Source organism: Pseudophryne corroboree, chromosome 1, assembly GCF_028390025.1.
Source record: "Pseudophryne corroboree isolate aPseCor3 chromosome 1, aPseCor3.hap2, whole genome shotgun sequence".
NCBI lineage: Eukaryota > Metazoa > Chordata > Amphibia > Anura > Myobatrachidae > Pseudophryne > Pseudophryne corroboree.
In genome coordinates this window covers 954,286,604-954,358,692 of record NC_086444.1, presented here as the reverse complement: position 1 = coordinate 954,358,692, position 72,089 = coordinate 954,286,604, and the positions used below count along the sequence as shown (strand labels likewise).

General features: G+C 43.8%; 2 protein-coding genes across 2 annotated transcripts in view; one reads left to right on the top strand and one right to left on the bottom strand.

Moving 5' to 3' along the window:
* Positions 1-25,965: 25,965 nt before the first annotated feature.
* Positions 25,966-54,876, top strand: APELA (apelin receptor early endogenous ligand). The gene is made up of 3 exons (XM_063946511.1): positions 25,966-26,101; positions 32,556-32,645; positions 52,483-54,876. Exons 1-2 carry the CDS (start codon positions 26,026-26,028, stop codon positions 32,642-32,644), a joined length of 165 nt encoding a protein of 54 aa, XP_063802581.1. The 5' UTR covers positions 25,966-26,025; the 3' UTR covers position 32,645; positions 52,483-54,876.
* Positions 54,877-68,666: 13,790 nt separating this feature from the next.
* TMEM192 (transmembrane protein 192) overlaps positions 68,667-72,089 on the bottom strand; it is a 221,969-nt gene continuing 218,546 nt past the window's right edge. The window contains exon 6 of the mRNA XM_063920433.1: positions 68,667-69,480. Coding sequence (XP_063776503.1) covers positions 69,363-69,480 — 118 coding nt within the window. The 3' untranslated portion in view covers positions 68,667-69,362. The remainder of the gene's footprint in view (positions 69,481-72,089) is intronic.

Here is a 72,089-nt window from a genome sequence, read left to right as displayed (position 1 = left end):
TGACAGGGTGTTATGATGTGATTATTATTATTTATTTATTTTTGTGTTCCGTTTTCTATGTAAAGGGAAAGATGTACTTAGCCTTGGAGAGATATAAAGTGGAGAGCTAAACTACCAACCAACCAGCTCCTAACTACTATTTTTTTAAGCACAGCCTGTAACATGGCAGATAGAAGCAGGTATTCTATCTCTCTCCACTTTATCACTCTCCGAGGCTTAGTACATCTACAGCATATATATAAAACGCTAAAACTGCTCCTCAACTCTGTGGTGCTGCCGCCGGCCACTAGAGGGTGCCCGATGGAGCTCCGTTCAGAACACATACACACACACACACACACGTATACCTCACCCTCCCAACATATACTGCCCCTATATACACACTGCACCCCTATACCCCTCCATATAGTGCTCCCTGTATACAGGGTAACCCCCTCCTCCATATACTGCTCCTGCCCTATACTGATGGAGCCGCATTTATCCAGTGCGGCTCCATCGCAGGCGTGCACTCCCAACGTGACTAGGCGATCCGTCTGCCTAGCCCTGTCGGGAGTGCACAGAGACGCTCTCCCATTCTAGTGAATGGGGCGTGTCTCCGTCAGCATCTTCGTCACAGACATGCGCCCCGGACGGGATCCAGTCTGAAGATCGACAGTGTCTAGGTCGACAATGTTTAGGTCGACCACTATAGGTCGACAGTCACTAGGTCGACATGGATGGAAGGTCGACAGGGTTTCTAGGTCGACATGTGCTAGGTCGACAGGTCTAAAGGTCGACATGAGTTTTTCACATTTTTTTTCTTTTTTTGAATTTTTTTATACTTAACGATCCACGTGGACTACGATTGGAACGGTAAAGTGTGCCGAGCGAAGCGGTAGCGGAGCGAAGGCACCATGCCCGAAGCATGGCGAGTGAAGCGAGCCATGCGAGGGGATGCGGTGCACTAATTTGGGATCCCGGTCACTCTACGAAGAAAACGACACAAAAAAAAAACCTCATGTCGACCTTTAGACCTGTCGACCTAGCACATGTCGACCTTCCATCCATGTCGACCTAGTGACTGTCGACCTATAGTGGTCGACCTAAACATTGTCGACCTAGACACTGTCGATTTGATGAACCACACCCGCCCCGGACGGAGGCGCTATCGGAGCCATGACTAGTGTGGCTCCATCTGTATTGCACACTCTGCATCCCCTCCTCCGTATACTATGCTGCAACCCCAGGTTACTTGCCATCCTGGGACAACAAGTAGCAGCAGTAATCAGGAAATGGATGCAGGAACCACCAGACAGTCCCACAGTGCTCAGAGCGGAGGCACCAGGGCAGTGACGTGCGGTGAGGTGTGGCTGGTGAGGTAGAGCAGTTGCTGTCATACTAATGTATAAGCCAGAGTTTTGACTACAGTATATAAAGTATATGAAAAATACCAAGAATATAGTATAAATATCTTCTTTGTATTATGCTAATCATTTTTATAGTCAAAACTCTGGAGTAAAAAGTCTATGACAGGTCAGGCAGTGCCTCCCCTGTCTATCTTTTCCGCACATCTCTGATCAACACTCACCAAATTTCTACCAGTATATACTGCTGCACATGTGTATAATGCCCACATGTACCCTTGGATTCATATATTGTGTGTAAATCTGGCTCTGGTACTAGCCAGTGCCTCATGAGCCATTTACCTCACCGTATATTCCTGCACTGGGGACACATGTGGTCATTTACTTGCGGGGTGAGGAGGTGAAGAAGTCTGGCAGGAAGGGGGTGAGACCCTTTGTGGGGTGAGCAGTGGGGTGACCAGGAGGAGGAATTGGTGCTGGGGCTGCAAATGATGTGGGTGAGGAAGAGGCAGATAAGTAACTCAGCTGCGGAAAAACGGGGTCCTATGCTTGCCCCTCTCACAGGCCATGCCCAGACCCCTCCAGCCAACTGCTGGTGACCTCTACCCTCACACTGGCCGGGAGCTGTGCAGGGACTGGTGAGCTTACATGTGACAGTACTGGTGCAAATAGTGCAGCATCATCTTAAGGTTGCATACACACTGGGTGTTTTTGCCCAGCGTGTATGCACAGCGATGATTGCTGACATCGCTGGGCTGAAAAGCGCTCTTTTCCCCCCTGCCCAGCGATGTCAGCGGGGGTGAGCTGCTTTCCATAGCAGGATGCTATGGAAAGCCGCTCACCCCGCCGTTCATCTACTGGTAATACCAGTAGATGAACGGCGGCCGCCAGCGATGAAGCGGGAGAGCGCATCAGCGTTCATCGCTTGTGCATACACAATGGGCGGCTTTGAGCTTAAAGCAGCTCAACACACCAAAAGTGACCTGCTTTCAGCTCAAAATCGCCCAGTGTGTATTGTGTATGGGCCTTTAGCCTGCTCATTACAGATATACAACATCTATGTATATAAAAGGATAATGCTACACACACAGAAACACACATACAGTATACATTATTTGGCCCAGCTGATGCTAACTATGTTTGTTTGTAACTCTAATAAAAATATTGTATTTTTCTGTCTTTCTAAGCTCATTACATAAAATATTATTTAAATGTATTTAGGTGTATGTATTTGAAAAAATAATATGTCCATCAAATTCAGCTTTTCTCTGCGGCAGTTGACAATTTAGCCTAATGGGTGGAAAATAATCCAACAAATGACACTCAGATAATTAGTGGTCCTGATGTGTGGACCCAAATAGGAACAGGGTTTACATAAGGGACAATGGGGTAGTGCCATGCCCCTTTTTTGGGCACATGCCCGATATTAAAAATTGGGGGAGGGGTCACCAATGGTCTTTCTGACACTGGGCACCAAAATGTCTACTTACGGCTCTGAGAACTTGTTCGGATTCGTCTTTCTTAAAAATTGGGTGTTTTGGGGGCAGCAACTGGGCAGCATCAATGCAAGCACACAGAACTACACTCTTAAGGAAGTGTCATTGGTGTGTTGTGAGAATTTCATGGGGGTGACATGGGAATGTATCTAATGCTCTGGAAACTTGTTTCTGATGGATCTCTAGTACCTAGGATGTGGCTGGGGCAAGTGACTACTGTATATTAATGTTGACAGTTGCTAGAACTGCACTAAAAACATTGGACAGCAATGTTGTCCTCTTGCCAATGCACAGACTACCCCTGCATTAGTCCCACCGTATCACATTCAGGTCTGGCGACTTGGGGGCAAACTGGGATATGGTTAGCAGGGCACAGACATAGAGGGGTCAGAGAGCCCTTTCAGCAAATTGGCCGGCAAAATAAAGTTGTTGTTTTTTGTTCACTTTGGCACGGCATACGTGGCATCATGACATAACACCATGCCATGCCACTAAATTACAGTGGAGCTCTGAGGAGAAAGGCAAGTGTGCGCTGGAACTGGATGAATGTATATAGGCTAGAACTGGAGAGGCATAGGTAGAGTGCTGGAGTAAGACTGGTGGTGGCCCGGGGCAGAGAAGTTGTGGGGGTCCACACTGCTATTGCTGCCAAACACCCATGAGCATCCCCTACCCCCACCCCGTGTGCACAACCTTTAATCACACAGACACACATACATACTTATATACATATTACCTGGGCATCACAGAGCAGCAGCAGCAGATGCGGGCAGCTCAGGGTCAGTGTCTCGCAGGATTTCACTTCACTATCCCAAAAGACTGACTGTACACGGAGCAGCTCCTTGGCGCCCCCTGTTAATAAACAGCTGGGCCGCCGGAGGGGGAATGGTCTAAATAAAATAGCAGTGTGTGTGTGGGCACCTAATGCGTGGGGGCCCTGGGACAATCGCCCATCACTCCTCCTTTAATCCAGCTCTGCATAGGTAGGCTGAATATGCACAAGGAGACTGGAATCACAGAGACTCCAGGGGAACTGGAGATCCACAGGGAAAAATGGTTCTGGAGAAACAAAGCAGGACTGGAACTGGAGAGATGAGCTACTAGGACTGGACTAATCATATTCACCTATAGATGAAGAGACTATTTGGAAAACGGCAGTAAACTTACATCGGGGGTCACTCTGACCCGATCGCTTACTGCAGTTTATCGCAGTACAGCAACTGAGTCGGAATTGCGCATGCGCTGGCGCCGTAGTGCACCGGCGCATGGCAGCCGTCGTTGCCTAGCGATCGCCTCTGAGGTAGAGGTGGTCGCTGGGTGGGAGGGGGCTGGACAGCGGCGTTAAACTGCCATTTAGGGGGCGCGGTCCGGCCAACACAGGCGTGGCCGGACCATTGGGAGGGGGATGGTCTGCGGTGGCTCCGTGACGTCACACGCAGCTGCTGCGGGCCGGGAAGCGACGAGTAGCTCCTGGCCAGCATGCTAAAGCTGCGCTGGTCGGGAGCTACTCTTGAAGTGCAAAGCCATCGCCGCTGTGCGATGCCTTTGCACTTCTGCCGGGGGGCCGGCACTGACATGCGGGGCGGACTAGCCCTGTGCTGGGCTTACCCCCACATGTCAGTGTGAATGATCGTAGCTGTGCTAAATTTAGCACAGCTATGATCAACTCGGAATGACCCCCATCATCTCATAATGTGTTTCAGCGATTTAGCACCAGTTGGTAATGTATCTTGTGTCTATTGGAAGTGTATGGTGACACTTTTTTGCTTACTGGGGGGCTTTGGCAGTTGTAGTGCGCACAGGTCTTTTCAAAGTATTGTATATTTTGTACTTCTTTTACTATGTATTGTCTGGCCAATGATTATTGATCTGCACGTTCTCAATTGCAGATCTGTGGATGCAACGATGGTTGCAGTGCCCCGTAAGGGGGCAGGGACAAGTCTGTGATGGGTAGCGTTCTAATAACTGGGGGGTGTCTGATCCATTTTCGATGCATGCCGTGCCCAGTGTCTTTGTCTTCTGATACAGCGCTCACTGATCCTGGAAGAGTGATTTTCCAGGCCTTCCACCACGCCGATGATCACAGATCACAAAGCCAGCAGGAGGCAACTTGTTACACTAAATGCCTCCTGTGGCATTTACATACTTTAGCATGGCCACAAGGAAACTTAGTGCATCAGATGAAAGGTACATCATGCTTGCTTCCCTTCAAAATCAGAAGATGTCCAGCAGTGCCATTAGCTCAGAACTGGCAGAAACCAGTGGGACCCAGGTACACCTATCTTTTGTTCTGAGAAGTCTGGCCAGAAGTTGTCTTCATGGAAGTACTGCAGCTAAAAAGCCGTACCTTCGAAGTGGAAACAAGGCCAAGTTACTCAACTAAGCATGAAAACCTAGGAACTGGGGTGCAGAAAAATGGCAGCAGGTGCTCTGGACTGATGAGTCAAAATGTGAAATATTTGGCTGTAACAGAAGGCAGTTTGTTCGCCAAAGGGCTGGAGAGTGGTACAATAATGAGTGTCTGCAGGTAACAGTGAAGCATGGTGGAGGTTCCTTGCAAGTTTGGGGCTGCATTTCAGCAAATGGAGTTGGGAAATTGGTCAGGATTAATGGTGTCCTCAATGCTGAGAAATATATGCAGGTACTTATCCATCATGCAATACCATCAGGGAGGCGTCTGATTGGCTCCAAATGTATTCTGCAGCAGGACAACAAAAGACAGGTTTGTTTGAGGGCTGCGCTTAATCACCAGCTTAAGAGGGTAGCTGCTGTGAGAGACAATGAAGGGGATCCACACTCCCCTCAGTATATGAGTAGAAATGTAGGTATGTCACACTTCACTTACCATCTAGCTATGAAACGTAAGATATTTTTAAACCCAACATGGGAACTACCATATAAGAGTACAATATTTCCACTCTATTTAAACGTAAGACACTTTATAAATATGAAAATATATTTATTAAAATATGTGATAAAAGTCAAACAATGATATACGGTACACTTCAAATGGCCTAATACCGTTATACTACAAAAATACACAATAAGACAGTACAAACACAAAACACTGTAGTAGACAATGTATTAAAGGGTAGATACACAAAATTGCGATTGACTTGTCCCCATACATGTTGTAATATGCCATATTCCCACACTTTCATCTCACATAAGGATTTGTATAAGTATCCCAAATCCTAACATCAGTCTTATCAGAGCACCGTGATGCGCTGTATTCTCCCAGCGGTGTCCATAGTCACAAAGTGTGGTACTGCTTGACCAGTCTTACAATAAAGGGTAGCTACTCACAATAATAGCATAGATCAGCGATTTGCGGGGAAGCTTTCCTCGGCAAGTAGTATTCCTGCCACTCCTTCTATTACCGCCCCATCGGGTGCATCACATCCGGCCACACTGAGTTAGTTGCGGTACATCACTTCAGCCCTTGCTGTGGTAGTCGCGGTACGTCACTTCCACCCTGGCTATGCAGATCGTGATACGTCACATCTGCCCAGGACAACAACCCCAAACATACAGCCAATGACAATAAGAACTATACTCAGTGTAAAAAAGAACAAGGAGCCCTGGAAGTGATCCTATGGCCCCCATAGAGCCCTGATCTCAGCATCATCGAGCCTGTCTGGGATTACTCGAAGAGAAACAAGGATTTGAGCATCCACAGAAGATCTGTGGTTAGTTCTACAAAATGTTTGGAAGAACCTCCCTGCCGAGTTCCTTCAAAAACTGTGTGCAAGTGTACCTAGAAGAATTGATGCTGTTTTGAAGACAAAGGGTGGTCACACCAAATATTGATTTGATTAAGATTTATCTTCTGTTCATTCACTTTGCATTTTGTTAATTGATAAAAATAAACTATTAGCACTTTCTATTTTTGAAAGCATTCATACTGTGCAACATTCTTTTCACAAGTGCCTAAAACTTTTGCACAGTACTGTATGTCCACACAGTCAACACTGAATACTTTTTTCAGGATGATATTCCATGAAAACCTGGCCTGTGTTTTCTAATGTTAACAAAACTGCACCTCCACTTATTATTATTATTAGTAGCAGTAGTAGTAGTAGTAGTAGTAGTGATGAGCGGGTTCGGATCCTCGGGATCCGAACCCGCCCGAACTTCACCTTTTTTTTCACGGGTCCGAGCAACTCGGATCCTCCCGCCTTGCTCGGTTAACCCGAACGCGCCCAAACGTCATCATCCCGCGGTCAGATTCTCGCGAGATTCGTATTCTATATAAGGAGCCGCGCGTCGCAGCCATTTTTCACTCGTGCATTGGAGATGATCGTGAGAGGACATGGCTGGCGTCCTCTCAGTTTCTATGTTCAGTGGGCTGCAAATTGTGCTGCAAATATCTGTGCTCAGTGTGCTGCAAATATCTGTGCTCAGTGTGCTGCAAGTGCAAATATCTACGTTCTCTGCCTGAAAAACGCTCCATATCTGACTGTGCTCAGTGTGCTGCAAATATCTGTGCTCAGTGTGCTGCAAATATCTGTGCTCAGTGTGCTGCAAGTGCAAATATCTACGTTCTCTGCCTGAAAAACGCTCCATATCTGACTGTGCTCAGTGTGCTGCAAATATCTGTGCTCAGTGTGCTAATTGCTTTATTGTGAGGACTGGGGACCAGCAGTATTATATAGTAGCAGGACAGTGCAGAGTTTTGCTGACCAGTGACCACCAGTATTATACGTTCTCTGCCTGAAAAACGCTCCATATCTGTGCTTCATTGTAGTATATAGTAGGAGGACAGTGCAGAATTTTGCTGACCACCAGTATAACTATATATATAGCAGTACGGTACAGTAGTCCACTGCTCTATCTACCTCTGTGTCGTCAAGTATATTATCCATCCATACCTGTGGTGCATTTCAGTTTTGCACAGTTTGCTGACCACCAGTATATACTATATAGCAGTACGGTACAGAAGGCCACTGCTCTACCTACCTCTGTGTCGTCAAGTATACTATCCATCCATAACTGTGGTGCATTTCAGTTTTCCACAGTTTGCTGACCAACAGTATATACTATATAGCAGTACGGTACAGAAAGCCACTGCTCTACCTACCTCTGTGTCGTCAAGTACACTATCCATCCATACCTGTGGTGCATTTCAGTTTTGCACAGTTTGCTGACCACCAGTATATACTATATAGCAGTACGGTACAGTAAGCCACTGCTCTACCTACCTCGCCGCCATTTTTCACTCGTGCATTGGAGATGATCGTGAGAGGACATGGCTGGCGTCCTCTCAGTTTCTATGTTCAGTGGGCTGCAAATTGTGCTGCAAATATCTGTGCTCAGTGTGCTGCAAGTGCAAATATCTACGTTCTCTGCCTGAAAAACGCTCCATATCTGACTGTGCTCAGTGTGCTGCAAATATCTGTGCTCAGTGTGCTAATTGTTTTATTGTGGGGACTGGGGACCAGCAGTATTATATAGTAGGAGGACAGTGCAGAGTTTTGCTGACCAGTGACCAGTGACCACCAGTATTATACGTTCTCTGCCTGAAAAACGCTCCATATCTGTGCTTCATTGTAGTATATAGTAGGAGGACAGTGCAGAATTTTGCTGACCACCAGTATAACTATATATATAGCAGTACGGTACAGTAGTCCACTGCTCTACCTACCTCTGTGTCGTCAAGTATACTATCCATCCATACCTGTGGTGCATTTCAGTTTTGCACAGTTTGCTGACCACCAGTATATACTATATAGCAGTACGGTACAGTAGGCCACTGCTCTACCTACCTCTGTGTCATCAAGTATACTATCCATCCATACCTGTGGTGCATTTCAGTTTTGCACAGTTTGCTGACCACCAGTATATAATATATAGCAGTACGGTACAGTAGGCCACTGCTCTACCTACCTCTGTGTCGTCAAGTATACTATCCATCCATACCTGTGGTGCATTTCAGTTTTGCACAGTTTGCTGTCCACCAGTATATAATATATAGCAGTACGGTACAGTAGGCCACTGCTCTACCTACCTCTGTGTCGTCAAGTATACTATCCATCCATACCTGTGGTGCATTTCAGTTTTGCACAGTTTGCTGTCCACCAGTATATAATATATAGCAGTACGGTACAGTAGGCCACTGCTCTACCTACCTCTGTGTCGTCAAGTATACTATCCATCCATACCTGTGGTGCATTTCAGTTTTGCACAGTTTGCTGACCACCAGTATATACTATATAGCAGTACGGTACAGTAGGCCACTGCTCTACCTACCTCTGTGTCGTCAAGAATACTATCCATCCATACCTGTGGTGCATTTCAGTTTTGCACAGTTTGATGTCCACCAGTATATGATATATAGCAGTACGGTACAGTAGGCCACTGCTCTACCTACCTCTGTGTCGTCAAGTATACTATCCATCCATACCTGTGGTGCATTTCAGTTTTGCACCGTTTGCTGACCACCAGTATATACTATATAGCAGTACGGTACAGTAGGCCACTGCTCTACCTACCTCTGTGTCGTCAAGTATACTATCTATCCATACCTGTGGTGCATTTCAGTTGTGCGCAGTATATATAGTAGTAGGCCATTGCTATTGATATATTACTGGCATATAATTCCACACATTAAAAAATGGAGAACAAAAATGTTGAAGGTAAAATAGGGAAAGATCAAGATCCACTTCCACCTCGTGCTGAAGCTGCTGCCACTAGTCATGGCCGAGACGATGAAATGCCATCAACGTCGTCTGCCAAGGCCGATGGCCAATGTCATAGTAGAGAGCATGTAAAATCCAAAAAAATAAAGCTCAGTAAAATGACACAAAAATCTAAATCAAAATCGTCTAGCCTCGCTCATCACTAGCGTAAACTTGCCAATGTGCCATTTACGACACGGAGTGGCAAGGAAAGGCTGAGGCCCTGGCCTATGTTCAAGGCTAGTGGTTCAGCTTCACCTGAGGATGGAAGCACTCATCCTCCTGCTATAAAACTTAAAAGAGTTAAGATGGCAAAAGCACAGCAAAGAACTGTGCGTTCTTCTAAATCACAAATCCCCAAGGAGAGTCCAATTGTGTCGGTTGCGATGCCTGACCTTCCCAACACTGGACGGGAGGAGGTTGCACCTTCCACCATTTGCACGCCCCCTGCAAGTGCTGGAAGGAGCACCCGCAGTCCAGTTCCTGATAGTCAAATTGAAGATGTCACTGTTGAAGTACACCAGGATGAGGATATGGGTGTTGCTGGCGCTGGGGAGGAAATTGACAAGGAGGATTCTGATGGTGAGGTGGTTTGTTTAAGTCAGGCACCCGGGGAGACACCTGTTGTCCGTGGGACGAATATGGCCATTGACATACCTGGTCAAAATACAAAAAAAAATCACCTCTTTGGTGTGGAATTATTTCAACAGAAATGCGGACAACTGGTGTCAAGCCGTGTGTTGCCTTTGTCAAGCTGTAATAAGTAGGGGTAAGGACGTTAACCACCTAGGAACATCCTCCCTTATACGTCACCTGGACCGCATTCATCAGAAGTCAGTGACAAGTTCAAAAACTTTGGATGACAGTGGAAGCAGTCCACTGACCACTAAATCCCTTCCTCTTGTAACCAAGCTCCTGCAAACCACACCACCAACTCCCTCAGTGTCAATTTCCTCCTTAGACAGGAAAGCCAATAGTCCTTCAGGCCATGTCACTGTCAAGTCTGACGAGTCCTATCCTGCCTGGGATTCCTCCGATGCATCCTTGAGTGTAACGCCTACTGCTGCTGGCGCTGCTGTTGTTGCTGCTGGGAGTCGATCGTCATCCCAGAGGGGAAGTCGGAAACCACTTGTACTACTTCCAGTAAGCAATTGACTGTCCAACAGTCCTTTGCGAGGAAGATGAAATATCACAGCAGTCATCCTGCTGCAAAGCGGATAACTCAGGCCTTGGCAGCCTGGGCGGTGTTAAACATGTTTCCGGTATCCACCGTTAATTCACAGGAAACTAGAGAATTGCTTGAGGTACTGTGTCCCCGGTACCAAATACCATCTAGGTTCCATTTCTCTAGGCAGGCGATACCGAAAATGTACACAGACCTCAGAAAAAGAGTCACCAGTGTCCTAAAAAATGCAGTTGTACCCAATGTCCACTTAACCACGGACATGTGGACAAGTGGAGCAGGGCAGACTTAGGACTATATGACGGTGACAGCCCACTGGGTAGATGTATTGCCTCTCGCAGCAAGAACAGCAGCGGCGGCACCAGTAGCAGCATCTCGCAAACGCCAACTCGTTCCTAGGCAGGCTACGCTTTGTATCACCGCTTTCCATAAGAGGCACACAGCTGACAACCTCTTACGGAAACTGAGGAACATCATCGCAGAATGGCTTACCCCAATTGGACTCTCCTGGGGATTTGTGACATCGGACAACGCCACCAATATTGTGCGTGCATTACATCTGGGCAAATTCTAGCACGTCCCATGTTTTGCACATACATTGAATTTGGTGGTGCAGAATTATTTAAAAAACGACAGGGGCGTGCAAGAGATGCTGTCGATGGCCCGAAGAATTACAGACCACTTTCGGCATTCAGCCACCGCGTGCCGAAGACTGGAGCACCAGCAAACAGTCCTGAACCTGCCCTGCCATCATCTGAAGCAAGAGGTGGTAACGAGGTGAAATACATCCCTCTATATGCTTCAGAGGATGGAGGAGCAGCAAAAGGCCATTCAAGCCTATACATCTGCCTACGATATATAGGCAAAGGAGGGGGAATGCACCTGACTTAAGCGCAGTGGAGAATGATTTCAACGTTGTGCAAGGTTCTGCAACCCTTTGAACTTCCCACACGTGAAGTCAGTTCAGACACTGCCAGCCTGAGTCAGGTCATTCCCCTCATCAGGCTTTTGCAGAAGAAGCTGGAGACATTGAAGGAGGAGCTAAAACAGAGCGATTCCGCTAGGCATGTGGGACTTGTGGATGGAGCCCTTAATTCGCTTAACCAGGATTCACGTGTGGTCAATCTGTTGAAATCAGAGCACTACATTTTGGCCACCGTGCTCGATCCTAGATTTAAAACCTACATTGTATCTCTCTTTCCGGCAGACACAAGTCTGCAGAGGTTCAAAGACCTGCTGGTGAGAAAATTGTCAAGTCAAGCGGAACGTGACCCGTCAACAGCTCCTCCTTCACATTCTCCCGCAACTGGGGCTGCGAGGAAAAGGCTAAGAATTCCGAGTCCACCCGTTGGCGGTGATGCAGGGCAGTCTGGAGCGAGTGCTCACATCTGGTCCGGACTGAAGGACCTGCCAACGATTACTGACATGTCATCTACTGTCACTGCATATGATTCTGTCACCATTGAAAGAATGGTGGAGGATTATATGAGTGACCGCATCCAAGTAGGCACGTCAGACAGTCCGTACGTATACTGGCAGGAAAAAGAGGCAATTTGGAGGCCCTTGCACAAACTGGCTTTATTTTACCTAAGTTGCCCCCCCTCCAGTGTGTACTCCGAAAGAGTGTTTAGTGCAGCCGCTCACCTTGTCAGCAATCGGCGTACGAGGTTACTTCCAGAAAATGTGGAGAAGATGATGTTCATCAAAATGAATTATAATCAATTCCTCCGTGGAGGCATTCACCAGCAATTGCCTCCAGAAAGTACACAGGGACCTGAGATGGTGGATTCCAGTGGGGACGAATTAATAATCTGTGAGGAGGGGGATGTACACAGTGAAAGGGGTGAGGAATCGGACGATGAGGAGGAGGTGGACATCTTGCCTCTGTAGAGCCAGTTTGTGCAAGGAGAGATTGATTGCTTCTTTTTTGGTGGGGGCCCAAACCAACCAGTCATTTCAGTCACAGTCGTGTGGCAGACCCTGTCGCTGAAATGATGGGTTCGTTAAAGTGTGCATGTCCTGTTTATACAACATAAGGGTGGGTGGGAGGGCCCAAGGACAATTCCATCTTGCACCTCTTTTTTCTTTCATTTTTCTTTGCATCATGTGCTGTTTGGGGACTATTTTTTTGAAGTGCCATCCTGCCTGACACTGCAGTGCCCCTCCTAGATGGGCCAGGTGTTTGTGTCGGCCACTTGTGTCGCTTAGCTTAGCCATCCAGCGACCTTGGTGCACCTATTTTTTCTTTGCATCATGTGCTGTTTGGGGACTATTTTTTAAATCTGACATCCTGTCTGACACTGCAGTGCCACTCCTAGATGGGCCAGGTGTTTGTGTCGGCCACTTGGGTCGCTTAGCTTAGTCACACAGCTGCCTCATTGCGCCTTTTTTTCTTTGCATCATGTGCTGTTTGGGGACTATTTTTTTGAAGTGCCACTCCTAGATGGGCCAGGTGTTTGTGTCGGCCACTTGGGTCGCTTAGCTTAGTCACACAGCTACCTCATTGCGCAGCTTTTTTTCTTTGCATCATGTGCTGTTTGGGGACTATTTTTTTGAAGTGCCATCCTGTCTGACACTGCAGTGCCACTCCTAGATGGGCCAGGTGTTTGTGTCGGCCACTTGTGTCGCTTAGCTTAGCCATCCAGCGACCTTGGTGCACCTCTTTTTTTCTTTGCATCATGTGCTGTTTGGGGACTATTTTTTTGAAGTGCCATCCTGTCTGACACTGCAGTGCCACTCCTAGATGGGCCAGGTGTTTGTGTCGGCCACTTGGGTCGCTTAGCTTAGTCACACAGCTACCTCATTGCGCCTCTTTTTTTCTTTGCATCATGTGCTGTTTGGGGACTATTTTTTTGAAGTGCCATCCTGTCTGACACTGCAGTGCCACTCCTAGATGAGCCAGGTGTTTGTGTCGGCCACTTGGGTCGCTTAGCTTAGTCATCCAGCGACCTTGGTGCAAATTTTAGGACTAAAAATAATATTGTGAGGTGTGAGGTCTTTAGAATAGACTGAAAATGAGTGGAAATTATGGTTATTGAGGTTAATAATACTATGGGATCAAAATGACCCCCAAATTCTAAGATTTAAGCTGTTTTTGAGGGTTTTTTGTAAAAAAAACACCCGAATCCAAAACACACCCGAATCCGACAAAAAATTTTCAGGGATGTTTTGCCAAAACGCGTCCGAATCCAAAACACGGCCTCGGAACCGAATCCAAAACCAAAACCCGAAAAATTTCCGGTGCACATCACTAATTATTATTATTATTATTATGCTTTATTTATATGGCTCCATAGGGGATCTGCAGCGCCCAATCACATAAACAATCAAAACAGGAAAACAGTTACTTACAGTTGAAGACAATGGGGGTTATTCTGACCTGTTCGCACGCTGCGGTTCATCGCAGCAGTGCAAATGGGTCAGAACTGCGCATGCGCAGCGACCGCATTGCGGAGGCGCGTCATTGCCATGCCGTGTATGAAGAAAGCGGTTGCAGCGGCGACCGCAAGAAGATTGACAGGAGGAAGGCGTTCCTGGGCGTCAACTCACTGTTTTACATGCGTGGAGATCCGAACGCAGGCATGTCCAGGCGTTTGGAGGGCAGATGTTTGACGTCAATTCCGGGACCTTCATCGATGGATCCATCACACAGGGTAAGTAACTGCAGGGCTAGTCTTGTTTTACACAAAACTTTTTATAGCTTAGCAGGGCTGCACAAGCGTTCGCAGCCTTGCTATGCTAAAATACACTCCTCCATAGGCGGCGTCTAGTTGATCGCACGAGCAGCAAAAAGTTGCTACGTGCGATCAACTCAGAATGACCCCCCATATAGGACAAGTACAGGGTCAATAAACATAGCTACAGTACATCAGCAGATGACACTGACATAAGTATCGGTGGCAGAAAAGTGCATTCGAAAATGACTAAAGTAAGAAAAGGATAAGAACATGAGGGAAGAGGACCCTACTGGTGAGAGCTTACATTCTAACAGTTATGTGTACAGTCTGTGTTTGCTGTGCAGTGCTGTCACCACTGAGTAGCTGGCAACCCCCAACCTATGCAAATGACACACTAGGTCAAGTAGTATAAAATCACCTGCACTCATGAGAACCATTTTTTTTTTTTGTTGTTTTACACAACCTCATCTATCACACAGAGTACAAGAATGTATGCAGCTGATTCCCATAGCACTTTTGTTCTCTATCAACAAAATTAATGAGGACACCAAATGTTATATAATATTAATGTGTAATTATGTATCCTAAAAATGTTCCATCTAAATGTTACTTTGTGTGCTTATCTTGTAGATGCAGGAACAGCAGGTACAGTAGTTAACATTCTCCCCCTCTGCTCAAAATAATCACTGTTTGGGACAATGAGGGCAACCAGCCCTGTGGCTATGTTTTTGCAAAGCTGTGTGCTGCACTCATTTTACATAACAATACTGGGAGAGGCTCTGCCTTGTGCTCAAGGTGCATGATCCTAACATAAGAAATTGCTGTTCAATCCCTGCAAGTATTTACATTTTCACTTATTAAAATAAAGATAAATGCAATGTATCCAGTTGTTTGCTAAATGCTTCAATTTTACTTGAGAATCGCTTGACCGATGTGTAAGAATGCAGGAGATACTGTGTATAAAGATGGCACTTACTGGCCATGAACAATTGCAACCTAAAAGCTAAAATATGTGCTTTGTATATGTGTTGTGGCTATATGTTCGTAAATCTATTTTGCTTAAATTTAGAAAATATTGCGAAACAATATTATGTGACATAAACGGCTAGGGTTGTCATACACTTTGCGATCCCATAGTACATTCACTTTATACAAATGCGCCTAGAGAAGCGTACATTTTGCACATGCCCAGGACAATAGGCATGTAGAGCTAAATCACACAATTTCCGCTACAATCTGGTCAAGTACTCACACTGAAACAGGTCCATAATGTCTCAGTGGCATCTAATATCCTTATCATTTACACTGATAAATTATTATTAAATGATAAGCAAGACTGGCTTATTTGTTTTTATGTATACCACATTTAAACAATGGAAACAGAAAACAAGAAATGTATTCTTAAGGTGGGTACACACTTAGCGATATAGTAAGCGATATCGCTCATTTTTCTCCTCCTGTAGCATATAGTTTACTATATCGCCCAGTGTGTATGCAGCAGACGATGAGCAATGTGTGGCCCAGCGGGTCGTTAACGACCCTCGGTCTCATCCGTGCATGCAGCTCAATTTGGACTCATCATCCAGAGCTGCATCTTCCGGCCAGCCGTGGCATGATGTCACTGTGCAATATAATTAGTGATATCGCACAGTGTGTATGTCTGCCTTCGGGCGGCCCAGCCCAAGAGGGGAAACACTAGGTGATGTCGCTTACCGAGCACATTGCCTAGTGTGTAGCCACCTTTAATCTCATATTGTATCTGTAGTTATAATACCATACTCTATACTGAATCAAATTTGATATGATCTATTTAGTGTGGGGATCATTTAGTATAAGCTGGCACACATAGTGTACCTCAAACACTAGGAGATGTATCAAACGGTCTAAAGAAGTTGTCCTTAGCAACCAATCAGATTCTAGCACATTCTGTAAAATGATAGGTAGAATCTGATTGGTTGCTATGGGCAACACTTCCACTTGCCCTCTATAGAAGGTTTACTAAAAACCCCTTTCACCCTGCCACTTTGACCTGGGTTATTGTCGGGTTAACCCGGGTTAGGGATCAGTGTGAATGGGTCCCCCCAAAAAATCCAGGTCCCGTGACCCGGCAATACAACCCAGATAGCTAGGAGGGTTGTACACGAGAAGGAATCAGGGTAAGGTCATCCGACCTGGGTCCGTTTACAGCATAGGTAGAGGCGGATTCCCAACACTTGGAAATGTTGTCATCTCCAAGTGCTGGCAGAACAGTCCACTGCACCCGTGTGCAATGCAAATGATGCCAACGCGGGAATAACTTGGATCATAGCCGCAGTGTAACAGGGGTCTGTCCTGGGTCTGACCCAGATTGGAATCCAAATGCCGAGTCAGACTCTGGATTTTGGTGTGAAAAGAGGTATAAATCTGACTCGAACTTCCATATATTTCCCACTTTTGCTAACAGAACTGCATAAGAAAAGGGTTTTTCCAATTTCTTATATATTAACGGGTACGGCAAGGCAGCACAACATTTATCTTTCACTGCAAACAATCTACTGAATTATAACTACAAATAGAATTTTGAATTTACCAGATTACAGTTTTTCAGTATTGCATTGCACTTATTCTACAATAAACTAAAAATAATATGATGCACTAAATTCAACAACCATATTTGAAATTTACAAGATAAACAGTAATGTAGTTTATAATACATAAGACACAAGTTTTTAGTTATATACTACAAGACAGGCCACCTATGGCACTCTGGCTTCTAGAGAACTACACATCCCAGCATGCCCTGCCATAGTTTGGTTGTTAAGGCATGCTAAACATGTGGCAAAGCATGCTGGCATGTGTAGTTAAATAGAGGTTGCCTATCCCTAATATAATATATAATAATAATAATAATAATAATAATAATAATACTAATAATAATAATATTATATAACGAGCCTATGACCACTCAGTTTATGTAGAGGTTATTGTGTGTATTATTTACAAATCCTGGAAAGTCATTTGTGAGCAGGTTGTGGGCAAGATTTATCAAAGCATGGACAGAGATAAAGTGGAGAGAAACAAAGTAGCAACCACTCAGCGTCTAACTGTCATTTCAAAGACTGTTTGAAAAAATTAGAGTTAGGAGATGATTGGTTGGTACTTTATCTCTCTCCAAGTTTTGATACATATGCCCCTGTGAATGATACATGCCTGTGCCACTGCACCAGCATGCTCTTAGGATCTACAGCAATTTCTACCTTGTTAGCTATCTTCTGCGCATCCGTGAGAGGATCAGACAACGTGATCACTGATCAGCTTGGCCACACACATTAGCCATGACTAAAAACTATGACTGCAATCAGAAGACAACTACAGCGGTTATTTCTCTATCTTCCAAATTCCAACTAACATGTCCAATAATATCCAATGGTTATTGATTACATGTTTACTGGGAATCCTGCTTGTGTTCGGACCACACACAGTATTATCAGGCCAATTGCTGAGTATTGGCCGAAGCAATGCTTCAAGCACGGCCAGCACTATCTTTATGATTTTGGAATTTAGACAGACATCCAGTTGCTTAGACATTGTTAGGCATAACTGCTACCATTCATTGGCAATATTTTTTGACATTGTTAATTATGCCTTAATGGTAATACAAAAAACAACAGTACAAAGGCAGCTACATCGTACAACAACAGAGGAACAGAGGAAAACTGTTTATTAGCACCATCCAGATGTAGGTGGCCTTCTATGACCCTGCTATGACAGTATGCTGCATTAGCCCGCAGCTGTAAGTGCTCTATCACTAATACCCCTGTTACACCGAGCTGCAACCTGGGTTGACTCAGTTATAACTTGGGTTATAGCAGCAATGGAATAGGGGTATAAGTATCATTGTACATATCAGTGGCGGAACTAGCGAGCGGTGGGCCCAGGTGCAACAAAATGCTTTGGGCTCCCCCACCCCCCCATCCCATCCAAGTCCACCCCCTCAGCCCAGGAGAGGATCTGGTGAGGGGGACCTGTTCAGGGCCAGAGAAATGGATACCTAGCAACAGTGCCGTAACTAGACATTTTAGCAATGTGTGCAAGGAACGGCATCGGGGCCCCCCACCTATGTAAAAGAGGGGCAGAGCAAAAATATATAGGGGCATGGCTTCGCGTGGAAGGGGTGTGGCCACAAAATAATACCAATTCATATAACGGTGCACAGTAGTCTCCATTATTCAAATTACGCCGCACAGTAGCACAACTACACCAGGTAGAGCCCCTTTTACACCTTACGGCGGACAGATTCCCCTTTTTACACATTACGGCAGACAGCGTCCACCTTTTACACATTATGGCAGACAGCGTCCCCTTTTTGCACATTACGGCAGACAGCGTCCCGTTTTTACACATTACGGCAGACAGCATACCCTTTTTACACATAACGGCAGACAGCATCCCCCTTTTTATACATTAAGGCAGACAAACAGAATAGAAAGAAAGAAAGAAAGAAAGAAAGAAAGAAAGAAAGAAAGAAAGAAAGAAAGAAAGAAAGAAAGAAAGAAAGAAAGAAAGAAAGAAAGAAAGAAAGAAAGAAAGAAAGAATTATTATACTTACTGTCACCGCTTGCAGTCAGGCTCCTCGGTGCAGCTTCTTCTGGCAGATCCCGGGCAGGGGAGAAGGAGGAAGAGGGAGGGGGAGGAGGGAGCAGCAGCAGCGCAGTGTAATTGGTGGAGGTGCTGCTGCAGCTGTCCCTCTCCTTCATCATAGGCTGTCCTCCACCGCTGTGAATGCTGGGATGAGCTTCCCAGCATTCACAGCGGCGGAGGACAGCCAATGGGGAAGAAGAGAGACAGCTGCAGCAGCGCCTCCACCAATTACACAGCACTGCTGCGGCTCTCTCTTCCTCCTCCCTCCTCCTCCTTCCCCCCGTGGCTGCTGCGCTCCTCTCCTTGGCGGGCGGCTGTGTGCTGCGGGCGGCGGTGGACCACAGCACACAGCGGCATGTAATGAGTCAGTTTGACTCATTACATGCCGCTGGCTTTCGGCCCCTTGACAGTAACGGACCCCAGTGCAAGGCACAGCTTGCACTGGCGGTAGTTCCGCCACTGGTACATATAGTTCTGACTCTTTGCCTGCTCTTCCATCTGGCCCTTTAAACTATTACAATAAATCAAAATGTGGTTCCATTTAAATATTAAAAAAATTAACATTATAACAATACATGAAAGAGGCAATTATCGGTGCAAATATCTCTAATTCTGAAATGTAACTAATGTAACAAATAAATACAGAAATTAACAATTGTCTCTCAATGGAGCAAACAGTTTGCCTTTAGAATACAGGCAGCACACATGAGTACTACATACATACTAAGTATGCAAATCCTTACTCCATTTACTGAAGTAGACTTTTTACTGAACTTCAACTATTCATCTCTGGAAATAGAAGGAATAAATTGCTTATTTCCTGACCAAGATTTATTTAACTAAGACCACAATGTTACTTTTTGAGTGTTTTTGTTGGACAGGATCGAGGTTTGTTTGGTAGACACGGCAAAGCTTTTACTTGACAGCATCAATGTTTATTATATAGTGCAAGTTAAGTTTGCAATATATAATTTGACAAAGATTCATACATAGGGCAATAGAGTCATTAATCAGCCACTGCCAAGGTCAACTGCAGGAACAGATAGTGCATTGAAACAGCAGGAGAGGGAGTTCCGGGTTACTAGTTCTGGATAAACTTTTTCATTATTCAAATGGGACCTTTGTTATATCCACCAGTTGCATTACATTGTAAAGAATTATTCCTATTCAAACATTCCCTAGTGTCCAAGTTTATCTAAGAAAAATAACATTATTACTAAATATTTTCCAATTATATATCTGAGTTTAAGTTATCTCAAATACAAATGTAAATATGAAGCATGAATTTGAATGTTTTGATATGTTATCTCAGATAATTTATTTACACTGTGGCTGCAAACTAGATATAGCAACATAAATTATCTGAGTGTTATAAAATATTATTTCATATAGAATATACACCAATATAGTGGAATATGTTAGGCATAAAATTCTTGATTTGAAAATAACACATGCTAACATGTTTTTGCAGAGTAAAACAAACAATTGCTAAGGTTACCATTCTAAATACTTCAAATAGAATACTAGATACTTTTACACATATTTCTCTATGCTCATAGTGAAAAGAGGGAGTGTGTGTGTGAGACTATATCGTACAAATGCTCCAATAATATAATGGCCTAAAGTTGTTTGCTGTATTAACATGGTTTTTCAGATGGTTTGATCTGATTTACTGGTTCACAGCTTTCAATTTAAACAAAAAAATATATATAAAATTAAATGTTGCATGCTTTAGGTCAAATGGCTAATTGTTATATTGTTTGGAATCTGCATGAGGGAAGAAGGAAAAAGGAATGGAGGGTATGAATGGAAGAGAGGCAAAGGTCAGGGTTACAAGGGGTCCATGGGAAACTTCTGTCTCCGAAAGCGTCTCCTGGAGTCTCCTCTATACCTACCACATGGCACAGGAAGATATGTTGTCCCTGAAGTGGCCAGAAATCCTTCTCTGCTTCTGCAGCATTCACACTACAATGCCAACTGCCACTTTGACTAGAGCATATACTTTATTTTGGCACAAGGCAAGTATACAATGGCATATAGGTATAGTTATGGTATGGAATTCAATGAGGCACACAGTGACATTATGAGGCTGCATGGCTGGCCATGTAGATGCATTCTATATATTATATACAGTATGTGTTGTGGACATTGATCAGATCAGTCTAATGTGCTCACTATTTACTTTTTTGCCATGGTGCACTTATTATGTATATTTTTGCTAAATTCAAAAAGTATATCTAATGCGGACACTGAAATTATCTATTTGAAGGCAGCAATAAGTACATTATTTTTTATCATATTACACATTAGTTTCAGATTTTTTTGTTGTTTATGGTTAATCTGGAATGGAAACGTAAAATTTCAGTGAGCATTGTGCAACACACTTTTGATGCATGGTAAGTTATTAGTTTTATGTTGAAAAATGTATACTTTGCGGTGCCCCTGCTATAGTGTTTGATGTAGCGAAAAACTGTGGACATGGTTCTTCACTATCATTAACAGCCACTCAGCAATGCTTTTTTTTCCAAAACAGGGGGCACAGAGGCTAACCCCACACCATTATACCACTAAGCCCCACCCTCATGTCTGATGGGTCCACCTTGCCACACAGTAGGGAGGGTGATTGGTGGTGTAAACCAGGGGTGTCAGACTCGTGAGTTTGACGCCCCTGGTGTAAACCGTCAATGTCTTTCCATCAGTGGTTTTATGCCATCCAAAGGGCAAGAGTATTTATCAGCCTCTTGCTGGGGTATTACTGCTGGGTCAGGGTGGATTTAAAAACATCTAGTTAAAAAAAGGTTAAAATAGAGACTGAAGAAGGAGTTTTCGCATGAAACCATGGGAGGACATATCCCCAGACTTGTTAGACCAGGCAGCATTTACACCCACTACAAAATGGCTAGATCTCAGGGCCAGGATGAAGTCTGAGTTCAGCGGCCGTGTGGGAGTCCGGACGAACTCAGATATTTTTTAAAGGGGCAATCATGTACAAGGCTAAACCATGCCTTGTACAGGATTGCCCCTTTATAAAAACATCCGAGTCCAGCCGGTATCTCACACGGCTGCCAGTCTCGGACTTCATTACATCTCACCCCTGAGGTGCCCAGTGGCCATCTGGTTTAGTAATAGATGCTTTTTGAATAGATAATTTTATTATTTTCACAGTGCACCTATCATGAGTGTTCTTAGATTATCAAAGCCTTGAAGCCCCTTCCCATAAGCTAACCACATTCATACTCCTACTGTGGGCACACAAGCTCACTGTAAAGTTATAACTAGCACAAATTACGCTACCAAAGCACACAACTTAAACGACAATATCCAAAATATAAAAGTTGCACGAAGTAAGAATGTGTTGTAAACCTTTCGATGCAAAAAAATAGGTTTAAGAAGATTTTAGGATTAGAGACAGTAAGTACAGTATATGCTGAAATCTTTTATTTTCTCTGCTCCCATTGCTGTTCCCACTCATTCTGTTTATTGACAGACCATTTTTCACCTTTATGCCGTGGATTTTATTGGTCGCAGTGGAATTATTTTTTTTCTATTATATCCAGGGAATATTGTTTTCTGTGGGATTTATGAGCAAGTCTATTACCAACCATGCTGAGATACATACTGTTCAAATGCAATTTATTGTCTTGTACAGGGAAAATGCTGTCTGCTTTTGTTTACAGCCCACACATAAATATAACAGCATTATATTTACACTGAAATTTAGAGTTGAGCTAGGATGCACCCCCTCATAAATCTAAATCTGATAATATGGATTCGTCAAGGTGTATAATTGCACTTTCTTGTCTGTTTTTACTGGTAACATAAATAAATCCTTTAGTATTATTATTTTATGTTTTCATTCTTGTTTATTCCTTCTAACCCCTTTATGAGAATACCAAAGATAAGCTTTTAGTATGATTCTTCTACATCGCCAATTTTCAGCAATTTTTACAGTTTGATTTAAAGCAGCGATTTTTTTCTTAAATAGCAAAGCCTGGCATATTGGTTTAGAACATATTCTGTTGCCTTTTATGCTCAGGATACAGGGATGTGGCTAAAACCACAGTTGGGTTGTAACCATTTTCTATGTCAAATTTCAGGCCTTTATCTACCCACTCTAATAAAGTGTCCATCATGCCTCAGAGCCCCTTAATGCCCTTACATGCCAGCACAGGGAATACATACTATTTCACAGCGAGCGGGATGCCGGCTGTCAAGATCCTGACAGTGGCATCCCATCCACCAGAATGCAGCGGGGCAAGCGGTGTGAGTCCCCTTGCTGGCTCGCTGTGCTTGACCAGCTGTGAGCTTGTTGGCTCGCTACGCTCACCACAGGTTCGTTTCTCACTCCATGGGTGTCGTGGACACCCACAAGTGAGACCAGTCCCTGCACGCCGGAATTTTTGCTGTCGGTATTGTCAGCTGTCGGGATTCTGGCATCTGTATCCTGACCGCCGGGATCCCGACAGCCGGCAAATTGATTGCATCCTAAGCCCAGAACCTCCTCATACCCTCTTATTTGCCTCAGAGTGCCTCTGTGTCTCTCCAGCTCCAACACCCCGTGTCTCCCGCTCCAACCTTCTTCTGTCTCTCCAACTCTAGCCTCCCTTCTGTCTGTCCACCCCACATGTCCTTTTCCAGCCCCAGACTACATGTGTCTCTCCAGGTTCAGTCCACCTATATCTATACAGCTCCAGCCTGCATGTGTCTCTCATGCCTCAGCCCACATGTGTCTCTCCAGCCCCAGCCTGCATGTGTCGCTCCAGGCCCAGCCTGCATGTGTCTCTCCAGCCCCAGCCTGCATGTGTCTCTCCAGCCCCAGCCTGCATGTGTCTCTCCAGCCCCAGCCTGCATGTGTCTCTCCAGCCCCAGCCTGCATGTGTCACTCCAGGCCCAGCATGCATGTGTTGCTCCATCCCCAACCCACATGTGTTGTCTCCCCAACCCACACTTACCTGTGATATCACTGGCTATGAGGTGCAGCGTGACATCATGACATCATGCATGCTGCACCACGCTCACAACAGAGAGGAGGAGGTGGGCTGGATCAGCACAGAAGGCCGGATGTTGATGTTACTTTTAGTGCATCACTGGTAGGCTTCTGTACTAATACAGCCCTGCCTACCATCTGAATTACGGACACCACCAGTCTGGGATTGTGCAGCCACTGGATTCCGAACAATGCTACCAATTTCCTGATTGTGCTGTATTTGTATTCATGAAGGCTGATTACTAGCGGAAACTGGGGGTTCAAACACTATATTTTTGTGTTCAGGGAGAATACTGACGGCCTTTGCATATAACACATACATGTTAGGCAGCTTTATTTGATCTTTAGAGATAAGTTAGGACATACCTGTATCTGTTGACACTTTTCAAATCCACAATATGGTTTTGCAAAACTGAACCTTCTAGCTAGATTTACTACTATCTCCAAATCTGACACTGTGGGGTATATTTACTAAAGTGCAGATTTCTAGAAGTGGAGATGTGGCACATACTGTACCAACCAATCAAATTCTACTTATCATTTATCTTTTACCTTCCAGAAGATAATAGCTAGAATCTGATTGGTTGCTATAGGCAACAACCCCTTATGAGTTTTATGTTTTTCTCATTATTTTAGGCAGCCTTCTAACCTACATAAGAAGGTCTACTGTATTCTTGTACAATCTTTAGCAGTTTAATTAATTTAATTAATTTTAATTCAGCATCTGAAACCGTTGAACCGCAGTGGCTTTGCAAAATGAGTAACTTTACCACGGTATATATTTGATCCACATTAGCAATTCAACTTCCAAGGGCTGTATAAATTGTACATTGTAATATAGTCAGAGAGAGGTACTTCACTAAAGTTACAAGTTGATACGAGATTTAAAGTAACTTCCATAAAAGTTTTCAGACAGATGTTTTACTCATTCAGAAATTTCATTTATTTATTTCTGTTTGTTGGACTAATTATAAGAACAACATTTCAACCAAAACAAAAAGTTGCTCGTACTGCATACCACTAAGGGCCATCAGAAAATGAAGCCCCGGGTATAGTTATCATAACTTAATGAAGTATAGCCTGAAGGCCATCATGCTAATAATTGAAAGCACCAGATGCATACGATTATAATATGAATGCCTGTAAGTCTATTTACTTTCAAATCACTGTTCACTTAAAGATCCTGTGGGGGACAAAAAAGTGTACACAGGCCCAGTACACCTGCACTTGTGTCATCTACACATCATACAGATGTAACTGTAATGATATCTGACAGTGCTTAGTGGGAAAATACTCTCTCTTCCTTTACCAGTGATGCCAAATTATATTTTTATTTTTGCAGATGGTGGGGTAATGTCAGTCTAGACTGATATGACATTGTCATTGGGTCAATGAATCTGCCATTCAGCTCCTGATAGGCTGAACCCAATGACCAGTCAGCAACACAATGCACTGGGATTAGGTTTAACAGCCCACAGATAGGCTTTCAATGGTTTCCACTTTGCAGCTAGTTTAGTAAAAGATAAATCATTGGTGCAGCAAGTTCGCTGACAAAGCATTTTGGGGTTTTAAGTGCGTGCTCCAGGATTCTTTCAAAATGGGGACAATAGAGGGACTTCCTGTAATTTCCATTGCTTTGCTGCATATGAGACCAATATGGGGGAGGCAAAGTTTAAACAGTTGCAAATGTAAGAGCATCATGGCTTATTTTGCATAGGTGTCCCTGGATGGGCGGTATTTAAAGGGAAGACCCCCTCTTTGTTCCTTATTCCATATTCACTATCAGGAGAAACCGTTTACTTTTATTCTGGAATTGGTATTTATCTGGGGAGACTAGGGAAGAGGACAGACACAGAGCTAGAACAGGCAGAGAGGGAAAGGCACAAAGTGGGAGGCTCCATAACCTTGTCTCCTGTGATCATTAACCTTGCAGTGATATGCAGCAACCACTTCACTGAGAAGAGTTAGTTGAAAGCAGCTTTCAAGGAATTAATACATCAGCTCCCTATCTCGTGGGGATTCCCAGTCCCAAAGGGGAAAAAATGGAATTTCAGAAATTATTTTACGTTCTATTAATCATCCTGATGAGTCTGCTACTTATTCATGGACAAAAACCAGGTAATGAAATTTAAGATTTTATTTCATTATTATGTTTTAGTAAAACTATTCAACAGGAACATCTGCACACTAATATATATGTATATATATATATATATATATATATATATATATATATATATATATATATATACTTACTGTATATATCGGATTTTTTTTCTTTTTTTACCAGTTCTTTATATATTTTTATTAGTAAGAATTTCAATGGAACTATATTCAATATGTCATAAAGCAACTTGAAAATTTCATTTGTTTGAACTTCTGATATCATTTAGCTAAATGTGCACTTGTGTGACAAACATTAAACAAAAATATTGTATTTTTTTATTTTGCAATAATATGCTGAATGATATAGTTTACCAACTGCTAAACGTAGAGCAGGATTAAATAGTAACATGAGCAGGTCAGTATTCACACGCTTACATTACATTATACATTAGATAATGATTTGGGAATGTATAGTACTTCTAGCTATTGAATAGATTATGGTATCAACTTGGTTAAATAACAAGGTTAAATATTTACTACTCGTGTGCTGGCTAATGATAACAATCACATACTGTACACCAGTCATTCCCAACCTCCCTCCTCAAGGCACACTCACTAACAGTCCAGGTTTGAGTAATATCCATGTTTGAGCACAGGTGACTTAATTAGTTTCTCAGTTATTTTGCTCTAACCATCTGTGCTGAAGCCTGAATATTTATTTATTTATTAAACGTTTCTTATAAAGCGCAGCAAATTCCGTTGCACTAATACCTGCACTGGTAGTCTGCCTTGAGGACCAAGGTTGGAAATGCCTGTTGTAAATGTATCCAGTGGTGAATTTATGATATGAAATAATACTGCTTCCCATAAATAAAGAGAAAACCTGGCTTGCAATGGTTTTTGGGGCATGTTTGAAAACTGATGCTGATTTGTCAGCCTGCATGAGATCCCTCAATATCAACCAATACACACCTAGGGTGGTATTCAGTATACCGGTTGTTGGGATCCCGGCGCACAGTATACCGGCGCCGGAATCCCGACAACCAGCATACGACACCTTTTCTCCCTCTTGGGGGTCCACGACGCCCCTGGAGGGAGAATAGATAGTGTGGCACGCACAGCAAGCCCGCAAGGGGCTCATTTGCGCTCACCCCGCTGTCGGCAAGCCGGCGGTCGGGATCCCCGGGCCGATATGCTGCCCCCCGGGGACTCGGCCGCCGGCAACTCATACCACACCCCACACCTATATGATACACCGCGCCGGACAATAATTCACACACGGTGAGATCTGTGCTAGGTGCGATTTGAGCCTATACAATGTGTGCTATGCGATTTGGACTAAGTGGTATGCAATTTGAATTACACCCGATTTTGACTACACTACAATCTGTAATGTATGCAATGTAGTACAAAAATACCTGACTGCACATTCTATTTTGCCTTGCGATTTTGACTATGCGGGAGTGCGCATTGCATTGCAAGGGAACATAAACACGGTGCGATTTGAACTAAAAAAATCAAGTTGCACGCGATAATCTCAACGTGTTTGGGCACCATGGGGTAAATTTACTAAGATGGGAGTTCTATTTAAGATAGGATGTTGCCCATAGCAACCAATCAGATTCTCTTCCTTCTCATTTATCTAGCACCTTCTCATTTATCTAGCACCTTCTAGAAGATAATACCTGTAATCTGATTGGTTGCTATGGGCAACATCCCATCTTAAATAAAACTCCCATCTTAGTAAATTTACCCCCATAAGTGTAATGCTGGTGATGTAAATATGGCTAGTGACTAAATTTACTGTTTATAGGACCAGTGAGTAAATATTGTTAAAAACTACTATAACAAAGTAACTTGTACTTAACTCTCACATTGCCAGACTGAATTATACATGTACAGTATGACGTTTGAAAAGGACACAAATCATTCCAGTTGTATAATTTAAAGAAAACAGCTGTTTTAAATTATTTAGAAAGTGCTATAATTTATTACACAAATATGTCAATATTAAATCAGGTCTATATCAGCCATTTAATAATATAATAATTTTTAGAAAAAATTTAACTAAAACATAAATAAATAAATAAATAAATAAATAATGCAAAACATGATGGGAAGTTTGTAGAGGGTTTACTATATTGGGACCCAAAGATGAATGTGGTTATGTGCAAACTACAAAAGCCAGTTAAAGTAATTAATACAAGAACGTCACTCTGCATAACAAAATAGTTAGTATGGAAGAGGAAGGATTTTATAGAAGATGACTACAACAATGTTCCTTATAGTGGGTGGAATACTGGCACTTGATTAACAAAGGTTCAGTGAGACACAAAATGCATATCAAATGGTGATGGGTGACCAGAACAATAGCAAGAGATCAACATAGATTTAAATCAGTGTCTCAAAGAACAGTTTACAATTGTACTGTGGTCCACCTGCTCAATAAAAGTCTATTGCACCTTTGTGCACTTGCAGAGGGGATCTGGGGGAGGTTATTAACTATCCAGAACACATTAAAAAAACATTGAGGAGTGGTAAAATCCCACCAACATCACCTCTCCAAACTGTCTGTACTTTGGTGTATAGATCATATTGATAAAGATTTTCAGTATTTGGAGCTTGAGCTAGGTGTCCTTGGGATTTGGGTTTCTATGAGGGTTATAGATAAAGCGTGGAGTAGGCTCAGTTTTAGGACATGGGTTAATGGGATTTCTATGGGGGTAATTCCAAGTTGATCGCAGCAGGATTTTTGTTAGCAATTGGGCAAAACCATGGCCCTCATTCCGAGTTGTTCGCTCGTTATTTTCCTTCGCATCGGTGCGATTTTCCGCTAACTGCGCATGCGCAATGTTCGCACTGCGGCTGCGCCAAGTAAATTTGCTAAGAAGTTTGGTATTTTACTCACGGCATTACGAGGTTTTTTCTTCGTTCTGCTGATCGTAGTGTGATTGACAGGAAGTGGGTGTTTCTGGGCGGAAACTGGCCGTTTTATGGGAGTGTGTGAAAAAACGCTGCAGTTTCTGGGAAAAACGCGGGAGTGTCTGGAGAAACGGGGGAGTGGCTGGGCGAACGCTGGGTGTGTTTGTGACGTCACACCAGGAACGACAAGCACTGAACTGATCGCACTGGAAGAGTAAGTCTCGAGCTACTCAGAAACTGCAAAGAAAAATCTTTTCGCTATATTGCGAATACTTCGTTCGCAATTCTGCTAAGCTAAGATTCACTCCCAGAGGGCGGCGGCTTAGCGTGTGCACTGCTGCGAAAAGCGGCTAACGAGCGAACAACTCGGAATGAGGGCCCATGTGCACTGGAGGGGAGGCAGATATAACATGTGCAGAGAGAGTTAGATTTGGGTGGGGTGTGTTCAATCTGCAATCTAATTTGCAGTGTAAAAATAAAGCAGCCAGTATTTACCCTGCACAGAAACAAAATAACCCACCCAAATCTAACTCTCTCTACACATGCTATATCTGCCTCCCCTGCAGTGCACATGGTTTTGCCCAATTGCTATCAAAAATCCTGCTGCGATCAACTTGGAATTACCCCCTATGTTAGGAGTAAGGTTGGAAGCATTGAAGTTTGCTGACTGCATCCCTGACACGTGCGTCTGAATTACATGCAATTTAGCCATGTATAATTCATTAATAGATGCTTTGTTTTAAATGGCAATTATTGCAACACTTTATATCAATGTTTATATTAATGCATCCAAAGTGTCTGTGTGAACACAAGTAAATGTGTACTTACTTACATTCCACTTTTACACTCATCATTAGAAATATTGGGGAATGCTAACAAATTGGTTTGCTATGCACAAGGTATTTCATGTGTCACCATGGGGGTCATTCAGAGTTGATCGCTTTCTAGCAACTTATTGCAGCGCTGCGATCAGGTTAAATCTTGGCAAAACTGCACATGCATATGCACCGCTTGCGCAGGCGCATCGTACGGGTACAAAGAGGATCGGTGCGGGGCGATGGATTTAAGAAGAATCCATTCGCACAGCCGATCGCAAGGTGATTGACAGAAAGAGGGCGTTTGTGGGTGTCAACTGACCATTTTCTGGGAGTGTTTGGAAAAACGCAGGCGTGTCCCAGCGTTTGCAGGGTGGGTGTCTGACGTCAATTCCGGGACCAAAAAGACTGAAGTGATCGCAGCGGCTGAGTAAGTCCAGAGCTACTCAGGAACTGCAAAAAACTTTTATGTGCCGTCGGCTGCAAAGGCGTTCGCACACTTGCAAAGCTAAAATACACTCCCCCGTAGGTGGCGACTATCTGATCGCAGCACATCAAAAAGTTGCTAGTGAGCGATCAACTCAGAATGACCCCCAATGTGTCTTGTGTATAGGCAACAATCTCTTACAGTGTCCAATTAATATAGACAGATGTGACCATTTGCCCTCCATGCTGCACTGCCTACACTATGCAATGGACAGACATTCTGCTAATTGTTCCAGTAAAAGACCTTTATTTAAATGCAATGTCTCCACAATGCTTTATGCAAGAGAATGTAAATGAGGAAACAATCTGAAAGAGTTGCCCCTGGATTATTCAACCCTTCTGCATAGTTGATGACCAGTAACCATTAAAAACGCCATTGTCTTTGCTTTTTTTTTTATTCCATGCTGATTTCTATGAGCTAAGAGGCAGCGATTTTAGCAGATGAGATTAATAGCATGCTAGCCACTGGCACATAACAGTGCACTGTCACAGTGTATTTCCATTCTGTGCAATATATTGGAGTAGTGGCACTTTACCCATGTGCAAGTAATTGTGCAGGGTCCCTAAGTCGGAAAAATGGTGGTGGCTTGACGCATGTGCAGAAGATAGCGGCGGTGAGTCCATGCTAACTTTTGTGCGTTCACCAATTATCTTCAGAAATATGGCGGTTTAGCCTGATAAGATCTTGTTCTGGAGTGCAGGCCTTCAACCTGGGGACTGTGTGCACAGCATTCCCTGCCCCCATTGTAGGTACACCCCTGCAGCATTTTGCATCATCTGTGTCATGTGTTTGATTTCTGTACTTTAGACAGTTTAAGTGTTAAATATGTAAAAAATAGAGCTACATTTTTCTGACTAGTGAAGCATTACTGCTACATCCCTATGGAGTAGATTTACTAAAGCTTCTAAAACAGACAAGTGTTGGTGTTACCCATAGCAACCAATCAGATTCAATCCATTTTAGAATGCAATGAAGAAATTATAGAATCTGATTGGTTGATATAGACAACAGCACCATTTCTTTTTTCTAGAAACTTTTAGACCCCTAAGTCTTTTTTCACACCTTTTGAAACACCGGTTTACTATATTAATTAGCAACAATTCACAACTTGATGATTTTACAGGAAAAAACTTTTAAGCACAATAACTTTAATACACAATACTATGAAGTACCAGGGTACACCACGTAGCGGGCAGGTGATCAGACTAAGCTTTATGAAGTACCAGGGAACACAAGGTAGAGGGCAGGTGATCAGGCCAAGCTCTATGAAGTACCAGGGAACACAACGTAGAGGGCAGGTGATCAGACCAAGCTCTATGAAGTACCAGGAAACACAAGGTAGAGGGCAGGTGATCAGACCAATCTCTATGAAGTACCAGGGAACACAAGGTAGAGGGCAGGTGATCAGACCAAGCTCTATGAAGTACCAGGATACACAAGGTAGAGGGCAGGTGATCAGACCAAGCTCTATGAAGTACCAGGGAACACAAGGTAGAGGGCAGGTGATCAGACCAAGGTCTGTGAAGTACCAGGGAACATAAGGTAGTGGGCAGGTGATCAGACCAAGGTCTATGAAGTACCAGGGAACACAAGGTAGAGGGCAGGTGATCAGACCAAGGTCTGTGAAGTACCAGGGAACATAAGGTAGTGGGCAGGTGATCAGACCAAGGTCTATGAAGTACCAGGGAACACAAGGTAGAGGACAGGTGATCAGATCCAAGGTCTATGAAGTACCAGGGAACACAAGGTAGAGGGCAGGTGATCAGACCAAGGTCTATGAAGTACCAGGATACACAAGGCAGAGGGCAGGTGATCAGACCAAGGTCTATTAAGGACCAAGGGACACAAGGTAGAGGGCAGGTGATCAGACCAAGGTCTATGAAGTACCAGGATACACAAGGTAGAGGGCAGGTGATCAGACCAAGGTCTATGAAGTACCAGGGAACAAAAGGTAGAGGGCAGGTGATCAGACCAAGGTCTATAAAGCACCAGGCTACACAAGGTGGAGGGCAGGTGATCAGACCAAGCTCTATGAAGTACCAGGAAACACAAGGTAGTGGACAGGTGATCAGACCAAGGTCTATGAGGTAACAGGGAACACAACGTAGAGGGCAGGTGATCAGAACACAATAGAAAGTTGTACAAGCTTTCAGAAGCGAGATTTCTGATGAATGCACAAATTAACTAATGTTACTTTATACATTGAAATCATAGTTTTAATTGTGGGTTTTATTTATTCTAGCAAACTTTGGTCAACGGAGAAGAATACATAGACACAACTGTTTCCTGAAAAGGTGTATGCCTCTTCATTCCAGAGTGCCCTTTCCCTGAGGTATGTATCTGAATTATTCCTTCCCAATTTCAGTTGATGAATGTGTGTCCATGTTGCTTGGCATTCCTCTCTCATGTCTCATGTAGGGGGAGATGTATCAAACCGTGGACAGATATAAAGTGGAAAAAGACAAAGTACCAACCAGTTTCTATCTGATTTTTCAAACAAACAAGTCTGTACAATGGCAGATAGAAGCTGATTGGTTGGTATTTTATCTCTCTCCAAAGGTTTGATACATTTCACCCACAGTGTTATTTGCAACTTACTGATGTCTGAATACTGCCCTTTAGTTCAGGTGTGGGTGGATGAATCATGCTTGTCTACTCTCCTGAAATAACTAGGAGGCTCCCGAAAATTGTGTGGCACTCCTAGCTACCCGTAAAGGTTAGCAAGTCTCTCATATCCAGCCTCGATTGCCTGCACCCCCCACAGACCCTTTCTCACCCAGGATGCCACTAAAACCCTTATCCACTCACTGGTCATCTCCACACTGGACTACTGTAATCTCCTCCTGACTGGCATCCCTAACACATACATCTCTCCACTCCAATCTATTCTCAATGCTCCTGCCCGGAACATCTTCCTCACCAAACGCACTACATCCACCTCACCTCTCTTACTAGCCCTTCACTGGCTTCCCTTTCCCTTCAGAATCTATTTCAAGCTTCTCACACTCACTTACAAAGCCCTCACTCACTCCTATCCCAGTTACATCTCTGACCTTATTTCCCTTTACACTCCCGCCCGTCCTCTTTGCTCCTTATCTCCTCCCACTCCTACCTCCAAGATTTTGCACGTGCTGCTCCCTTTTTCTGGATTTCTCTACCTCTCCCACTCAGACTCTCCACCTCTCTACAAAACTTCAAGCGGGCTCTCAAGACACACTTCTTCACCCAACCCAGCTGTCTCTCATCCTAAGTCTTCTGTGGCCCATGCTCACTTTCTACCCCATCTTTGTCACCCATGTCTGTGTGCCCCTCCCCTTTAGAATGTAAGCTCTCCCGAGCAGGGTCCCCTTCTCTCATGTGCTTTTACGTCTCTTACGTAACTTATCTTCTTTTCAATACTCCCTTTGATGGCACCAGATCCTTCGGTTTTCTGCCACTCTGATACTTATTTCAGTGCTGTTTACTGACGCAGCTATGTTTATATACCTTATACTTGTCCTATATTGTATTGAACTGTAAGTCACTGTCTTCATGTTTTGCTTATTTGTTTACTCTGTAATTGGGCGCTGCGGATCCCATGTGGCACCATATAAATAAAGTATAATAATAATAAATAATAATGTGATACAGGTGACATAATATCCGAAATAAAAATATAAGCATATAACATATATAACAAAGGGATGCGTTTAATATACCGCCTCTCAGGGTCCCTGCGCTCAGGATACCGATGGCAGAATCCTGACAGGCAGGGAAATGCCAGTGGTCGAAATCCCGACCGCAGCTCTGTATTCCCACTCGGGTGGTGGTGTGGACCCAGCGAAGCTCGCCACCGGGCTCAAAGTGTGGCGAGCACAGTGAGCCCCCGAGAGGTTCGCTGCCAGCAAAATAAAAAGATTGCACATAGTAAGTACAGTATGTATATTTACATAATGTAATAATATAATGTAATGTAATATATGAACTATTATGTAACGGAATACATACAGGTGACCGAATGACAGGATGCCGCTGTCGGTATAGTGACAGCCGGAATCCGTATGTATTCCGTTATATAATAGTGCATATATTACAGTATATAAATATACATACTGTACTTACTATGTGCAATCTTTTGTACACTGGAGTTGTCAGCCTGACATGACCCCATTGCCTTCAGAAGATCATGGCTAAACACACCACAACCTCTTTTCTCTGATGTATGGACATAAATCAGGCTTAAGGTATTTGTCAATTTGGATAAGAAGGGCCGTGACCTCAATTTAATCAGGTTATTTGATTAATTGAAGCTTCACTTAAACAGAAGCATATGTATTCTCTAAAGTAATCAGTGATGACCTGTAAGTGGCTTCCTCATCTATCCCATCTGTCCCAAAGCGATGAACGATGCGGACACCTGCAGCACAAGTACATCTATATACTGTGTATATATATATATATATATATATATATATCCAGTCCAAAATACGGCACTCAGCGGATTTATTCATAAATAAATCAAACCATCAGCATAGCTTTTGCAATGTTTCGGCTTTATTAGCCGTTTTCAAGCAGCATAATCATTCAGTGGGAGTGCCGGCTATTCAGATGTATATAAATATATATACAGGTTGAGTATCCCATATCCAAATATTCAGAAATACGGAATATTCCGAAATACGGAATATTCCGAAATACAGAATTTTTTGAATGAGACTGAGATAGTGAAACCTTTGTTTTCTGATGGCTCAATGGCCCTCATTCCGAGTTGTTCGCTCGCAAGCTGCTTTTCGCAGCTTTACACACGCTAAGCCGCCGCCTACTGGGAGTGAATCTTAGCTTCGTAAAATTGCGAACGAAAGATTCTCAAAATAGCGACCACACACCTCTTAGCAGTTTCTGAGTAGCTCCAGACTTACTCGGCATCTGCGATCAGTTCAGTGCTTGTCGTTCCTGGTTTGACGTCACAAACACACCCAGCGTTCGCCCAGACACTCCTCCATTTCTCCAGCCACTCCCGCGTTTTTCCCAGAAACGGCAGCGTTTTTTCGCACACACCCATAAAACGGCCTGTTTCCGCCCAGAAACACCCACTTCCTGTCAATCACATTACGATCACCAGAACGAAGAAAAAACCGTGAGTAAAATACCTAACTGCATAGCAAATTTACTTGGCGCAGTCGCAGTGCGGACATTGCGCATGCGCACTAAGCGGAAAATCGCTGCGATGCGAAAAAGGCCAATCTAGCGGGTCGCTCACTTCACCCGCTGGGTGAAATGAGCGCCCCCCCCCCGTCTCCCCCCGCACAGATCGCGCTGTGCTGAGCGGCGGGAGAGATGTGTGCTGAGTGAACCGCTCAGCACACATCTCTCCCCGAATCGGCCCGTGGGTACTGGGCTTTAGACTTGGGTCCCATCTCCATGATATCTCATTATGGTATGCAATTACTCCAAAATACGGAAAAATCCGATATCCAAAATACTTCTGGTCCCAAGCATTTTGGATAAGGGATACTCAACCTGTGTATATATATATATATATATATATATATATATATATATATATATAAAGAAAATTGGTTCTGGGAGCACTCCTATTTAATAGCTATCTCACTATATTTATGGATGTGAACCGTGGATGTTATATTAGTACCTTATATACACATATATACCCAAATATTAAAAAAATATAAATATTACAGAACATTTTTTGTTTCAACTGAAACAAAAAATGTTTTATGATATTTTATGATTACTGTATTTACAAAAACTAAACAGACCAAAAAGTTTTTAAGCAGTTAATATATTGTCAGTTAGAAAGGATTGTGAAAATGTATCCTTGAATATGTCATCATATATTTTTAATAAAAGGATTTTTTTTAGTATTTGGGTGTATATGTGTATATAAGGTACTAACAGAACATCCTCGGTTCACATCCATAAACATAGTGAGATATCTATTAAATAAGAGCGCTCCCCAGAAAAAAATTCTTTACACTAACTCCTTTAGGCCCATATCAACAAAGGGACTTTTTTCTGTAGAAGCTGCCTAAAATATCTGTATTTAACAACTTAATTGGTTCCTTAATTATTGTAGTGAAACATTACTACATCGATTAATAGTAGCGCATTAAGGAAACTTTTGTATATATATATATATATATATATATATATATATATATATATATATTATATGAATGGAATGAAGAAGCAGTGTCAATCATCCAAAAGAATTATATTAACACATAACTTGTTATCCAACATTTCGGAGAGCTGAGCCCCGTTATGTGTGTTTAAGGGACTCAGCGCTCCAAAATGTTGGATATCAAGTTATAAGTTATTATAAGGATAGATAGATAGATAGATAGATAGATAGATAGATAGATAGATAGATAGATAGATAGATAGATAATATACAGAGAAAGTACCAATTGGTCTTTCCTAATATGACATTAAAAAATGAAATTAAACTAAACTTTGGAAGGAAGTTTGTGGGGTAACTGCTGACCCACGTAAATATAACTATTTCACCTGTTCATAAAGAAATAACTCCTTCAAAATTGACTCATGGTAGTCTCGGTTATCACAGTCTCGGTTATCACCATCCCGACGGTTAGAATGCTGACAGTTTAAGAATCCCAATGGTAAGTACTGGGATTAGGGATAGGCACTCATGGGAGTGTTAAGGTTAGGCTGCGGGGGAGGGGAGGGTTAGGCTGTAGGAAGGGACGGTTAGTGTTAGGCTGTGGGAAAGGACGGTTAGAATTAGGCTGTGGGAAGGGACGGTTAGGGTTAGGCTGTGGGAAGGGACGGTTAGGGTTAGGCTGTGGGAAGGGACGGTTAGGGTTAGGCTGTGGGAAGGAACGGTTAGGGTTAGGCTGTGGGAAGGAAAGCTTAGGGTTAGGCTGCGGAAATGGACGGTTGGGGTTAGGCTGTGGGAAGGGACGGTTAGGGTTAGGCTGTGGGAAGGGACGGTTAGGGTTAGGCTGTGGGAAGGAACGGTTAGGGTTAGGCTGTAGGAAGGCATGGTTAGAGTTAGGTTGTGGGAAAGGATGGTAGGGTTAGGCTGTGGGAAGGAATGGTTAGGGTTAGGCTGATGGAAGTCACAGTTAGGGTTAGGCTGTGGGAAGGCATGGTTAGGGTTAGGCTGTGAGAAGGGATGGTTAGGGTTAGGCTGTAGGAAGGCACGGTTAGGGCTAGGCTGTGGGAAGGCACGGTTAGGGTTAGGCTGTGAGAAGGGACGGTTAGGGTTAGGCTGTGGGAAGGGACTGTTAGGGTTAGGCTGTGGGAAAGGACGGTTAGAATTAGGCTGTGGGAAAGGACGGTTAGAATTAGGCTGCGGGAAGGGACGGTTAGGGTTAGGCTGTGGGAAGGGACGGTTAGGGTTAGGCTGTGGGAAGGAACGGTTAGGGTTAGGCTGTGGGAAGGAAAGGTTAGGCTGCGGAAATGGACGGTTGGGGTTAGGCTGTGGGAAGGGACGGCTAGGATTAGGCTGTGGGAAGGAACGGTTAGGGTTAGGCTGTAGGAAGGCACGGTTAGAGTTAGGCTGTGGGAAAGGATGGTAGGGTTAGGCTGTGGGAAGGAATGGTTAGGGTTAGGCTGAAGGAAGGCACGGTTAGGGTTAGGCTGTGAGAAGGGATGGTTAGGGTTAGGCTGTAGGAAGGCACGGTTAGGGCTAGGCTGTCGGAAGGCACGGTTAGGGTTAGGCTGTGAGAAGGGACGGTTAGGGTTAGGCTGTGGGAAGGGACTGTTAGGGTTAGGCTGTGGGAAAGGACGGTTAGAATTAGGCTGTGGGAAGGGACGGTTAGGGTTAGGCTGTGGGAAAGGACGGTTAGAATTAGGCTGTGGGAAGGGACGGTTAGGGTTAGGCTGTGGGAAGGGACGGTTAGGGTTAGGCTGTGGGAAGGAACGGTTAGGGTTAGGCTGTGGGAAGGGACGGTTAGGGTTAGGCTGTGGGAAGGAACGGTTAGGGTTAGGCTGTGGGAAGGGACGGTTAGGGTTAGGCTGTGGGAAGGAACGGTTAGGGTTAGGCTGTGGGAAGGAAAGCTTAGGGTTAGGCTGCGGAAATGGACGGTTGGGGTTAGGCTGTGGGAAGGGACGGCTAGGATTAGGCTGTGGAAAGGGACGGTTAGGGTTAGGCTGTGGGAAGGAACGGTTAGGGTTAGGCTGTAGGAAGGCATGGTTAGAGTTAGGTTGTGGGAAAGGATGGTAGGGTTAGGCTGTGGGAAGGAATGGTTAGGGTTAGGCTGATGGAAGTCACAGTTAGGGTTAGGCTGTGGGAAGGCATGGTTAGGGTTAGGCTGTGAGAAGGGATGGTTAGGGTTAGGCTGTAGGAAGGCACGGTTAGGGCTAGGCTGTGGGAAGGGACGGTTAGGGTTAGGCTGTGAGAAGGGATGGTTAGGGTTAGGCTGTGAGAAGGGATGGTTAGGGTTAGGCTGTGGGAAGGGACTGTTAGGGTTAGGCTGTGGGAAAGGACGGTTAGAATTAGGCTGTGGGAAAGGACGGTTAGAATTAGGCTGTGGGAAGGGACGGTTAGGGTTAGGCTGTGGGAAGGGACGGTTAGGGTTAGGCTGTGGGAAGGAACGGTTAGGGTTAGGCTGTGGGAAGGAAAGGTTAGGCTGCGGAAATGGACGGTTGGGGTTAGGCTGTGGGAAGGGACGGCTAGGATTAGGCTGTGGGAAGGGACGGTTAGGGTTAGGCTGTGGGAAGGAACGGTTAGGGTTAGGCTGTGGGAAGGAACGGTTAGGGTTAGGCTGTAGGAAGGCACGGTTAGAGTTAGGCTGTGGGAAAGGATGGTAGGGTTAGGCTGTGGGAAGGAATGGTTAGGGTTAGGCTGAAGGAAGGCACGGTTAGGGTTAGGCTGTGAGAAGGGATGGTTAGGGTTAGGCTGTAGGAAGGCACGGTTAGGGTTAGGCTGTAGGAAGGCACGGTTAGGGCTAGGCTGTCGGAAGGGACGGCTAGGATTAGGCTGTGGGAAGGGACGGTTTGGGGTTAGGCTGTGGGAAGGAACGGTTAGGGTTAGGCTGTAGGAAGGCACGGTTAGAGTTAGGCTGTGGGAAAGGATGGTAGGGTTAGGCTGTGGGAAGGAATGGTTAGGGTTAGGCTGAAGGAAGGCACGGTTAGGGTTAGGCTGTGAGAAGGGATGGTTAGGGTTAGGCTGTAGGAAGGCACGGTTAGGGCTAGGCTGTCGGAAGGCACGGTTAGGGTTAGGCTGTGAGAAGGGACGGTTAGGGTTAGGCTGTGGGAAGGGACTGTTAGGGTTAGGCTGTGGGAAGGGACTGTTAGGGTTAGGCTGTGGGAAAGGACGGTTAGAATTAAAGCTGTGGGAAGGGACAGTTAGGGTTAGGCTGTGGGAAAGGACGGTTAGAATTAGGCTGTGGGAAGGGACGGTTAGGGTTAGGCTGTGGGAAGGGACGGTTAGGGTTAGGCTGTGGGAAGGGACGGTTAGGGTTAGGCTGTGGGAAGGAACGGTTAGGGTTAGGCTGTGGGAAGGAAAGGTTAGGGTTAGGCGGCGGAAAAGGACGGTTGGGGTTAGGCTGTGGGAAGGGACGGCTAGGACTAGGCTGTGGGAAGGGACGGTTAGGGTTAGGCTGTGGGAAGGAACGGTTAGGGTTAGGCTGTAGGAAGGCACGGTTAGAGTTAGGCTGTGGGAAAGTATGGTAGGGTTAGGCTGTGGGAAGAAATGGTTAGGGTTAGGCTGAAGGAAGGCACGGTTAGGGTTAGGCTGTGAGAAGGGATGGTTAGGGTTAGGCTGTAGGAAGGCACGGTTAGGGCTAGGCTGTGGTAAGGGACGGTTAGGGTTAGGCTGTGGGAAGGGACGGTTAGGGTTAGGCTGTGGGAAGGGACGGTTAGGGTTAGGCTGTGGGAAGGGACGGTTAGGGTTAGGCTGTGGGAAGGAACGGTTAGGGTTAGGCTGTGGGAAGGAACGGTTAGAGTTAGGCTGTGGGAAATGATGGTTAGGGTTAGGCTGTGGGATGGAAAGGTTAGGGTTAGGCTGTAGGAAGGCACGGTTAGGGTTAGGCTGCGGGGTGGCACGGTTAGGGTTAGGTTGTGAGAAGGGACGGTTAGGGTTAGGCTGTAGGAAGGCACGGTTAGGGTTAGGCTGTGGGAAGGCATGGTTAGGGTTAGGCTGTGGGAAGGCATGGTTAGGGTTAGGCTGTGAGAAGGGACGGTTAGGGTTAGGCTGTGAGAAGGGACGGTTAGGGTTAGGCTGTGGGAAGGAACGGTTAGGGTTAGGCTGTAGGAAGGCACGGTTAGGGTTAGGCTGTAGGAAGGCACGGTTTGGGTTAGGCTGTGGGAAGGGACGGTTAGGGTTAGGCTGTGGGAAGGGACGTTAGGGTTAGGCTGTGGGCAGGGAGGGTTTACGGTTATGCTGTGGGAAGGGAGGGTTAGGGTTAGGCTGCGGGAGGGGTGGGTTAGGTTTAGGATTAGGGCTAGGGTAAGTTTTAAAATATTGAGATCTGTCAGGATTTTTAATGTTGTGAATGCCGCTGTCGGCATTCTGACTGTTGGCATGGTGACTGCCGGGATATTTATACCATCCTGAGTTAAGGTCCCTTATAGTAGATAGGCATTACAATAGCTTGAGGTGAGTCTTCATATAAGTGCATGTATTTTTAATCATAAATGACTGGAATTATAAAAACGTATCTATCTATAACACACACAACATATTTTTGCAGCATAATGGATTTTTATAATTGGTAATAAGTGGTCGTGAAAAAGTTTAATATAACCATAATCACATAGAATATTTTGTGTTATAAAACAAGTATCAGGATCAGAATTCACATTTACCTGTTGCCATAATTTATTACTTAAATAAAATAAGATTGGCTCTTAATGTATTTTGTCTAATTATATTGATTAGAAAGCTGCAGGTTATCTCAAGGTTTACATTATAGTAACACAGAAGAGAATAAGTAACTTGCAAAGTCTTTTGCTTAGCCAAGAATCTCCATTAAGTTCTGTATTGATAAAGTGCAGATGATAACAATAGTAGAGGGTTTGTTTGCTTTAACAATAGATAGGTAATTATTTAGGTCCATGGGTAATACGATGATATAATCAGGGCCTGGGGCAAAGTGCAGACTTTTGACTAGCTACTCCACATCATTGCAAGGACTAATTATTTACAAATAAACCCATACGCAGCCATTATAGCACATGCAATGGAGTGCTGTAACAACACACACACACAATTTAAAAAATGGATGTGGAGCCAGCACTCCTATGCTTTGCACATTCATGTTACTGAGATCAGTGCCCTACAATTGGAACATATAAGCAAAAATGTAAAGGTGGCACTCCTTAGGCGCCTCTCCTAGTCCTTACAAACCATTTCAGTGCCCTTGACTATTATTACCTTGCAGTCTTATTCTCTACTTATAGTCGTTTACTGTGTATTTTTAATATTTGTTTTGTATAATTCTCTTTCCAAGATTGTGGCTCTACTTTTTTTCTCTCTTTCTCTCTCTTCTGTTATTCTCTCTTTCTTATTTTTCTTATATAACCTTGAATAAGATGTCTGTTTATGAAAATTTGTTAAATACCAATTTTTTAAATATGGTCGTATACCTTTTCTTTATTACATATTTATTTTTCAGATCATCTTCTATTGTATTCCAGTATTAACAGTTATTAAAATTATTGTTACTCTGGACATCTGGAATACACTCAGAAGAGACTTCAAATTGTGTTCAACATTTTAGAACTTTAAATTTAATGTACTTTCATCAAGAATACCTGATGAGAGAACATTAACATAAAGTTCTGAAATACTGAACACAAATTGCGATCTTATGGCTCCTATATAGTACAAACATATTCTGTTGCACTAAATATACTTGTAAAGTGAATTTCAGAAATGTTGGTATGTTGGTATACTAGTCCACCTATTAAAGCTAGCCAGGGGGCACATTCCAGCACATATGGGCAGTGTGGCTGTAAGAGATCTCGGACAGTGATACTGTACGGTTGGTTCTTAGGATCCCTTAGGAAGCATAATCATAGGAAGCACAATCACTGGTTCAGATGGAGCGTGGATAGGTAAATAGGTCGGAACCCCAACTGAACCACCACACCGCACCCCCACTCTCAAGCCTCTGTTGATGCAGTACATGGTGCTGGACTATTTCACAAATAAGTGTCAATGAAATCTCGGTCAATTTATCACCTGCCCATGACCCACTGAGTATGACATGTGATACCTTCCTCCACTACACTTTTCAACTACAATGTCATATGGGAAATATTTATCTCCAGTTCTAAAATATGTGCTTAAACTAGCTACAAGTAAAAGTATTAGAATCTAAAATTACTAAAGGAAAATGCATGTTGTCTATTCATGTACTGTGAAAAGGGAGGCACAAACGGCACAGCAGATAGCCATAATGCCCTCCACCAATGTATTCATACAACAAAGCACACAAAATTACTTGTTTTGTATTGTAAGCTATTATAATAATTTGTTCCCTAGCAATTCTCACACTTATGGAAGCCCAGATTCATTGATTTTTGGGCTCCATATGAAATGTCTTTGGCGGACTCATTCTAATCCTTAATGGGAATGTGTCCACATGACAAAAGAACCACATGATTAAGTAAAATTGGACTCCTGGGAAGTCTGAGTTCAGGAAAAGGCTCGCTATGATGAATGTGGGTAGGTCAGGAACACATAAATAAAAGCACCTTGTCAAATAGGTTGTTAAGTAGTGGTATTGTCCAGGGCATCTAAACCTGCAATAGTTTTACACTGGCTTACAAAATGAGCATCATTTGCACATTTACTAGCTAGGCACACACATGCAAAACGCATGAAGGAACATCCACATGACAGAAATCAGCTGGTTATGAGGAGCCATGTATATATAAAACACTAAGTACTACTAACCATTGTAGCTAAGATTTTGAATGCACATCAAATACAACACTTCAGCTGACAATGCATAAACAAAAGGTTATTTCATGTGTCAAATTCTATGGGCAGGATTCAAATGTTCTTTCCCCCCTTCCGCACCCTATCGTGCCCAACGGCGGTACTCTAATGTTACTGCTGATGGGGGCAACAACTTCATTTCAGCTCGCTTCCTCCAGAGGTAGCGAGCTGAAATGCGTGTTGAGTGACCCGTTTGGGTGCCCAAACGGGTCTCTTCACGATCGCGCCCATTACTTTAGTCGGGGTTAGGCACTTGATGCGCCTAAACCAGACTGTAATGAGCGCGATCAGCGCGATAACGGGGCACATTTGAATATCGCCCCTCTATCTCCCGTCACTTTAGACGGGAGATAGCGGGTGCGATAGGATTTGAATCCGGCCCAAGGTTTTATATTTGTCCCGTTCTTTTTTTCACCAAAAATAATCAAAAATTAAAAGTGGTATAGCTTACCGAATACAGGATATAATAATCAAAGGCAGTAAGCAACGGACATGTTAATTAAAAAAATGTAAACATAATAATAAATGAGCTTTGCAGGGTTTAATGGAGCCGATTTAGCAGGATGCAGTTATGCACTAAATATTCATAGGAAAGACGCATACAAGAAAAGCACACATTTACATGTAGCATTCGTGCCAGACGTGTCAGGTGTACAAGAATCCATCATCCAATGGCATACAGATGTTGCCTGAAAATGCTAGTCCCATTATCATATGTGTACACAATATATTAAAGTAGGCTGACCATACTAGCCCTTTAAACTGGGACACTCACGAATTACACAGGTTCTGGGGCTGGCTGACTTCAAGCCTGCATGTCACCTGGTATTAATCAGCCACAGAACCTGTGAAATTCATGAGCGTCCCAGTTTAAAGGGATAGTGTGGTTAGCTTAATTAAAGTAATAGTGTGTCATATACAGAATAGCATGTTAACACTTACTACACAATGCAGAAATAAAGTGGTATATATAGTAAAGATGAACCACAATATTTTACATATACAATTAGGTAAAATAATATTAAGCTACATTATAAAAGTATTTGGCTGGAATATAATAAAAGCAATCAGCCTACAATCTTTGTCGGCCCCAAACACAAACGTCTACAGAAGGCCAAACTATTATACTTCCTAAATGGTATAGAGATTTTGATTAACAAACCCACATTTTTATAAATATTATTTCTACAAGCACTATACCAATTTAGTAACATGATATCTAAGGTTTTATTTACCCAAAGAGTGCTTTTCCTCTCTACGACCAGATGTAAAGGGCTGTTTCACGCAGAACCATTATTCAAGGTGAAATATTTTATTTGGCTAAAAAGAAATGGAAAAATAATTGTTGTGATATAAATCAGATGTTTATTTGCAAATTATCTCATGACAAATGGTCACGCTTAATTTTACCAGCTTGTGTTCAGCTGTAATACGATCAATTGTGTCACATTTGTTCCTTGCTACAACTTAAGTGCTCATCAATCACAGGAAAGGTCTGAAAAGGAGGGGCGGACTGCCTTCCCTTTACAGAAGCCTGGCCGGCCATAGGGACTTAACCAAGATATAATAGGAGAGCATGAGAAAGCTGTTCCATTCTTCCTCAAACTTTAACATTTCAGTAATAGTGGGCAGAGGAGTTTACAGGCAAAAAAAAAATTAAGTTGTAACATTCCAATTGATTTATTGCCATTTTTAAATGAGGTGGATGGACGTTATGAAATCTGGTGCAGAAAAACTGTTCTATAACCAATAGCAAATAATAATCTCCAGATGTCATTTTCCAGTTGAGAAAATGAAAATAAACATCTGGGTTTTTTTGTTATGCATTTCACTATATTGTTACACATCATTACCTACAGTAGACCACCACTTTTCATAAATGTACCACAATTAGTAATCTGCCGTTATTGACGTAGAGGAAAATGAGAGGTAATCACAGTAATTCCATCATCTGAGTTACACGCTTAACGTTAAATGAGTATTGCTTACTTTGAAGACATTGCTGTTAGTACATTTGGAGGTGGCATGTAAACTATAATATAGTCTTAAATAAAACATACATAAGGATTTGATCGAAATCTTGTTATAATTGACTAAGGGGTATGTGATGGATGGATTTGCAAGCCTGAGCCTCTCTGCGTGTTTAAGTCAGAAATTGATATTAAAAATAAAACACAAGAACATAGATACTTTTTACTAAATTTACTCCCAAGACAAAGTTGTATAACTGAAAAACCTGGAATGTACAGTAACTCTGTAAGGTTGCTTACAGACTGCCATCAAAATAGACACTTTTACTAGTGTCTTTAATGGCAGTATACATTTGTGCAGGCATGGGCATTGAAGCTGTTTTACACAGTTGAACAGGTTTTACTTTCTTAATTGTTATAATTAAATGTTAGTTTTGGGTAACATCCAGGAGCCACGTGATATGCTTTGTAGTACATTTTAGTATGGTAATACCCGATAAAGACAAAATACCTGGAATAAAAAAACTTGTAGAGTATGGGCATGGGGAGAATTTACAAACTCCACACAGTGAAGGCTATAGTGGGAATGGTGCTGTGGGGCTGTAATACTAACCATTACACCAGCTGTGCTGCCTACTTAATTGATTCAGTCCAGATAATTGCATATGAAAAACCAGGGGGAAACATGGGAGCAGAACATCATCCCATGGGTGAAATGGTTCATATGTTGGAAGTTCTACTTCTGATATTTAGGATACTTGTTACGTATGATGGTATCCAGATGTTAGGTCAACAGTATTAAAGTTCACAGTCAATAGGTTGGCCACTAATGGGCAACATGTATCAAGTCGACATAGGTCGACACAACATGTGGTTAACCAGAAATTTTAAAAATGTTTTTCATTTTTTTCAACTTTTTCATACTTTACCATCCATGTGGAATACAATTGAGAATAGCACAGCGGAGCGGAGCGAGGCACCTTTCCCGAAGCTCGCGAGTCATGCCAGCGGACACAGTTCAGTAATTATGGTTCCCTGTGCTGTGACGGTAAAAATGACAGCAAAAAAACATAAAAAAACTCATGCCAACATTTTCCTGTGTCAACCTTTATTCTTTTGTGTCGATCTTTTGACCATGTCGACAATTTTCCCATGTCAACCTTGTGCATGTTGACCTTTCTCAGGTTGACACAATGATCCACTCCCGATGCTAGTATCAGAGCATTTCGATTTTAATACCAATACTTACTAGAAAATATTTCCCAGTGTGATATTCCACTTCTGAGATTGTATATTGGCTCAGGGCAGATTGTTAATTAAAAAGTGTAGATTTCATATATATTTTAATAAAATATTTCCCTCTACATGGTCAGTAGTAGGTCAGGATAAACAATTAGCAACATCACATTATCTTCTGCGTAGAGCACTCTAGGCATGAGATGAAGTGATACATTATTGCAGTGGACGGAAAAGATAGGCCTCTGTTTGTTAAATATCAGCACCACTAATTGACTGATACCGTGCCTATTAAAACATTACTATCTCAAGGGCTTCCGCAATCCTATTGAAGCTCTGAAAGAGATGATGAATGACTTAACCTGATAATTTGGCCGATTTGAACAAAACTTATTTACCATAGGCCTTCGTTGAAGTGGAGGGGGCAAAATAGTATCAGTTGCATAAAAGGGTGTTTAACTAGCACTGTAAATGACCCACCCCATTAGGCCAAATAAAATAGCCTGCAGAAAGAAATCATTGTTTGACCAGATCCCATTGTTTGTAGTTATCAGTTACTCTCAAAAGACAATATGTGTTAAAGGAAGACAGAAAAGGAAGACTCATTTTTGTTTTCTAAAAACATTAAGTGGAAAAAACCCACTGTACTAGGTAGGCTTTCTATATTATTCCTTTAATCTGGGACACTCATGAATTACACAGGTTCTGTGGCTGATTAAAACCAGAGGAAATGCAGGTTTGAAGTCAGCCAGCCCCAGATACTGTGTAATTTATGAGTGTTACAGTTTGAAGGGATAGTATGGTAGGTCTATATGGGTTCGGTATGTGTGACCGGCAGACGGGATGCCAGCAATCACATTTACCAATGCCGGCATCCCGAAATGTAAAACCCAGTCAGGGGCGAAGTAAGTATGCAATCCCTTCTCCTCTACCACCTAAACCTAACCTCCCCTGCTCTAATTCTAACCTGCCCGCTATACTTAGAATGCCGGCTGCTGGGATTCCGGCGTGAGTCTCCTGACCCTGTCAGGATTCCGGCGTATGCATTGTGGAAGGTGTTGGTATTCCAACTGCTGGGATCCCAATAGCCAGTATCTTAACCACATCCCACCTAAATATAGGGTGTCCCAAAGAAAAATTATCCACATTTTAATAATTTCAATTGGTATTTGGACGTATTCTTTCAGTTGCTGCTTTTTTTGTGCTATAAACCTTATATTTGATGTATCCCCATAAAAAAGCCCAGATGTGTCAGTACTATGTTTCGATGTTGCTAATAATTCAAAGTGTGTGTGTGTGTGTGTGTGTGTGTGTGTGTGTGTGTGTGTGTGTGTGTTTATGGATAGATAGATAGATAGATAGATAGATAGATAGATAGATAGATAGATAGATAGATAGATAGATAGATAGATAGATAGAAAGTTCCAAAACAGCGGCAGAACAGAAGCAAAGGCGGCTGGTAAACTGCAACGTTTTGATGTTTAATTAATCGTCATCAGGCACAATACAGAATGACAGAACCCAACTCACCTTATACACCATCACATCCACGTGCACGTGCTGCCTGGAGCGTCCGGAACTGGAAGACTATCGCCCACAGATGACATCATCTCTCTCCATTCTTTACTATGCCAACCCGTCTAATAAAAACAACAGTACACAGACTGATGATTAAAGCTTGTGATATTAATATATCAATAAATATATCTATAATCCGTGTTAAATTTAAAATACTTTTACTTACATACAAGGCTATTAACCAAACTGCAGCATCATACATCTCTTCACTCCTCTCAAAATATATCCCTACCAGACGTCTCCGCTCTGCACTAGATCTGCGTCTCATCCACACGTATTACTTGTTCCCACTCAAAATTACAGGACTTTATCCGGGCTTCCCCCACTCTGTGGAATACCCTCCCAGGCACAATAAGACTCACCTCAAGTCTCCAAACCTTTAAACCAGGCATGTCCAAACTGCGGCCCACCAGCTGTTGTGAAACTACATATCCCAGCATGCCCTGACACCGTTTTGCTGTCAGAGAATGCTAAAGCTGTGTCAGGGTATGCTGGGATGTGTAGTTTCTCAACAGCTGGAGGGCCGCAGTTTGGACATGCCTGCTTTAAACGTTCCCTGAAAACTCTCTTCAGACAAGCCTATCAAATTCCAGACCCACCCACTTAACCTTCAATGCTTTCCTATCTAATAACATCATCTCTGTACAGTCCACATAACCTCACATATCTTGTCTGCCAACATTGCTTGGTGATCATTTCATACAACCCATTAAGATCCTAACAATCTGGCACACCATTATGCAATAGGTAGCATCTATCCTTGTGTATCAATGCCTATTTCCCTATAGATTGTAAGCTTGTGAGCAGGGCCTTCCTACCTCCATGCCTGTCTGTTTTTGCCCAGTTTTATGCTATTACTGTTCTAATTGTAAAGCGTAACGGAATATGCTGCGCTATATAAGAAACGTTTAATAATAGTACATTTAATAATAATAATAATCTATAATGTCGATAACGAATATAAAAAAACAGCATAATCACACATAACACTATATCAAAAACACATAAATGTATATAAACAAATTACAACAACATATCCACTTATATTTTAAGCAACAATTGCAGCATTAAATACATCAGTAAAGTGATCACTAAAAATGAGTCATTGGATATCCTAATATCTTCAGATGAAACGTGTTGCTTATATATTGATATCACATGCTTTAATCATCAGCCTATGTACTGGGCTATAAGGTGAGTTAATTTATGTCATTTTGTATTGTGCTTGATGACGATTTATTAAATATAAAAAAGGTTGCAGTGCACCTGCCGCCTTTGCTTACTTTATTCTCCGAGTGCTGCTGTTTTGGAACTTTATATGTGGACTCCTGGCCAGGGAGGACCTAGAGAGGGCACTGAGATTTGATACCCGTGGTTTACGTTTGTGCTGCCCTACTCGCCCGTGTGAAGAAAAAAATAAATAAAAATAAAAAATAAAATAAAAAAAAAAATATATATATATATGTGTGTGTGTATATATATATATATATATATATATGTATAGATATATATAATTTATATATATATTTTATTACATTTTTTTTCATCTGTAGATACTATAGGTACAGTGTGCATACATTCTAGTGTGATTGGTAGCAGTAGAACTTGTTTATTTGACTGGCTATATACTGTATACACTAGATATAGCATCCTAATTCCAATATATCTGTTTTACAAAGAGAAAACAGTATATTTGTAGTATTAGTCTACAATAAACATAAAACATATTTATATATTAATTCTAGCAGGTTTTTTTACTGTAAGACCTATTTTTAGATCAAAATAAAGGTCTCACCATGTAGATGTGCCAGTTGAAGAAAAAATGCAATTGGCGCAATGGTTCGGGCATTGCGGAGCGGCAAATCAAGGTTACATTTGTTGCTTGTTAGGAGTTTATTCTTTTGAAAAAAGAAAAAAAACTAACTGTAGATTTTGATGGGTTTACACTTGTATAGCATTATAAGTATACATAAAATAATTTTTAACATGATCAAATAATATAAATTGAACATGCAAGTGTATTATACTGCAGGTTGAGTATCCCATGTCCAAATATTTCGAAATACGGAAAATTCTGAAATATGGAATTTTTTGAGTGAGACTGAGATAGTGAAACCTTTGTTTTCTGATGGCTCAATGTACACAAACTTTGTTTAATACACAAAGTTATTAAAAATATTGTATTAAATGACCATCAGGCTGTGTGTATAAGGTGTATATGAAACATAAATGAATTGTGTGAATGTACACAAACTTTGTTTAATGCACAAAGTTATTAAAAGTATTGGCTAAAATGACCTTCAGGCTGTGTGTATAAGGTCAGTAGCGGATCTTGCCATGGGCAAGCAGGACTTTTGCCCGGGGCGCTGCCTTCCGGAGGGCGCCGCACCATGGCAAGATCCACTACTGCTGTGTCCCCCTGGTTCCCTGCTGTGAAGGCGCCGGCGCCATCCGGAGGGCGCCGGCGCCATCCGGAGGGCGCCGCACCATGGCAAGATCCGCTACTGCTGTGCCCCCCGCTGTCCGCTGTGTCCCCCTGGTTCCCCGCTGTGAAGGGAACTAGACGCTACGCATCTAGTTTCCCTTCGTGGAGAGGACCTTTGCTGTGCGGTGCACCGCACAGCATTGTGGGACTGACAGACGCTAGGGGTCATAATTGACCTCTAGTGTCTGTCTATGGCAGATCCGAGGAGAGGAGAGGAGCGGCACGGCGCCGGCGGAGGTCTGCAGCAGTCGGGAGCGGGGATAGTAAGTATTCTTTTTTTTTTTTTTTCATTTTCAGCGGTGCTACTCTACTGTACAGGGGGCATAACTAACCACGCCCCCTGTATGAAGCCACGCCCTATTTCCCACCCGGGGCGCCAAAAGGGCAAGAACCGGCCCTGTATAAGGTGTATATTAAACATAAATGCATTCTGTGCTTAGACCTGGGTCCCATCGCCATGATATCTCATTATGGTATGCAATTATTCAAAAATACGGAAAAATCTGATATCCAAAATACTTCTGGTCCCAAGCATTTCGGATATTGGATACTCAACCTGTATCATAAAATAATAATTTTAGCTGCTCTAAATATGAATAATACTAATGTGAGTAAAATGAAACATTTACTTCCATGTTTGCTGTATGTAAATTTAATACAGCGAAAAGTAACTTTCAATACCATTTTGAAAGTAAAATGTTTCTAAACATGTTTGTCTACATGGCTAAAGTTTGAAGTTTCTTGACTTGTTTTTAAGATTGAAAAGAAACAGCTTTCGGACATGTGTTTCAAACATTGAGGAAATCTGATCCCAATCAATCACCTTTCAGGTATACATATGAAATACTTTGCTGTAGAACATTTTTCTCCCATCTAAAAGCACTTGTTTTTTTTGCACATCCGCCATAATGGTGGAAATAAGGCGTCAGTTCAGCCTATGTTTTAATGGCCGGCCTTTTCCTTGTTATACAGGGAGAGAACATTTGTCATTGTTTCAATCAATCTTAAAAAAAACAAACAAACCCAAAATCCTAACACACAAAGTGATATATAATAGACACACTTGCCTACCCTCCCGGAATGGCCTGGGAGGCTCCCGAAAATCAGGTGGCCCTCCCGGCCCCCCAGAAGGGTGGGCAAGCCTCCCGTTTTCCCTGTCAGGCTCTCCACTCCCCCCCACGGCCATCCACAGCAGAGAACAAGTGGGCGGCCGAGGGGATCCGATGACACGATTCACGCTGAATCGCGTCATCGTAGCTCCAACCCCCACTATACAGTGCCTAGTTTCTCCGTACTGTATAGTGGGGGGTTAGAGCCACAATGGTGCGATCGTGATGTCACCCCCCCCCCCCCCCCGGACTGCCCACTTCCCCGTCACTACGCCCCTCGGATGGCCCATCATGCCGCCAGCCACGCCCCCATGTGCCTATATTGCTGCCTCCTCCCGGAGGAGGGGGCAGCAAGGTAGGCAAGTATGGAAATAGACCAGGGGTATGCTATGTGTGGCCCTCCAGATGTTGGGAAACTACACATCCCAGGATGCACTGGCACAGTTTTACTGTTCAGTAATACTAAAACTGTGGCAGGGCATGCTTGGATGTGTAGTTCCACAACATGTGGAGTGCTGCACATTGCCTACCCCTGATATGGACAGTCTCCATGTCCACTCACTCTCCACCTACAAGATTGCATACACACACACTAAAGTTAAGTTTATCAGAATCTAATTAACCAAATTTGTTTGGAGGAAAACCATGAAAATATGGGTTGGACATACAAACTCCACACGGATAGGGCAGTGGCTGGGAATTGAACCCATGACCCCAATGCTGTGAGACAGTAATGCTAACTGCTATTGGGCATCAGTGCAGATTTCATGTTGTGTCTATAGATTTTTTTTTTTAATTAAAAAATGTAAATACAAGGTATATTATATTGGTATCTGGCCTTACACACCTCAAATGCAACTTTTCTTTATTTTTAGGCTGAAATTGCTGAGCGATTTCTGGAGGATGTGACAGAACAAGAAATGGTGTTATTTATTAATGTGTACTTGTGCTTGACGGATAAACATCTCCATGAATGTCAGTCATTATTACGTATTCAGAAAGACGGTCAGAGACAAAGTTTAAGTGATTGAAAAAACTGAACTACAGCAAGACTTGGATTGTTATTTGTATAGTCTTGCGGTAAGCGGAAACATTCCAATATCACAATGACAACCAGGAACGCCTACAGCTGCTTCACGGCCAGAGAGGAAAAACAAAATGGAGTGTATCTGCAGGAGTAATAAATGACAGGACTTGTTTGTGAGCATCATGAATATTTTTTTCCAGGTGGATGACTAAATGTTCTAGAAGACACTGCCAAATACACTTTTCTGCCACAAGGGATGAATGCATAATGCCCCTGTACCCAACCTTTGCTGATCTCTACATCCCTATGTTATTCTATTTTGCAGAGCTGTTTCTGTGGTACACTACACACTATCTAGCAGTTTATATGGAAGGAATAGTTATTTGCATCGACAGAACGCTCGGGCCGGGCAGCATGAAAACGAAGCAATCATGCCATCATTCCAATGTTTAAATGATGCATAGGATTTTATAATGTAAATGTGGAAAAACGATTTTTATCACACATGCAAGCAGAATTTAATTTTACTAGTATTGCTCTAGCTTATAAAGTTGCTTAGGACTTCTGCACATTTGTTAGTAGATTCCAGAGTTCAAACATTATCATTTACCCGTTATGGCACAATCATCCCCGTCACTTTGCAGGGCTGGATGCAGTTCATCCAGAAGGGGAACCTGCGGTCTGCTGCAGCTATTGTTTGGGAGCTGCACTGCACTTGCATGGCCCATGGACATTTAGAGAAAATCAGAAGATTTAGCCACACTGAGATCCACAACAGGAAAAAAATAAATAAATTAATGTGTTCAGTACTCAAACACTGAAGATAACAAAGAACAAAGATACAGGGAGATGATCCGAAACACTTTATCAAAACAGGTGTGTGCTGATTTTTACCATTGGCTCAGCCAGAATGACGTTAACCAGTGCTGTGAGCAAAATGGACTTGAGATAATAAAATGAGCTAAATCTGACTTCCTATCTGAACTGAATCAAAAGTACCTTTAAAAGTACTCAAGATATCAAATAAATATTGACTTTTTATTAGGGTTGTTTTTTTTTTTTTGTAACACAAATTTGAAAATAAAAAATAAAAGTTTGTCCAGCCCATAGAAGATACTGACCTATTGATGGCCAGAAGGTGGGACAGATAGACAACCAAATATATATATATATATATATATATATATACACACACACACACACACACACACACACACTATTTCAAACCCGGCACTCCAACAGGGCAGCTGAACCCTACTTACAGTACTTGCTTGTGTGCCCTCCTGGGGTAAGGCAGCCCCATGTATAGCAGAAAGAACAAGGTGGCGCTCCAAGACTGATAAACAAATGAACTGTAGTGCACAACACAAACAGCACTGCTGTTTGTGCACTAAAGTTCATTTATTTATCAGTCTTGGAGTGCCGCCTTGTACTTACTGCTATATACATAAATATATATATATATATATATATATACATATACATACACACACACATTGTACTGACAGAGTTGTTCAGCTGCAGTGCAAACATCCAAACCTTTTCATCATGCATTCATTATTTCTCCACATAAACCCGAGCAAGTGGTTTGGATTTTGATCAGGGAATATGAACCAAAACATGGCACAGTGATTGGTAAATTTAGTTGACACTGTCTACCCAAATTAATATCCCGACACATGGCGAACTTCACCTTTGATATATGATTAAAAAGTATAATAGATCAATTCACAGCTTTTCAATTAGACAACCCTTAAAATGAATTACGAAACTACATATTCTTAAAAATGGGTGTGATAGAGGATGCCAGCAGGCGGGATGCCAGCGGTCGCATGAGTGACACTGGTACCCCAACAATGAAAATGCCGACAGGGGTAATTATTTAACCCCTCCAGTCCCCTACCCTAACCCGCATGGGGTGGCAGCTATGGCTAACCCCACTCTAGTTCCTAACCCCAAAAGATCACCCCAACGAGTCCTAACCATCACCCCGATACATACCTTCGGGATGTCGGCTGTCGGTGTGCCGGCACCAGGATTCCGAGTGTTGTCGGGATTTTAGCATCGGTCACTGACCGCATCCCACTTTTAACACTGTTCAAGTTTTATTGTTGGTTGTGTCTATATTTCTATATAAAAAATTATGTATATTTCTTTTAAGAAAAGATGCACTTCCAAAAACATTAACATGTTATTGTAATAAACTATATATATTTTTTAAGGCTTTATGCTTTTTGGTTACCGGTGCTTTATTTTTATGACAAAATAAAAAATATTGAAATAAGAGTCATGTATATTCTTCTTTGCAAATGAAAACAATTTTACAGGATTAATTTACAATTGTTTAATATATATGACCTGTTTTTGGGAAAACTCACCTTAAAATGAAATTTCCAGAGATTGGCTAGTATGTTGAAGCATTGGTGAGTATGTTGGAGTATGTTGGTGAAACAGAATGTGCTACTTGTACTGGTCACCCTAAGAAATAAATACTGTTCCATCCGTTCCATGGGTAATATTCAAGGTTGTAACAGTTTCATTTTATTTTAGTTCTATTCATGTGATGGGAGTTTGCAAATACAGTGTTCGCTAGCATTTCACGGAAATGGTAGGGGTGAGGGTCAAAAGCTAACTTCAAAAAGTGGCTGACTGGAATGTCAAAGCTTTGGAATCATCTGTAGTCCAGATCTTTGGCATTCACATGTACAGTAGGGATGCCCATCGATGGTACAATTGATGGATAACCTTGATGGTGTAAAACCATCTGGAAGGAATCCATTGATGGTTTTACCCATCGACTGTCACCCCTGCATTACTGTATAGTGAAATGCGGTCCAATAAGAGCCCGGGGGCATGGCTTCGCGGGTATTAGGGGGCCGGGCTAAGCTCTGTGCCCTGACAGATAAGAAGAAAAAAATAATAATTCGGCAGCAGTGAACTATCGATGGCGGCAGGGCCGGACTGGGACCAAAAATAGGCCCTGGCGTTTTTGAAGCACACAGGCCCACCTCGGTGTCAGCATCTGACTCCTCCCCTTACTATTCCCGACTCCTCCTACTTCTTAGTCTATGCTCTTACAAATATAAATTAATATTATAACAACATACAAGTGTACATCATTCTGTATTAAAATACACGCAACCATTGGTTGAAGTGGAAATGTTGAAGTGGGGGTATGGAAAAATAAAGGTTGTAACTAAGCGCGCGTGTTCCAGAAAAGGGGCATAGACACGCACGTGCCCCATTCACTAAAATGAGAGCGTCTGTGTGCACTCCTGGCGGGGCTAAGCGGTGACCAATCAGACAGAGAGTGTCCCATAGAGGTACTGTGTGCGCGCGGCGACAAAAATATGGGTGTGGCCAATTAAAATGGGACGTGATACACAGACATATTTCCCCAATAGTGCAGTGCCAGATCCACAATTGCCCCCACAGTGCCAGGTATACAAATGCCCCCACAGTGCCAGGTATACAAATTGCCCCACAGTGCCAGGTATACAAATGCCCCCACAGTGCCAGGTATACAAATGCCCCCACAGTGCCAGATCCACAAATGCCCCACAGTGCCAGATCCACAAATGCCCCACAGTGCCAGATCCACAAATGCCCCCACAGTGCCAGGTATACAAATGCCCCCACAGTGCGATATACAAATGCCCCCCACAGTGCCAGATATACAAATGCCCCCACAGTGCCAGATCCACAAATGCCCCACAGTGCCAGGTATACAAATGCCCCCACAGTGCAAGCCAATTGCCCCCACAGTGCCAGGTATACAAATGCCCCCACAGTGCCAGATAAACAATTGCCCCCACAGTGCCAGGTATACAAATGCCCCCACAGTGCCAAAAATATGGGTGTGGCCAATTAAAATGGGATGTGATACACAGACATATGCCCCCAATAGTGCAGTGCCAGATCCACAATTGCCCCCACAGTGCCAAGTATACAAATGCCCCCACAGTGCCAGGTATACAAATTGCCCCACAGTGCCAGGTATACAAATGCCCCCACAGTGCCAGATCCACAAATGCCCCACAGTGCCAGATCCACAAATGCCCCACAGTGCCAGATCCACAAATGCCCCCACAGTGCCAGATCCACAAATGCCCCCACAGTGCCAGGTATACAAATGCCCCCACAGTGCCAGATATACAAATGCCCCCACAGTGCCAGATCCACAAATGCCCCCCCCCCAGAGCCAGATCCACAAATGCCCCACAGTGCCAGGTATACAAATGCCCCCACAGTGCCAGCTAATTGCCCCCACAGTGCCAGGTATACAAATGCCCCCACAGTGCACAATTGCCCCCACAGTGCCAGGTATACAAATGCCCCCACAGTGCCAAAAATATGGGTGTGGACAATTAAAATGGGACGTGATACACAGACATATGCCCCCAATAGTGCAGTGCCAGATCCACAATTACCCCCACAGTGCCAGGTATACAAATGCCCCCACAGTGCCAGGTATACAAATTGCCCCACAGTGCCAGGTATACAAATGCCCCCACAGTGCCAGATCCACAAATGCCCCCACAGTGCCAGATCCACAAATGCACCACAGTGCCAGGTATACAAATGCCCCCACAGTGCCAGGTATACAAATGCCCCCACAGTGCCAGGTATACAAATGCCCCCACAGTGCCAGATATACAAATGCTCCCACAGTGCCAGATCCACAAATGCCCCCCCAGAGCCAGATCCACAAATGCCCCACAGTGCCAGGTATACAAATGCCCCCACAGTGCCAGCCAATTGCCCCCACAGTGCCAGGTATACAAATGCCCCCACAGTGCCAGATAAACAATTGCCCCCACAGTGCCAGGTATACAAATGCCCCCACAGTGCCAGGTATACAAATGCCCCCACAGTGCCAAAAATATGGGTGTGGCCAATTAAAATGGGACGTGATACACAGACATATGCCCCCAACAGTGCAGTGCCAGATCCACAATTGCCCCCACAGTGCCAGGTATACAAATGCCCCCACAGTGCCAGGTATACAAATGCCCCCACAGTGCCAGGTATACAAATTGCCCCACAGTGCCAGGTATACAAATTGCCCCACAGTGCCAGGTATACAAATGCCCCCACAGTGCCAGAACCACAAATGCCCCCACAGTGCCAGATCCACAAATGCCCCCACAGTGCCAGGTATACAAATGCCCCCATAGTGCCAGATCCACAAATGCCCCCCCAGAGCCAGATCCACAAATGCCCCACAGTGCCAGGTATACAAATGCCCCCACAGTGCCAGCCAATTGCCCCCACAGTGCCAGGTATACAAATGCCCCCACAGTGCCAGATAAACAATTGCCCCCACAGTGCCAGGCGTACAAATGCCCCCACAGTGCCATAAATATGGGTGTGGCCAATTAAAATGGGACGTGATACACAGACATATGCCCCCAATAGTGCAGTGCCAGATCCATAATTGCCCCCACAGTGCCAGGTATACAAATGCCCCCACAGTGCCAGGTATACAAATTGCCCCACAGTGCCAGGTATACAAATGCCCCCACAGTGCCAGGCATACAAATGCCCCCACAGTGCCAGATCCACAAATGCCCCACAGTGCCAGATCCACAAATGCCCCACAGTGCTAGATCCACAAATGCCCCCACAGTGCCAGGTATACAAATGCCCCCACAGTGCCAGATATACAAATGCCCCCACAGTGCCAGATCCACAAATGCCCCCCCAGAGCCAGATCCACAAATGCCCCACAGTGCCAGGTATACAAATGCCCCCACAGTGCCAGCCAATTGCCCCCACAGTGCCAGGTATACAAATGCCCCCACAGTGCCAGATAAACAATTGCCCCCACAGTGCCAGGTATACAAATGCCCCCACAGTGCCAAAAATATGGGTGTGGCCAATTAAAATGGGACGTGATACACAGACATATGCCCCCAATAGTGCAGTGCCAGATCCACAATTGCCCCCACTGTGCCAGGTATACAAATGCCCCCACAGTGCCAGGTATACAAATTGTCTCACAGTGCCAGGTATACAAATGACCCCACAGTGCCAGGTATACAAATGCCCCCACAATGCCTGATCCACAAATTCCCCACAGTGCCAGGTATACAAATGCCCCCACAGTGCCAGGTATACAAATGCCCCCACAGTGCCAGATATACAAATGCCCCCACAGTGCCAGATCCACAAATCCCCCCCCTTCCCCCCCAGAGCCAGATCCACAAATGCCCCACAGTGCCAGGTATACAAATGCCCCCACAGTGCCAGGTAAACAATTGCCCCCACAGTGCCAGGTATACAAATGCCCCCACAGTGCCAGGTAAACAATTGCCCCCACAGTGCCAGCCAATTGCCCCCATAGTGCCAGCTAAATAATTGCCCCCACAGTGCCAATTGCCCCCACAGCAGTGCTGCTGCTGCTGCTCCTCCGGCTGGGATGTGACTGTCAGGAGCTGAGAGCGCGCCAGCGCGGCTATGTCTGGCGGCGTGTAGCGGACTTCAAACCAGCCGCCGGTTCGTGAGCCAATCAGAGCTCTCGGACCGGCGGCTCCTGATTGGTTGCCTGTCCGCGAGCTCTGATTGGCTCACGAACCGGTGGCTGGTTTGAAGTCCACTATACGCCGCCAGACATAGCCGCGCTGGTGTGCTCTCCTCCCCTGACAGCTGAGACACGCTGCCGTCGGACTGAGCAGCAGCGTGTCTCAGTGAGCGCTGGACTGGCCCACGTGGCCATCGGCCCTTCTGGCATTTGCCAGAAGTGCCAGATGGCCAGTCCGCCCTGGATGGCGGGAAACCATCTGGTTCTCCCCCATCGATGGTAAAAGTATTCAACATCGGTTATAGACCATCGATGATTTCAAATCATCGATGGCAATGTACAGTAGTGGTGCAAATATCTTCTCAACAAAATATATGCATTAAGCTTGGTGTGAATGGCTTGCTGTACATTATAAAGAACATAGAAAGATTTGCAGCTTATTACAATTTGCTTGCACAATAAAGCATGAGTGGCACATACAAGCAGCTGTACAGCAGTTGCAGGCAGCCATTGAAGCTAGATTTACCACCTTAGGTTAATGCTAGTTTGTGCATCTGCAAGCAGAAATTAGTGCTGCCCATTGCTTTTCTGTAACTGTCGTTATTAGTATAAGCACTGTACTAGCGTCATGCTAGGAGCAAGAGATCTTTCAGAAATAGGCTGCCCTTTCCCGTATGCAGGGATGGCCCACCAGTTATGCCAAGTATCCTGGTGCATAGAGCGCCAACCAGCAGAGGCACCGTGAGCAACTTCTTGCAGTCCCCAGCCTGTCAATGCTGCCGACGAGTGGCCGCAAGTGTCTCCCATGATGCCACCTTGGGTCATGCAAAACTTTCATCCCAGGATGGGTGTCGGGACCCCAGGCTGCGATCAGCACTGCATCCCTCTCAGCTGGGAGCGACATGCGAGTACAGCTCCCACTGAGTGACTCTCGGAGTGTCCTGTGGGTGTACTTTAGTGCATGTGTGGACTGTGCCCATTGCCCTCTCTCCCTCATTACTGGCTGCCACTGTGTTAGCATTTCCCCTATGTCATAATATAATTGTTTGCCTAACACTAAGAGGTTATGGGCCCTATACATTGGCCGATGTGTCTGACAGCCAACGGACGATCCAGCGGCAAGAGCACACGGGAGAGGGGTGCGGTGGTGACGGGGGGAGTGAAGTTTCTGCACTCCCCCTGTCACCCGGCCATATAGCACTGCATGCTAATATGGACGAGATTGTCCATATTGGCCTCCATGCAGAAATGAGCCGGCCCCAACGATGAATGAGCGCGGGGCCAAGCATCGTACATTGTTGGTGCATACACACAAAGATATGAACAATATCTCATTAATTAATGAATGAGATCGTTCATATCTTTCAGTGTAATCGGCCAGTGTGTAGGGCCCATTACTCTAATGCAGATCTCACCTCAAAGTTTTGTGCACACATACACACATTAAACATAACATTTTATATATATATATATATATATATATATATATATATATATATATATATATATATATAATGGGGTAGAGAACAACGACAGCACTCACTTGGCATAAACTCACAGTACAACAGACGTGCTTCTACTTTTCGGTTTTATTGCAAAATAGTCATCAGGATGATATTGTACTGTGAGGCGTTCTCTAGCTTTGTGTGTCCCGGAGCACAGAGGGAACTTCTTGAATCCCCTTGATGAAATCCCCACAATAGGACGAAACGCGTTGGAACAGCGACCTGCTACCTACCCCTCGGGTCATGCAATCCTGAACGTGTGCTACCTGCATTTTTTAAACAGATGAACTGCCTTATATAAATAGATCACTGTACGTCTGACACATATGCGAGACAGAGATTTGCTGCCTACTCTCTGGACTCCCCTCTTGCGGACAGATAAGCTGTTTTTATTATTTAATTCTGTACGTGTGCTACCTGCATTTATGGACAGATAAATTGTTTTTTATTAGATTCTTGTATTTCTGTTACCTGCATTTGTGGCAGGATTCTGTTTATTAAATTTGTTACTGTTTTTTAACCTACTCTTTGAATAATTATTGGAATATGCAAAATTCCTAAATCTTTGAGCTGCTGTAAAAAATTATTGGTTTCAAAAACAGTACACACTATGTTGTTCTTATCTCTCTTTCACATGCCCTGCTTCTAAGAGTCATCAGCCTGAAAGTATCTGAAGCTAAGTTGCTAACTACCATTTTTATTAATTTCACCTGAATGCACAGGTCTCTGTACCGACACTAGTAGGCGCTTTTATTTACTATATTTTTTCATTTTTATCCATATACTGTATAAGAGCTGCCACTCATTTTCACATACGAGATGTGTTGTGTAAAAGGGTTTTGGGAATAAGATCATTCCGATCCCTGTGTTCTAATAGATTCACATAGGCGCTGTTCTCCAATTTTCCTCCCATATTATATTATATATATATATATATATATATATATATACATATACATATACACTGCTCAAAAAAATAAAGGGAACGCTTAAACAACACAATGTAACTCCAAGTCAATCACACTTCTGTGAAATCAAACTGTCCACTTAGGAAGCAACACTGATTGACAATCAATTTCACATGCTGTTGTGCAAATGGAATAGACAACAGGTGGGAATTATAGGCAATTAGCAAGACACCCCCAATAAAGGAGTTGTTCTGCAGGTGGTGACCACAGATCACTTCTCAGCTCCTATGCTTTCTGGCTGATGTTTTGGTCACTTTTGAAAGCTGGCGGCGCGTTCACTCTAGTAGTAGCATGAGACGGAGTCTACAACCCACACAAGTGGCTCAGGTAGTGCAGCTCATCCAGGATGGCACATCAATACGAGCTGTGGCAAGAAGGTTTGCGGTGTCTGTCAGCGTAGTGTCCAGAGCATGGAGGCGCTACCAGGAGACAGACCAGTACATCAGGAGACGTGGAGGAGGCCGTAGGAGGGCAACAACCCAGCAGCAGGACCGCTACCTCCGACTTTGTGCAAGGAGGAACAGGAGGAGCTCTGCCAGAGCCCTGCAAAATGACCTCCAGCAAGCCACAAATGTGCATGTGTCTACTCAAACGATCAGAAACAGACTCCATGAGGGTGGTATGAGTGCCCAATGTCCACAGGTGGGGGTTGTGCTTACAGCCCAACACCGTGCAGGACGTTTGGCATTTGCCAGAGAACACCAAGATAGGCAAATTCGCCACTGGCGCCCTGTGCTCTTCACAGATGAAAGCAGATTCTCACTGAGCACGTCACAGACGTAACAGAGTCTGGAGACGCCAAGGAGAACGTTCTGCTGCCTGCAACATCCTCCAGCATGACCGGTTTGGCAGTGGGTCAGTAATGTTGTGGGGTGGCATTTCTTTGGGGGGCCGCACAGCCCTCCATGTGCTCGCCAGAGGTAGCCTGACTGCCATTAGGTACCGAGATGAGATCCTCAGACCCCTTGTGAGACCATATGCTGGTGCGGTTGGCCCTGGGTTCCTCCTAATGCAAGACAATGCTAGACCTCATGTGGCTGGAGTGTGTCAGCAGTTCCTGCAAGACGAAGGCATTTATGCTATGGACTGGCCCGACCGTTCCCCAGACCTGAATCCAATTGCGCACATCTGGGACATCATGTCTCGCTCCATCTACCAACGTGGCGTTGCACCACAGACTGTCCAGGAGTTGGCGGATGCTTTAGTCCAGGTCTGGGAGGAGATCCCTCAGGAGACCATCCGCCACCTCATCAGGAGCATACCCACGCGTTGTAGGGAGGTCATACAGGCACGTGGAGGCCACACACACTACTGAGCCTCATTTTGACTTGTTTTAAGGACATTAAATCAAAGTTGGATCAGCCTGTAATGTTTTTCCACTTTAATTTTGAGTGTGACTCCAAATCCAGACCTCAATGGGTTAATAAATTTGATTTCCATTGATAATTTTTGTGTGATTTTGTTGTCAGCACATTCAACTATGTAAAGAACAAAGTATTTAATAAGAATATTTCATTCATTCAGATCTAGGATGTGTTATTTTAGTGTTCCCTTTATTTTTTTTTGAGTAGTGTATATATATATAAAAATGTCCTATGTAGCGTGACATGAATAAGGGGCATTACTATATGGTGGACTATAGAATCAGGGGCACTGCGTGTGGTGTAATGTTAATAATATTGTGCTACTGTGTAGCGTAATTTGAATTGGGGGTACTATTGTGTGGCCACGCATCTTCATTGTGAGACCACACTCCTTTTTGCGGCACGTTCCGCTGTCCCTTTGTGAAGTTTATCCCATCAAGGGGAGTCAAAATCTACATTCACTTACAAAAAAAATAAAGTTTGTCCCACCCCTGCCCGTACGTACGCACGAGTCCGAATCGCACAGAGCATTAGATATATGCCTATGACACACCCACAAGTCAGTGCGGTTCTGGATGCTTGCATTGTTGCCATCGCAAAGTGCTCACTTTCATGTCAAGATAGATCTTATCAAGGTCCATACAATCCATCCACAGAATCAGATTATTTTGAAGGGTTATAAAGAATAGATAACAGGTAATAGAGGGGAACTGGCCGAGGAAGTAATATCCCATCGAATACTCCCACCACTGACTGCATTCGCTCTAAAAAACAATCTGTCTGAACCAGTTTTAATTAACCCAATGTTAACTAAACAATTCTCCCTCAAAAAAAACCAATATTCACAGTCTGTCAGAAATCTTTATTAAACACGCATTATTTTATAAAGATATGTAGCAAATAAACTGAATATATAGAAATACATAGTGCAAAAAAAGTAATTTCACATTTATTATATATTTTTTTTTTAACAGTTAATATAAAAATTTAATTTGTACAGATAACAATTGCTGTGTCAGCAGTCTAACTTTCTTAGAGGGGGTCCAGTTTTATTTAAATTAAATACCTGATCTCTGTAGGATCATCATACCCCTGCTATGTCACACATACTGTACACAATGTTTTGTGCTTGCCCATCCTGCAATCCAGTGCTGAAATAAACCTGTTATAGGATCGAATAGAGGCTGCATGGAAATACAGGTCTGTAGACTCACTGCAACCCATTACTATGCCACATGGGAGGAGGAAGCAGAGCGGTGCACATTGGTTCTGGGTAAGGCTTATGGCAGTGGTTCTCAAACGGTGTGCCTAGGAACCCTGTGGTGCTTTGGATTTGAAACTTTTGGCCTAGGGGTTCCTGTGGATAAATTCTGATACTACAGGGCACCGTGATTCAAAAAACTTTAGGAACCACTGGCTTATGGAATAAAGCCCGAAAATAAATACACCAATTATATGAGAGTGTGGCTACAGGAGATCTTTAAAATGTAACATGACAATTCCTTTAACCAGGCAGAGAACAGTAGTAAAACCAGTAATACTTCACATTATGGGCCTAATTCAGAGTTGATCGCAGCAGCAAATTTGTTAGCAGTTGGGCAAAACCATGTGCACTGCAGGGGAGGGGGCAGATATAACATGTGCAGAGAGCATACGCGCACGCAGGGTTTTTGTTTTTTAGATGTAGCCGCAGCGCTGCTATTAGGACTACAGACAGGGATCGCGGCAGGGGTAGCCAGGAGGTTCCGTGTTCAGAGAAGCTGCTGTACAGCATACAGTAGCTCCTTGGTAACAGCGCAGCGACAGACACAAGGTGAGGAGGGAGGTGTGGTGGCGCACACGAGGGGTTGAACCTCGTCTCTGTCTCTCACTGTTCGCAGGTCACCCGATGCCGCTATTGGAGCGGCCGTCAGCCAGGTTTGGCATCAACCTGTTTGTTAAAGTGGTACAGATGGCTGTGGCAGAGAACGGGGGATGGGGGCACCAACAATTAGGGGAGGGTGTTTTAAGCGGAGATCGGGGGCAGGGGGCTGTATCCGTGAGTGGGGAAGGAGGGTCTGTCCATGAGAGGAGGGAGGCATCCGCGAGTGGGGTCTATGGAGGTGAAGGGAGGCATCTACGAGCAGGGTCCGACCTTGAGGAGTGGAGGGAGGCATCCACGATTGGGAGAGGAGGGGATGACCACCACTGCCGATTGAATCACTGTTTGACAGAGAAGTACAGTGATTATGGCTCTGAGCTACTCAGCTGTGCCTGTCCTGTGACCAGCCAATTAGCATGCAGTGTCAGCCTATACAAGCTGCACTGCTGCAGGGAAGAAAAGGTGCAGGCATAGCAGCATGTGTGGTGAGGTCTGATCCTTGAACTAAACCGCTAAACCAACCCTGTGCCCTGGCCGAATCCAATGCATCAACCCTGATGCCCTGTCCCTAATGCCTTAGCCCCTAACCCAAATTAATCTGGCCCAGACCACAGTACCAAGCCTAATACCCTATCTCTAATGCCCTCACCCAACCCCCCAAACTAGCTCTAATAGCCAAACCACTAGCCTAGACCACTAAACTGTCTCTAATACCCTAACCCAGGCACGTCCAAACTGCGGCCCTCCAGCTGTTGAGAAACTACACATCCCAGCATGCCCTGACACAGCTTTAGCATTCTTTGACAGCAAAACTGTGTCAGGGCATGCTGGGATATGTAGTTTCACAACAGCTGGAGGGCCGCAGTTTGGACATGCCTGCCCTAACCCAAACCGCTAAACCAACCCTAATAGCCTAACCCAGACAACAAAACCAATGTGCAAGTATGCTTGCTGTGTGTGTGTAGTATATATCCTGTGTGTACATTAAGTATGCTGTGTGTATATATGCTACATATACAGTATATATATATATATATATATATATATATATACACATATATATACATACATACATACATACACACACACACACGTACGACGGAAACCCCCCCATGAAAATCCTGCGTTTGCCCCTAGCAGCGAGAGTTAGATTTGAGCGGGGTGTGTACAAACTGAAATCTAAATTGCAGTGTCAAAATAAAGCAGCCAATATTTACCCTGCACAGAAACAAACTGACCCACCCAAATCTGGGTTCACTACGATATGCCGGCGGTCGGGCTCCCGGTGACCAGCATACCGGCGCCGGGAGCCCGACCGCCGGCTTACCGACAGTGTGGCGAGCGCAAATGAGCCCCTTGCGGGCTCGCCGCGCTCGCCACGCTACGGGCACACTATTTTATTCTCCCTCCAGGGGGGTCGTGGACCCCCACGAGGGAGAATAAGTGTCGGTATGCCGGCTGTCGGGCTCCCGGCGCCGGTATGCTGGTCGCCGGGAGCCCGACTGCCGGCATACTGAAGACCACCCCCCAAATCTAACTCTCTCTGCAAATGTTATATCGGCCACACCTGCAGTGCACATGGTTTTGCCCAACTGCTAACAAATTTGCTGCTGCGATCAACTCTGAATTATCCCCTTTGACAATACAGTACAGAAGAATAAGATTACATTTTGGATGGCTAAATTGTTTCCACACTGCAGTCTTATTTATTCCTAGTAGTTGACACAGTTAATTATTAATACTCAGATGGGGTCAAATGTAGTATGTACACCGGTAAGCAATCCACTTAAAGAGGTGTTTGAATCAATCTACCTCCAGCAGCAGCTGCATACATGAATGACAGGAGAACACAAGTGGACATGATATGGACAGTGCACTATTGCTGCACATCTTATATATGTTTATACACTTTATCACAGTAACTCACATACTCCAAATAAATATAAATTTGAAATGACGAAAAGGGGGCGTGGTCATATACCTAGGGGGCGTGGCCTCACTGGGATCCTGAGCTCGTCACGCCATGAGCGTGCCCAGCATCTCCGGAGATGCTGGGCTGTCCCCAGAGACACTCTTCCTTTGATGTCGGCTCCTCATCAATGACAGGAGCCAGGTGCTGTAGGAGACTGTCACACTGCAGCACCTGGCTCCTGTCACTGAGGATGAGCCAGCACTTTTGTGTCACCCCCTACGAGGGTGACACACGGGTGCAGGCCACACCCACCTTATGGCGCCACTGGATTGAATAGCGCCGGGAGGGAGCTCCCGGAGCTATTCAATTCAGCGTGATGCTGTCCCCGACTACAGGATTTCTTCTCGCACCCCTCCGGAGTTGCGAGAAGAAATCCACCAAACTAGGTCCGCAATGCTGTTTTGTAACCTAGCACCGTGCAAACAGCATCGCGACGATGCAGTTTAGTTGGAGAATGCACTTTCTCGCAACTAAACACCGTTTAGTCCGGGAGTATGGGCATTCTCCAACTTAGCATTGCGCTGAATTGAATAGCTCCAGGAGCTTCCTACCAACGTTATTCAATACGTGTTGGATTTAATTGACCCCATTGAATTTTTTTGAAGATTACATTTGTACATATTTAATTACCAATTGTTATTTCAGACAAAAACTCAAAATACAGTATAATAGTAGCACAGACATTGACACTTATCCTATATTAAAGAACAGCACCTTTCAACAGCAGCTTTGGAAATAAATCCAGAATGCAATGTGATAATGACAATGGCATTTATCAACTCTATATGTAGTCTTTGATGGTGCGTAGAATAAAGGGCAAGAGTAAAATACTAAGGGATGAATTCAGTTATCCACGGTTATTTACCACTGGCTAATTGTAGCAGCAGGGCTATTCAATAAGCCATGAAGGCAGCCCGCAGACTGCAGTTAACTTTTTTTTTAGCCTAAGCAGGCGCGAAAAGAAATCAGATACATAGCCTGTTTTCGGGTGCTGCGACCATGTTAATACATTAGTCTGGGAACTTATCCCAGATTCTATGGGTTAACACCCATTAACAGTTAATTTACTGGGCAAGAAAAAGGGGTTCTAATTGAATAGCTCGGGTGTTACAGCCAAAAGGTACCACCCTTTTTCACACCCGTTAAATTATAGAGGCCAATGAATTACTCCTTTAAAGTAACTAGGGGGTAAATTTACTAAATGTTGCCCATAGCATCCAATCCGACTGTCTATCATTTCTCTATTACATCCTAGAAAACGATAGACAGAAGCTGATTGGTTGCTATGGGCAACATCACCACTTTTCATTTTTAGAAACTTTAGTAAATGTACTCCTAGGACTTCACCTGTAATATGTGCAGCAAAAAGATTCCGTGATTGAACAAAAATATATGGCAAAATTAAAACAGACCATTATCTAGATCTCTGTTGTCTCACAGCACACAGGAGCTCATAAGAAAAATGTGCAAACACCACACTTAATGCCTATTGGACAGGGAACTTGTCACCAGGCTCTACATCACTTTTTAATGATGACATGTGTTTATGTATTTGAAGTGCATGTACGGTCGTGAAATCCTTATAGCTAATCTCATAGCAGGAGAGCCATGATACACAGACGACCAGCCAAGACTATAGCACGTCATAACTTCAAGCTCAACAGTGAAACAGAGCTGAGACATCAGCTGAAAATGCGGGTGAAGGGGGGTATAGAGGAAAGCTATATAGTCCGTGCACTGCTTCAAAAACAGAATGCAATACAAACTGGTGACAGACCTGCATTGGAAGAATGGCATACCGATCCTTCCAAAATTGTCATTAAAAACATGAAAACTAGAAAACTGAAGATTTTTTTACTTTGTGGATCACAGTTTGTATAAACACCATACACACACAGAAATAAAAATGATGACACTAAAGTCACGAAGTCCAAGCAGATTAAATTCTACTTCGAAACAATAATAATAAAAATAATACTGCAACTCCATAATATACATATGAAATATAAAGTAAGTGGGCGTGTTTTAGAATAATTGACAATTCTGTACAGTTGCACTCAAGAAAATATATTATACACCTATGTTTGGTTTGTCTTTTTACATTTTGGGAAAAAGATTCTCATTATGTTGAATTACAAAAGTAGGCAATACAGATCCTGTATAAATCCTATTAGGTCCATCTAAAGATATTTCAACAGAAACCATAACAGAGCAACATAATCATTCAAACAAACACTAATAAATGCAAAAGATATTTGCATTATTGTAGATTCTATTTTCCATCCATCAGTATAAAATTTAATTCGAGTTAAGTTCACATAAATGCACAGCAACTTCATTAGGTTAAAGCATTTAGACCAGCAAGAAAGTTCTAAGCGTTCTAAAGCTTCAGATCCGGAGCCATGGACAGGGAAATCAGTTGTGACAGATCTTGAAATCACGAAGGTCAGTAACATACTGAACTGAAGTCGTGGGTCAGTCGTCTACATCTGTGCGGCAGCCCACTCATGTATGTGGCTGTCTATTCTTGTGAGGCTACGTTTGAGGTGATGTTGCAGCAAGGAGCTGCTGACACAGCAATGCGTTGTGGCGCTGAAGATATTCGATTGTATCACCTTGTTTCTCAATGACTTCTTCTAAGCTTGCTCCGTCACTAGAGAAAACAAAAATAATGGAATACAAGCACTGATAAGTGTGACCCATACATAGGATAAAAGTATATTGTCTGCATAAGGTTTTTGAAAACAATGTATATAATACTGATTTAAAATACTGGCAAATAAAGCATTGCTTCTGCAGTAACACAAAACAGTTCCTTTTTTTGTATTTCAGCTTTTTGATTTCTGTAATTTATAAGATTTAATGGCTCCACAATTTATTGGAATGTTTTGTACCCAGTGCATATAACTTCTTTTCAGTCCTGTGGGTTATATTTTATGTATATTAATGCTGGTGCTATTGGGTTAAAGTTACAAACAGTGGCACTCCTACTTACGTTTGGTTTGCAGCACATAGGTAAAACCCGCCACTGGTTACAAATGAATTTAATTAAGTGCCGTTTTCTTGACTAGTCGAAAAAACGGCACTAATTAGACACAGGGTATTCAATTTTGGGCACTTTCGTCCGTTTTTTTAATCCATTTTCGCCCATGCAGTTTCACTTTTTTTTTGTTGAATCGGCATGGGAGAAAATGGCGCCAAAAACAGGAGAAACGCCAAAACACGTGCATCAGCGGAGAATTCGCAGATACATGTGGTTTTTGCCAGTGCCGGATTTTTCGTCCAGTCCAAAAAATGTCACAGGCAATAAACAGGTCAAATGTAAATTCGACCTAAAAATGGGCAAAAAGTGCACATAAAATAATAAAGAGAGTTGTAGAGGGGGTGTAGAGATGGATCTTGATCCAGAGGCACCAACAGGCTAAAGCTTTAGACTGTCACAGAATACATTGCGGGGCATCCTCTATAACCCCGCCTCCAGGCACTTTGAGCTCAGTTTTGTTAACCAGTCCAATGCAGAAGTAGGTAAAAGAGAAGGCAGATGTTAGTCACACAGAATCATATTCTCATGACAGGAGACAGGACTAGCAGCTAATACAAACCCAAAGAAGCTAAGTGCGTCAGGGTGGGCGCCCTGTGGAACCCAGGGTACCTCACAGAAAATTATTAACCATGGTAAGTCTACCATAAGTCTTCTTTTCTGCAGCGGGGTACACCGAGTTCCACAGGGAATACATCGGGGATGTCCTAAAGCAGTTCCTCAAGGGATGGGCTGCACCTTAGCGGGTATGAGAACCCGGCGTCCAAAGGAAGCATCCTGGAAGGCGGAAGTATCAAAGGCCTAGAAACTAATAAATATGTTCACTGAGGACCATGTAGCCGCACTGCACAATTGTTTTGCGGACACGCCTCGACGGGCCGCCCAAGAGTGTCCAACAGACCGAGTAGAATGGGCTTTAATAGCAGCAGGAGCTGGGAGTCCAGCCTGCGTAAATGCTTGTGCAATCACCATTCTAATCCATCTGGCCAAGGTTTGCTTAGTCGCAGGCCAGCCACGTTTGTAGAAACCAAACAGTACAAAGAGGGTATCTGACCTCTTGACAGATGCAGTCCTCTCCACATATATACGGAAAGCCTGTACCACATCCAAAGACCGTTCTTTGGAGGACAATTCGGAAGAGATGAAGGCTGGAACCACAATCTCTTGATTAAGGTGAAAAGATGACACCACCTTAGGTAAATAACCAGGGCAAGTTCTAAGAACTGCTCGGTCACAATGAAATATCAAAAAGGGTGGACCACAGGACAAAGCGCCAAAGTCTAACACCCTTCTAGCAGAGGCAATAGCCAGCAGAAACAGGACCTTGGTTGAAAGCCATTTAAGGTCCACTGACTCAAAAGGTTCAAATGGAGACTCTTGCAGAGCATTCAGGACAACAGACAAATCCCATCGAGCCATGGGAGGGACATAGGGAGGTTGAATCCGCAGTACGCCCTGAGTGAATGTATGAACGTCAGGTATAGACGCAATTTTTCTCTGAAACCACACCGACAAGGCAGATATACGAACCATGAGGGAGGCCAGACAAAGTCCTAAATTCAGGCCTTGTTGCAAAAACGCCAGGAGTCTAGAAGTACTGAATTTGTAAGCATCGTAATTCTTAGCAGCACAACAGGTGAAGTAAGAATTCTAGACCCTATAATAAATCCGCGCAGATGCCAGTTTGCGGGCACTCAGCATAGGTTGGATGACCGCCTCGGAGAATCCTTTGGCCGTCAGGAGTAAAGCTTCAAGAGCCATGCCATCAACGCCAGTCTGGCCAGGTCTGGATAGACACAAGAGCCCTGAACGAGGAAGGCGTTGAGTAAGTAGAAGAGGACGCTCTATCGATAGACCCTGCAGGTCTGAGAACCAATGCCGTCTGGGCCATGCTGTAGCAACTAGAAGTAGTATTCCTCCTTATTGTTTGAACTTCCATAGTATCCTGGGCAGGAGTGACACTGGAGGGAACACGTTGGGCAGCCGAAAGTTCCATGGAATTGCCATAGCGTCCACGAACTCTATTTGAGGATCCCTGGTTTTTGATCCGAAGACCGGAACATTGTGATAGTGTCGAGACGCCATCAGGTCTACATCTGGTAGGCCCCACTTGTTCACTAGAAAGACTTATTGATGAAGACTCCACTCTCTGGCGTGCACGTCCTGACGACTGAGGAAATCACATTCCCAGTTGAGGACTCCCGAAATGAACATTGCCGATA

What these genes read in the sequence shown, in the direction of transcription:
- APELA (XM_063946511.1), top strand. Translation starts at nt 26,026, where the DNA reads ATGGAATTTCAGAAATTATTTTACGTTCTATTAATCATCCTGATGAGT. An exon ending in TATTCATGGACAAAAACCAG is followed by an intron (nt 26,102 to 32,555) that starts GTAATGAAATTT and finishes TATTTATTCTAG; the next exon opens with CAAACTTTGGTCAACGGAGA.